Genomic DNA, 72,089 nt, shown 5'->3' with positions numbered 1-72,089 from the left:
ATCACAGTCAATTGGAGGCTCTGGACCATTGCATTTGGAACATTGGGAGCAGGTTTTGGCCCCATATCTAAGTGATGGTATGTTTTGAGTGTTGGATAGGAGGTTTATATTGGCTCATTCAGTGGTGAGTACTAATGTCTTGCAGCCTCAGCGATGTATTTCAATATCTACTTTGGACGAATATGAATTTGGAGTTGGCACATCCTGTCCGTTTCAGCCTGTGTTTCCTCCCCAGAGAAAAGATGTATGGATGACGTTCTTTGGTCATGGGAAATGCTGAGTTACAGGAATTGGGTAGAGGTGTGAGTTCGGTGCGATTCCCTTCGCATGATTAGTGAGCGTTTCTCACTAATGGCCGGTTTCCACATTTTAGGTATTCCGTTAGAACAACGTTGATCGCAGGGATTTAGGCGTCCTCATAATAATTTTTTTTAACGGAGGTGACAGCTTCCATATAAACACATGGTTTCAAGTGAACGTCTTGAACGATATAAGGAGTGGAGGGACATTCTTAAGGAGGATATCATAAAGGTCAATGGAGAATATGAAATAGCCTCAGAACATAAAGTTAAGTATAATCTAAAGAGATTCTACAAGTACATTAAGAACTTGAGAGCAAATAGGACCATTTTAAGATGAAAAATCTCACCTTTGTCTTGAACCTCAGCAGATGGAGAGACATATAATATTCAGTTCGCGTAAGTTTACACTGTGGAGAACGAAATGGCGGGTACCACTAAATACTGATGTTTTGAAAGTAGTTTACATTGAAAAGGGAACGTGCTGGACGACCTGGAAAATATCAAGTTGGATATTTCCCTGTGATCTGATCTTTCTGAGATCCGTGTCCTGGAAAGTTGTGGGAATTTAGGGAGTGAAACTGTTGGGCCCTTCGGAGAAATATTTTTATCATCTATTATTACGAGTGAGGCGCCGAATGACTGTGGGATGGCTAATGCTGTGCCTTTGTTTAGAAAGGAATTCATGGAGAAGACTGGGATCGATAGACCTGTGTGTCTGGTTATGGTCGTGGGTAAGTTGTTGGATGCAATTCTAAACTATAGGATTTATATGAATGTTTAGATACAAGGAATGAATCGGAATAATCAGCATGGCTTTACAAAAAATTGATTAAGTTTTTTGAGGGTGTAACCAAGAAGATCAATGAGGACAAAGTGGTAGAGTTTGTTCACTTGGGCTTTTATAAAAGCTTTTACACGGTTCCACATGGTTGACTCATTCATAAAGTTAGATCACATACAGTTAAATGTAAGGATTCCAATTAGATATAAAATTAATTCAACAGCAGAATGCTGAGAATGGTGGTGTAGAGTAGTTTTCAGACTGGAGGGCTGTTACTAATGTTATCCCATTGGCTGAGCGCACATTCATTTTTATTCATTTAAATAAATGATGTAGGTGGAAAGATAGAAAGTATGGTAAGTAAGTTTGCAAACTTGGTAATAAAATCGACAATAATAAAGTTCTGGAAGGTTGTGAAGCGATTTTCTCGCCCGGTTAGTTTCTCTCTGGCCTCGAGTTTAAAAAGCATGTGGGGGAGGAGTTGTGAAGGGCCATTCATCCATCGTGATGCGTACGTTATCAGACATCCATCTATTCTCGTCCCAGTTTGCAGCAATGAGATTGTCTATGTGATCATAAATGACATGACAATTGTACTGAAGGTTGACCTGGTCACACTGTTCAAACCCCTTTGAGGAACGTATTCTCATGTTCAAATACAGAGGCAGTCACGCAGGCACATTCCCCGATAGTGACAGAATCCTCAGGATTATACTCACTCATGTGCCTTATGTTGACAATTGTTCCGCAGAAAGGCGGCTTTAAGTGGAATGCAAGGCTCTTCACAGAAAATGTGCACCGTTGTGGTGAGCTGCGATATGAAATGGATACTGAGCTGAAATATTCCCAAACGCTTCTCACGTGAAACTTTCAATAACACAAATCCCACCAAAACAAGCCCTCTGGCTCCTGGGACCTGACAGGTTAGCGCCCAGCAGACATTCCTCCCTAAAAACAACGGACACACAGCAAAATCTAAACACTTTCATGTCTCGTCTTGTTCTGTTTCTGTCCCTGTCACACCTCCAGCTTCCTCTGAACGTCTAGTCCCGATGTCAATGAGCTGTTTGATATAAACACAGGCACATCGAGAAAGTAACCTTTATTTCCAAAGCAGAGCCAGGGAATGTAAGCTACAAGGGCTTGCTCTCGGCTGGGTAATGAGACATCACGGTCTCGTTGTCCTGATTAACATACAGACTGAATACACAAATATGCAACTCAACAGTTATTACCAATTGAAATGTCCCAATGAATACCATAACTGACAGAAAGATCAGGGGAGAGTAGCTTCGACCCCTTCCTCGCCGAGGGACATTTTGCAAAGAACGTCCTGATACTTGACAAACTGACCTCCTTGCAGCTGGCTATGGAAGTGTCTAGCACAATAATATCCTTTGGCCTACTAAGTCTGCACCAGTCCAATACAATCCCCTGAACTGTTCTTATCTCATTTGGCATCAATTGGTTCAGAGGGGCAAATGTATTCAGTCATGGAAGTGTACAACTAAATCGTTCTAACCTGCTCTGGAGTTTTCTGCCTTTTCCATCCTGACAGGCAGTTGGTTGCAGATTCATAACGTTCGTTATCTGACTTTTACGCATTTCACCTAATCCTGCGATTTGAATTTCAAACAAGAAAGCAGAGAACAAGGGCTCTTCAAGTTCACTCTCGGCTCTCAATCACGGTCAGCAAAATGCTTAACTGAATGAGGTATCCACATTGCAATTAACGCCCATCACTTAAACCACATGGCCACATCTGCAGAAGCGTGCTACTAAACTGGTTTCAGGAATTCCTTCCTGTGGAGCTGTGGGACAGGCAATCATTGTTCAGTTTGTTTGATTTCGATCACTGCAGTTTCAATAGGGTTAAATGTCAGGACATGTTTGGTCTGTGTCATCAGTCTCGATGGTTGAAATCGTCATTCAGTTGAAAAGAAAGGGAGAGATTGCAGGAGAAACTAAACAGATCTGGCAGCATCTGGGGAGAGACAAATACAGACAACGATTCAGAGCTTCTTCGGGAGTTTCTCGGAACTCTATTTTCTCCGACAGGTACTCGCAAACCTGACGAATTCCTTGAGCAGTTTCTGTGTTTTTTTTGAGATTCCAAGTGTCCACAATACTTCACTTGCCATTCATCAATACAGTAACATATTTGTGGTTCCACACTGGATTTGGTTTCCGTTTGGGTGCATATCCCTGACTCCAGTAAAAAGCCGAAAGTGCACAGCAAAGGAGTCGGATGGATAAGAACAGTGTCTGTTCCATACGTGGGTACAATTTCTCGGTTAACAGAGACTTGCTAGTCCCTTGTAGTTGGACCCTTGCAGGATCTCCTAAAGCAGACTGTCAGTGAATTCAAGCTTTCACCTGCCCTTCGCAGAATGTAAATTGTCCTCAATTGGTTTGAAGTTTCGAAAATGAATCCTATGGCATTCATTGTGGACAACAGGAACAGTCTGACCTCATGCTTTGCAAACACATACATGACACCGGGAAACAGCTTTCCTAAAACGGGGAACTTCTCTCTTTGAGCCTTCTGAGGAACATTTTCCTGACCTTGGTAAAAACCCAGAACTGTGTGGACAAAAAAAAACCGATGGTGTGAGAACAGCTGTCACTGTGTTCCTGGGTCGTGGGAGAACAGTAACCTCTCAGTGGTGAGCCGAACGCACTGACGAACATCGCCACAGAGACTGATGAGCAACGGCTTCAATGACCTCCGAATGCAAGTTGCAGCCTGCTCCTCCCATATTGACAATCATCCTTCATTGGCATTTTTTCCGAAATAAATCCAGGGAAATTCGCGGTGAAGACATGGGAATAGTCTGATCCCACCCTCTATAGACGCACCCATGACAACAGAACCAGTTATCCTCCAACCGGGGTCGTCTCACTTCCAGCCTTTCAGTGCCCTATCTGTTCCGGCGTTTTCTAATTGTCCTGGAGCTGAGATGAGATTTGACATCCTGACGTGCAGGAATGAGAATCCTTCAATATCACTGATCAGTTCATGTCCGGAGAACATCAGAGTCAAAGTACCGGCCTTCAAAAGAACGGAAAGATTTCTAAACAGTCTCTACCCAGTCGGCCAGTTCACCCTTCATTTTCCTCTGAATCTGCGGCCCAAGGAAATCTAAAGATTCACAACCCTCGAGTCCGGATTTTCTGTTTTGCTTGTTGACAGTTTTCCCACTTGACAATTGGCACGATTTCCCCACACACTTTTCACAATCCTCTGCTTTGCACCATGTTCAGAGATAAATAAACCTCCTTTTGTGGACAGATTCACGACCCTGGGAATGTTTTGTTTGGAGCAAAGAAGATTAATGGGAAATTTTTGGGGACATTTATAATGATTGGGAGAAAGAACTGTGGATGGGCAGATTAATGGTCAGGAGGAACTGCTGCTTCTGACCAGGTTAATTTACAAGAGGACGAGGGGTGAAGACGTTTAATGGAAAAGACAACTTGTTTCAAATACACTCAGTGAAACGTACATATATCCCATGCGTTTTTTTATCATCTGTGGATAGAGAAACAGAGTTAGCGTTTTGAGTCAGATCCGTTTCTGGTGCCGAACGCAAGTTTCCTGCATGTCAAGAAATGAGCAGCCTGAGAACATATCGAATTGTTGAGACGGTGTTTCTGGAGTTGCAGGGATAACTCATCCAACAAGAAATCTTTTAAAATCAACTGTGAGGGAAACATGCTCGGTATTGATGAGAGATAGAATGGATATGAAGGATCCCTTTTCATGAGCAGAGAGACTAATAACACGGCAATTGTCGAGTACGAAAGATACACTTTTATCACGCCTTTCAGCTCCACTTTAATCACAGGCACTGAAGCACCTGTGAAGCAGGTGTGTCATTGTCAATAATAATGTGCGAATCAGGACAGTTTGTTCAAACAGAGGTCAAAAAAGAAAACTCAGAACTGGCACTGGAGACGGCAGTGAGATTATGTTTTACTTTAAAAGTTTGTCCTGCTCTTGTGTATATCCAGAATACTGCAGGACCTTTGATTCCAATCTCAGGGGAAGGCGTTACCCACGTAAGAAACAAATGAGGAGGATGTTCTCACATTCAGTGGGTAGCAAGCATGTCGAAGTATTTACAGCCGAGGCCTGTCAAGACTGGGTAAGTTCAGGGGTTTCAATTAGCTCTCTGTTAATAGCATGGAGCAAGTGGCACTGTGAAATGTGTCCAAATTTGCTGACAATACACACTCGTGGGTGCACATGTTATGATAACATCATGGCAATATGCAGAGGCATATAGATAAGTTGGGTGAGTGGGGACAAACGTTTCAGATGCAGTTTCATGTCCAGATTATGAGGTCATGCACTTTGGTCTGAAGACTCAGAAGACAGAGTACTATTAAAATCGAGAGAAAATAGAAGAAACGTGTGACACAGAGTAATCTTCTACATGGCACAAACATAGTTTAATATCATATTCTTTCCCTGAGAAAAAGGATGACTTTCTTTCCGATTGCTAACAATGAAAGAGATTGTTTCACAGGAAAAAAAACAACTGAAACTAATAGCCGAATCTAAAATTTAGAAAAGACTTGGATTGTTCCAATGGACGAAGTTTATGTGTATGGGTCTCTAACATTTGTTTACAATGGGGCTGGGAGTGGGAGTTAGGGGAGCTGGGGAGTGGAAGTCATGTTACCCATGATTACTGTCATCCTTCATCTGCCTACGTCATTTTGTACGTTTTATTTCACATTTTGGTTCATGTGAGTGCCCTTGTAAACTATACCCGCTGGTGACTTATTTCCCTGGTTGTTCTTCATCACGACCCGAAAGAATTGAAAATTCTTTTCTCCTTGATTTCGGTAATCTCGGATCAAATGTCACCAGAACCACGATATTTTCCACGCCTGTCTGTTTTCTTGCAATATCAATTGATCTGTCACTGTGTTACTGTTTCACAAATCAAGAACAAATCAAACAGGATCAATAGCATCTAGGATGTAAAAGCAGATAACTGCAGCCGCTCCCCAGAGTACTGCAAACTGTGCGATCACAGAAGCATACATTGAACAGCCAGGAAACTCAAAACAACAGAAACATTATTTTGAGTTACGAACCTGGTTGTATTTCTTCATCTGCAATCGGATTTTACGTTGCTGGTATCAACAGTTTCCTCACACAAGGAACTAACTAATGCTGCAGACGGAGGAGAAAATGGAGGAATGTAGATCCCGGAGATCAGAGTCGAGAGTGTTGTTGCTGGAAAACACAGCAGGTCAGGCATCATCCGAGGAGCAGGATAATCGGCGATTTGGCTGAATGCCTGATGAAGTACTCATGTTAGAAACGTCCATTCTCCTGCTTCTTGGATGCTGTTTAACCTACTTATCTTTTCCAGCAACACACTCTCCATTGCTGCAGACTGTCACACTTTCCCAGCTCCCAGCCACGGAATCAGCGACACTCAGTGTCAAGAGTCAACCTACTGAGGACACCTGGCAGTGGTGTTGCATGTCAGGTTGATCTTCATGAATGCGTATCGTGAGTTGTCTGTCCTTTATAATGTTTCCTGCAGTCACTCCGTGCAACATTGTTTGTCCAAATTTGTCCTGCAGATGATGGGTGTTGGGTCCATGTTTTGATGAGTTGTTGTCAAACGTGGCTTTCGGTTGTTGTTGTCTCATAAATCCGAGTGGTCAGAGGGGTCTGGCTGCACGTGTCAAGACATTTTTTTACCGATAATGTAGAGTGTTTGGTGTGTTGGGTCATGGTATGTCCTCCTCGCGTTGTTCTTGGCAAGGAATCTGCGGGAATATCTATTGTTGCAAAGTATTTCTGGAGGATTACTGTGCCGATTAGCAAGGCACAGTATGACGAGGAAAACAAATTCGAATGGGACAACCTTAAAATAATAGAACAAGCTAACCAGAGTGCAGCCAGAGAATTTCTAGAATGACGAGACTCATCCAATGACTCCATCCAAAAACATGTACATCTGGACCCAACATACTGGGACATGCAAAGAACGACAAGAACCAGCAACTGAAAGCAGTGGGAAGGTAATCAAACCAATTCGAAACGCTGCAGCATAGCAGCGCTTCACACGTGTTTCATCTGCCTTGAGGATAATAACGAGAAAGTGAAGGAAACGGCTGCAAACCAATTTCCCAAAACCACAATGCCCATGCAGACATTGTGTTCCAGATTCAACACTCGCTGGCTGTTTTAATTTATCCGCACATTACCTCAAAACTTTTTGCCTCTTATCTTAAATCTATGACTCCCTGTTGATTGAAACCCTCCCACAATGGAAAGCGTTTCTTTCCGTCTACCGTATTCATGCCCCTCATTATTTTGTACTTCTTAACCATGTCTCCTCAAATTCCCCCTCTCTCTGAGAAAAAAAAACAAGGTGTCTCATCTCTCCTCATAACTGAAGCTCTTCAGCATAGGAACTATCCCCATCAATGTGCTGTCATATACTACGATATCATGAATTGCGGAAATGCAAATAAAAATCTGCAGCTGAAGGAACAAATTACATAAATGTCACAGAAAGCCAAGGAAATTGCTCTTTTCCACAATCAAAAGGTCACTTTTCCTCGCAACTGCTCTGAATTCCTGTCCTGAGACTGATACTGAAACACTGTCTGGTCAATGTCATTTAAAAGTGCTACATCTCACAACCACGGTGTCTGAATGATCCAAATGGTTTGAAGCTTAAAATGATTCGGTTAGACTGGGGCAAGTCCACGCAGCAAAGTGATAGCAACACAGACTGAACGGTGTCCATGCAGAAGTAAGTGTTAGAGGGGGCAGTGCATTTTTGAAATGGGATGAGGGAACACATTCGCAACAGGACTCGGAGAGATGTCAGACAGCGGCAGTAGAAGGAACAGAATCATCACTTCAGAGAACATTTTCACATAAAAATAGATAATGTTTAAAATGCCAAATCAATGACAATTTGATTATATAAATATAGTGTTACAAACCAACTTTTTGACCTCAGTCATAGAACGATATATAATGTAGGTAACAAAACGTATAATGTTCAATTCATCGTCTTTAAGAGGTATTTTAAAGTGAAAATCTGCGATCAAGACAGGGAGTTTAGTGAAGAGGCTACACAGTTTGCGCCCTTGGCATCAACAGGTTGTGGGCCGCCTTTTTGTACAAGTGGAAAAGTTAAAAGCGAGAATGCTTATATGCATGGTTTAGAGGTAATGCAGATATCATGAAGGGTGTTTAAAAATAATCTTTCTTTGTATATAGGCATCGTTGGCTATTGACCACCTCTAATTCCCCCGGAGAAGGCTGGAGGACTTTAAAGACCGAGGCAGAGAGGAGGTTACCAAGAGATTTGAATAGAATTACATCAGTTTTAAAATTTATCTCGGGTTTCTGGGTGCGTCGGATGTGGTGAGAATACTAGTTTGCCTTTGGAACTTGGTCGTGGAGGTGGCAATGCCCGTGACTGTGGAACTTTCGCAGTCAGCCATGAGACGGGTGCTCACGGTCGACAAAATCACGGCTTCAGTAATGTCTACAGCTGGATTCTGCAGCGAGACAGCTGACGTGGTAACGGAGCATGGCAGCAGAATCGGCCGAGCATGTGCCCGGATGGTGCTATTGACAGCAAAGGATGATTGAAGTGCTGAGGTATAGTGTAACCATTGAGTTTCGGCAGCAGCAGTCAGCAGTGAGATTAGCTGGTAGAAAACAGGTGCGTCTTTGCCCAATGTGGGAAAGTATGATCATGGCGGGGAAGTTGGAGCAATTTTGCGGAAAACCCAACTTGTAGAATTTGTACGCCGATGATTTAAAATAGACTGTAATATCTGCTTTTTTCATCAAATCTATTTCATTCTTCAACATTTTCTTTGGAGAAATCATTTGTTTCTTCTCCAACTTCTGCAGCAAATATTTGGTAATGGACACATTGTTCCAAAGATGCCACTGTGATAGGGACATTGCTCGCTTCTCTCTCATAGTCTGGACCGAAGAATATGTGACAATTCCATCTTAAAGAATCCCAGCAGTATGCAAACAGGCCCTTTCGTCCCAAACGTAAACCAGCCAGAGCAATCCTCATATCCCAATATTCTCTATTTACATCAGTCAAATGCATCTGACCCTAAATAAACCTGAACACTAAGGACAATTTAGCTTAGCCAATTCACCTACCCTGCACACCTTTGGACTGTCCGAGGACCCTGGAGCACCCTGAAAAAAATCCATGCAGCACAGTGCAAATGTGAAAACCCCACACAGACATTTGCCAGAGGCGGAAATTGAATCTGGGTCCTCAGCGCTATGACAAAGCAGTTATGATCAATGACCCAGCGAGCCTAACACCTCCCTAGTGCCCTCTCTCACACTCATGGAGAGTGAGGCTCGATCCTGCCCTTTTTTCCTGTTTAGTCAGCGACTCTTCTCCGCCACTGTACCACTAGCCCCGCCGTTTGCTTACTGTTGATAGTGCTAAATCAAAATATCGGTGGTCAGCTTGCAGGAGCAGGAAAACAATGTCGATTATGAGCATGCGCACCACAAGGTAGCTCCCGACAGAAATGTTGGTCTCTCCTGTCACAGGTGGCGTGTGAAGATTGAAGGGAGGGCAGCGTATGGTGCTATATAGGTTTCATGACTGGTCTGAGCAGGACTCTAGCCCCAAACAAATGGTTCTACGGGCCGTGATTGAAGCTGCAGAGAGCCCCAGTCTTCTTTGCAAGAACATGCCCCGTTCAACGGACGCTATCCTTGGGTCAGTTTGCCTTGTTTTTGTTTAAATTATCGCTTCACTATTTGTTAATCTGTCTTTGGTGTGCATGGGGCTGAAATCAAAGTTTATTGAGTTAAATCATTGCTGTCAAGTGTGGTGCTGCAAAAGTACCTCTGTTCAGGCAGAATCCGAGGAGCAGGAGAATTGACAGTTCGGGTGAAACGCCTTCTCCAGGAATGAGTCTGGTGAGCGAAGACAGTGGTAAGATATTTGGAAGGTGCTGGTTCGGGGGCATAGGAGCTGAAAGTGCATTAGGGAGATGAAGGTGGGGATGATGGGACAGGTCAGAGAGGATAGTGGAGTGGATAGGTGAGAAGGAAGTTCGACATTGTAGGACAGGTGGTGAGAAAGTAGTCAAGTAGACGAAGATTGGATTTGGGTTGGAGGGGTAATTAGGAAATTGTTGCAACTCACATTAATCCCGTGAGGTTAGATGGCCCAGAACCTTCATGTCCTTGGCCGAGTGGTAGCGGGTTGTTTGAGTGTTCGGCCACACAGTGGTGCAGTTGATTTGTACGGGATTCGCACAGATGTTCTCTGAAGCATTCTGTACGCAGGTGGCCTGTCTTCTCAATGGAGAGCTGACCGTATTGGGAGCAACGAATACAGTAAATCACGTGTAGAAATGCAGGTAAATCTCTGACGAATGTAGAAGGCTTTTTTGGGCCTTAGACATAGTTGATCGGGAGGCATGGGCGCAGTATTACCAATTATTACGGTGGCAGGGGACGGTGCTGTTATGGGTGAGAAGGTTGGTGGTGGGCAGTGATTGTGTTTTTGAGTGGGGAAGCTTGTGCCAATCTCGATTTTGCCATGTGATGCCGCACTCTTGACTTCGATATCCAGCATCAGCAGTTCTCACTTTCTCCTCCTTAAATCGTTGGTGTATTCGGTTACAAATTAACAGGTAACGTGATTTTTTCACGGTGAATTCCACCAATTTCCCAGAGATCACTTTCCTGCCATTGCGGGTTTCCCTCAGTTCCTCCCTCTTATCTATTCCCGAACATGTCAGTGATATCGTTTTGTCCTTGTTTGTGCTGACATAACCAGATATATAATTAATTCTTCTGCCATCTCCTCATTCCACATTATAACTTCGCCGGTCCGACTGTAACGAATGTGTTTGCATATCATTTTGTCTCTTCAAATACTTTTGGACGCTTTGAAAATTGGTTTGCATGTTAAGCTCCAACTTACCTTCAATGTTTATATTTCCACCTTCAGTAATCCTTTAGTCTTCTTTTGTTGCAGTCTGAACAGCTTCCAGTTAACTTGTATGCTGCTCTTTTTAGCCGGTTGGTACGCCTCTTACTAGGATTCACTTCTATCCCTCATAATCTTTGTGAGACATGGCAGGGCCACCTTTCCCGTTTTATGTTGTGCCTGACAGGAAGGAACAACAGTCACAGTTCCTCCTCGGGCTTTTCCAATTTTTTTTCTTTGTTTTATGCGATCTTCCCAAATTATTGTGTCTCATGCCATCATAATTTTGTCAATTTAGATTTTAACCCAGTCTCACAATCGTCTTTGTCACTGTAGACCATTCAGAGTGCATCACTCTCACACAAGGTGTTTCATTTAGTTCGATTCCCAGCAATTCCCTTCTCATAACAAAACAGAAATATTAAAATGAAACTTGTCGTTGTCCCAGAAGATCATAGGATCGCAAACTCACGACCAAGAGAGACAGAGAGAGAGAGAGAGATGACTGATGTTGCTTTAAACTGAGTGTCAACATGCCTTAGGCCAGGGGGAATTTCAGAAACTGGAACTTTCATGGCAGCCTCAACCGCTTCAGGGATTGAGCACGTGCTGTTGCTGTCACTCTGCAGCACAAACCAGCCATACATTTACCAATTTTCCCATTCTGGACTGTGCGAGAAAACCGCAGCACCAGTACAAAACCCGCACAGACATGGGGAGAACGTGCAAACTCCACACAGACAGTGTCGAAACTGGGATGCTGAAGCTATTAGGCAGCCGTGCTAACCAACGAGCCACCATGCCACACGTTTGCTCAATGACTTGGCGCCCCCAGCCCTCTATGGCAACTATCTCCACAGAATGATCACGCTCTGGCTGAAGATGTTCCTCCTCGTCTCATTTCCAATTTGTTATTGCTTCAATTTGACTCTGTGCCCTCGGGTTCTGGCGTGTCATATTAGTTGAAACATCTTCTCCACATTGACTCAAACATCACTGAAACAGACTGCTGTTCCAATCAGTCCATGCCAACATTTACGGAACCTAATGTAGTCCCAACTGCGTGTACTTGGCCCATATCTCCTGAACATTTCCTATTCATGCACTTATCCAAATGTCTTTAACGTTGCAATTTTATCCACATTCACTACTTCCACTGGAACTTTGCACAGGTAACATACCATGTAAAGTAAAACAAAGTGCACCTCATGTCTTATTATACGTTTTCTCCTCTCACCTTAAAAATATGTCCACTACTCCTGAAATCCACCAAAGAAGGAAAGAACAGTAGCAGTGGAGGTAATCTCTATCCCTCAGGATTTTGAAAGCTTTTATAGGATAAATGTCACCCTCCTAAGCTCCTTTCAAGGAAGTCCCAGCCTATCCGGCCTTCCCTTACACCTCAATCCCTTCATTCGCAGCAAATTCCTGGTGAATCTCTTCTGAACTCTCTCCAGCTTACTATTCTCCTTTGTCCAACAGAGCAACCAGAACTTGACGCAGTACTCCAGAAGAGGCCTCACCTACGTCCTGTACAACCTCAGCATGATGTCCCAACTCCAACACAAAAAAAACTGAGCACCGAATGAAAGCATTCTCACAGCATTTTTAACGGACCTCTCGATGTGTGACACGACTTTCAAATTCTATTTCGGGACCTATTCACGTGTCTATTACTCAGCACTATTCAAGGCAGTGCTTGTAATTGTACAAGTGCTACATCAGCACCTTACATTTATCCAAGTTACATTCTCTCTGCCATTCCTTTGATTGTATACCTGAATGATCAGTGTCTCTTTTAAACTTAGATAACCTGAGATAACTTTCTTCTATGTCTACTGTACCACCATAGAGAGGTATAGACGTTTGGCACAAACTGGTTCATACTTATCATAATGCCAGTCCACATTAACCGCATGTCTCTGCACTTGGTCCATATTATTCTAATCAGTTGCTGCCCATGTGTTTGCCCAAAAGCCTTTTTAATGTTCTCAATGTACACACGAAACTTCGGCTCTCATCTCATTATTTGCATACCGCTAATTTTGGTGTCAACCACAACTGACGATCCCTGCCTTTCATATTGTTATCTAAAATATTTATTTAAGTCACAAACAAAGGGGCCAGCACGGATCGCTGTGGAACACTGCTGGTCACAAGCCTACAGGCTGGCAATCAACCCTCCAAATTCTCATCCTTTCCATTGTCGCTAACTGAATTTTCTATCCAATTGGCATGCGAACTGTGAACTCCATGTGATCTAACTTTAGTCTTCCATGTGGAATCTTGTCAAACGCTTTCATATATCCTAAGATAAGCAATGTCTATTGTTCTTGCCTCATCAATCTTCTTGTGTACTTGATCAAAAGCTCAAAAAATTTTTTTGTGAGACATAGTTTCCACCTCACGAATCCATGCTGATGATCCCCTTTAATTTCGTGGCCTCTGCAAATGCTCTCTTCTAAAACCACCTCTAAAAACCTGCGAAACACCAATTTCAAATTCACAAGTCTGTAGGTTCAAGTATTTTCCCTATATCTGTTCTTCAACAACGTACGTCAAAATCCAATCATTTGGAATCTCACCTATTTTTAGATATGACGATTATTTGAGCAAGGAGTCCTGCAATTTCCGCGGTTACCTCACACAATGATTTTGGATTTAGTTTCGGCACAGGGTAAACCTCTATGCTAATTGAAACCAGCAACACAGAAAAAATATTTACCCCGTGCTGTAATCTGTGTGAATCCGAGAGGCAAGGCATATCTCAAAGGTCACGATTTAAAGGGAAAATTAACAACTTTATTCTCTACATCAAAGAGAGAATATGAAAACTAAAAACTATTCAAAAATACTTTCCCTGAAACCCATCTTTTACCTTTCAGTCCGCAATAGTATTCGAATTTTAAAATTTCCCAATGATGACTTTAAAAAAATTCACGGTTCAAAACCACTCAGCATTGCCGTGTCTCCATTTGTGGATTTTTCTGTATAGATTATCTCCAGGTTGATATCGATGTTCTGCCATGCAAACACATTCCCCGGGTTGGTACATTCGTGAGATCTCTTCAGCTTGAAATTTCTGACACAGTCCTCTCACTAGCTATTCAAAATGTCCTGTTATATACAACAAAACTTCACATTATTTCATTGGCTTTAATATTATCAAAATGCTAAGTTTCAACCTGATTTTGGTTTTGGAACTTGGTTAATAATTTAACCTGATAGCAATCCAGCACTGCTGGCTATTTCGAACAAATGTCACATTGTTCCCTTTTTCAGAACAGGTTGTGCTGTGTCTTTGCAAGTTTTCAACTCTTTTCTTCACAACATCTTCTTAACAATACACTAGTGCAAGGTTTGGAGATTTATCCGCCTTTTACATTTTCTGAGACCTTCAGCAATTATTTTCCTGTAATATGAAAATTTTTTCAGTATGTTTTTCCATGATTTCTGCAGTCTCCTTAAGTGCAACATATCTCAAACTGAACTATTCCATCTTGCTTGCATTTGATCTCTATCCTTCTATTCATTTCTTCTTCACCTAAATGTCCAAATGTCTTTCTTATAATGTAACAGTATCTCGACGTACCAATTGCTCCAGCAGTTGATTCCAGAAAGAAACCATCCTCTGCGTGAAAAGTTTATCTTGTCATTTCGTGTAAATCTTATGAATTCTGGATTGCCCATATCCAAGGGAAAGAGACCATTGCTGTTCACTTTTTCGAGAGCACTCATGATTTTATGAATCTCTATAAAGTCATCCTTCCAACTCCGATGCTGCAGTCCGACAAGTCAAAGCCTACACAGTCTCTCCTCGTTATATTTGAATCGAGTCCTGGGAACATATAAACGCATTGTTGCATGAAGTAATGCAGAGTCGAATGCAAGCCAGCTGCTAGAAATATCATCTAATGTCAATTTCTTTGATGCTTTGTCAAATAGTTTAAGAAAATGAATCGTCCTCCTGATACATGGAGAGTGAACATTCGGTTTTGCTTTCTCCACAGTAAAAACTGACGTTAAAAATTCGTTTAATGGCTCTTCCATCTGCTGAGCTCAGACGCAATGTCTACCTCTTTAATCTTTATGGTACTATTTCTCGAGTTGTTCTCTTGCCAGATATATACTTGTAGACCCTCTTTGGATTATCTTCAGCCCTGGCCGATTCGATAATTTCATATCCCTACTTTGCCTTCCTGGTCTTCATCTTATTAAAGTCCCCACAAGAAATTGATTTGAACCTTATTACAAACAGATTTTAATCAACAAGGCATTCGAAGGATAGCTGATATTGCAGGAAACTGTATCTGTCGATTATCAGATCAGCCGTCATCTCACTGAATAGTGAGAGCAGACTGTATAGGTTGAATTGCTAACTTCTGCTCTTGCATCTTATTGCCTTTTTTCTTGACTTCAAAATACTTCTGTATTTCCTTTATCAGTAAATTTCCCGGGCATTAGAAGAAGAAGATTTACAATGCAAAGGCTTAAAACCACAAATTATCTCAGCATCTGATGATGTCCAATTGATTGTTGCTCGAATTGATTCGCTTTTGAACATGGAAGGGAAAAGCATCATTCACAGTGTGGAGAAAATTGTCTTGTACGTGTGGACAGGGATTCAACACATAATCTGACTTGTCAGAAAATAAACGCAGTCAGACCAGGAAGAAGCCATTCGTCTGTTTCGAGTGTGAGATAGAAGTCACTTGATCCACCACACTGATTGAACAACAGGAAGGCCACACATAGGAAAAGATTTTTTAAATGCCTGTACGTGGGAGGAGCTTTAAAATCTCTGAGTATCTGTTGACTCATCAACGTGTTGACACAAATAAGAAACCGTCATTTGCTCTCAAAATGGGTCTGGATTCAAGTCGTTAATTAGACTCACTGTGCATCCGCCATCTCACTGTGGGGAGAGGCTGTTCATCTGCACTGGTGTGGGAAGAGATTTGATGTGAAATCCAAACTACTGAAACAACAGCAAGTTGATAAGTGAAGGAAGTGCCTGTTTTTTTTTAACAGTACTTCATCGTGTGGCAAAGTCTCAACTAGAAGTTTTGGTTTTAATTCCAGCCTCCTGTGGAGTTGTACCAAAGAGGTTCGTTGTTTCTTAATTGATGATTGAATGATGCCCATAGTGTCTTCCTTCCGATGAAGTTAATATACCGGAAGAAATGAAATGTATTCCATGTTCATCCTGTTCTATAGCAGCTAATTCATTCAAAATAAATTCTTCAAACGTCAGAAAAATGCCTAATTTTCTCCACATTGTCCGGACAGGAATTGCTTGTGTGACTGACGAGCCACAAATGGTGCTAAATAATAAAGCAGTCAGGTGTGGCATGTTGGCGCAATTGTCACCATTGTTTTATCACAGGGCCAGGGGCCTTGCTTCCATTGCAGCCTTGGATGATATTCTGTGTGGAGTTTGCATGATCTCCCCATGTTTGTATTTTTCCATTCCACGGCCCAAAGACGTGCAGGTTCGGTAGGTTTACAATTGCTAACTTATCTAAGGAAGTCTGGGTTAGATACTTAGCGATGGGAAATGCAGGGTGACGGAAGGAGGGTGGGGAATTATTTTGGGTGGGATGGTGTTTGCAAGGCAGGTGTAAACTTGTTGGGTAAATAGGCCTGTTTCAGGGATTCCATATTTTTGTGAGTAAAACAACCAACTCTTATTTTATGATTGAACAATAGTGATTGAAATAGCTGAGAACGATTGGGACTGAGACAATAACCTGCGAGATCCCTGCAGTGTTGTCCTGGGCGTGGGATGATTGACATTCCGAAATTGCGAGCATTTGGGCTGGATGGTTACACCAAGTGGAGAGTGTTACATTGTTGAAAGCACATATGTTCACTTTAAAATAGTGTATTTTCTGAATGTTGAAGGAAATTAAGAGTGCATGCTTTGCTCCCTGAATGAAAAGGCTGGGGACGGGCTGTTCCAAAATAGATACAGGTAACTCTTCTCGGTGAAAACCTGATTGTGTCTTGCTGTTTCGAGAACAACTCACATTTAACCAATTACATTAAATTATGCTGAGCATCCCCGAAGCTAATAAATTTTCAATTTTTGTTTTGCTTTGGAATCTGGAATCTCATCAATTTATACAATTTAATGTGTCATTGGAGTGCATATAAAACCAATATTTTGATAACTAGAATGAGAGTTATTGCTGGAGATTTACCTTCTCATCCAACACATCCGTTTCTAAGAAATTAGAAAGCACTCTCTATCAAAAGGTACCTTTTTCTGCAAAACATACTCTGTAAAAATGAAAGAAATTGAAACAATTGCGATGAGCAGATAGAAGTTGGAAACAGCGGAGCACATTCTAACTGTATCGACTTGAGATGAAGTTGATGTAATGTTTAACAACTGTGTTATTGAAACAGCGTGTTAATAGATTGCGTTCAGTTCAAGGAACGAAGGTTAAGTTTGTTGATTGTTTTGTTTAGTATTCGCCATAGATTGAAATAAAAAGTTGTTTTTCTTTCAGTATTGGAAATTAGAATTTCAGTGTCACTCACTCAATTTGAATAGATTAAGAGGTGAGGAGAGGTTTTCCGACTGTTTGCTATTAATTAACGAGGGATTCCACGTCCTCATTGTAACAATGGTTTCCTTTGATTCCAATTGACTCCAGTTTTGCAAAAGCACTTCAATGTCTTAGTCATTTGGCCGCACCCTTAATTTCAAGGGCAGTCAGTCTCACCTTGTCTTGTGAGTGCAGTAGTTTTTCCATTTTGCACTAATTATGTAATGAGGACAAAAGCTAATTGCCTCTGATTGAACACGCAGTTTCAGCGAGTTGCTTATTGTTGACTGAGTACAACCTGAAAGCACAGTTATTACTCACTGCCATCACTTGATATTTGCTCATGAAACGTCAATATCCATTAATACTCAGCAACGGATCAGATCTAAGTTCTGCAGTCCTTCCACTTCTAGTTGAGAAAAGCTGGGGACAATTAAACAATTCACTGGAGGAAGAGCTTCCTCCATGATGGAAGAGTCCAACCCTTCAGTGTATAAGATAAGGCTGATGCATTCGCAACAATCTTCAGTCAGAAATGCTGAGTGGATGATCTAACTCAGCCTCCTCCAGTGGTCCTCAGCAATTCAGGTACCAGTCATCACTCAATTATATTCACTCCACGTGATGTCCTAACACTGTTGACTACTGCTAGCCAAGCACTCCCAGTACAGCCACATGGAGATGAGGGATGATATCAAAAGATATTCAGTGTTACTGTGTGATACTCTACCAGTGGAGACAGCGCTACCAATGGAAGCAGCTCAGTCTGCTCGGATGGGACAAACAGCACAATCCCGCGTGGGGAATTAGTGCAGTGTGTCCTGCGGATCAGATACAGTGAACTTTCCCATTCAGATCATACCAGAGTGAGAGCGCTCGAAAAGGCTAATTGATCACTGGTACCTGCGTCAGCTCGGGAGTTACAAAATATTGGTTAAATTGGGAACACTGGTGATTGGATCAAGTTTCAAGTGTTTACGTGAGGCAGGAAGCAGATAGAGATACACTGTGAAGAGATTGGGATCTGACTACAGCACAGATGAGAGTTTTAAAGTATTGAATTCTGGTTTATGGGCCGATCAAGCTTTCACTTGGCCACGCTGCTACAGAATATAATATGTCAGTGTCTCTCAGCATTGTGATGTCGCAGGCAACTATCGCCGTTACACTGCAGGATATTTCTTTTTCAAATGTGAGGGCAGTCTTTATGTAAAATAGCTTCAATATTGAACCTTTCTCATAAATAATTCCACTCCATATCAGTGTGTTGTATTGTCTCCTTTCCACTTTACCTGTCATTGTGCCTGCACTGAAATTCATTTGCTCCTTCTGCATTTCCTTTTCCTTCTCCTTTTACAATCTGGGTGATATGATGCAGTTGTACTGATCCACTTCTGACAGAATTTTCCACTTCACTTCAGCCCGCCCGAACTTCGCTATCTGATATCATTCCCGTTGTTTAGGTATTAAGCGCTCGTCTCAGAAAACCACTTCCGCCTCCACCAGCGCCACTCACCTGCATTCTGCTGACACGCCCCCCACAGACCCCACTGTCACTATCCCCACACCCCAGAACCCCGAGGGCAACATTAGCCCAGCTCATGCGTCCACCCGCATTCCCCCCACCATCACACCCACTCCAGGTACTGGCTCCGACCCCACTCCCAGCTCCACATCGACACCAGATCGCAGCTCCCGGCCCTGCCTAGTTTTCACCATCCCTCCAGACCTCCCACTCACTGAGGACGAACGATCAGTCCTCAGCAAAGGACTCACCTTCATCCCCCTCCATCCACGCATCAATGAATTTAATACACGATGTGACGTCAAACAATTCTTCCATCGCCTCCGCCTCCGCGCTTACTTTCACAATCAGGACTCCCGCCCACCTTCCGAGGACCCCTTCGCCCACCTCCAACACACTGCATCCACCTGGACACCCCGTGCTGGCCTATTACCTGCCCTCGACCTCTTCATTTCCAACTGCCGCCGGGACATTAACCGCCTCAACCTGTCGTCCCCCTCCCCCACTCCACCCTCTCACCCTCACAACGCGAAGCCCTCCAATCCCTCTGCTCCAATCCCAACCTCACCAATAAGCCAGCGGATAAAGGGGGCACAGTGGTAGTCTGGCGCACTGACCTCTACACCGCTGAAGCCAAATGCCAAGTCGAGGACACCTCTGCCTACTGCTCCCTCGACCATGACCCCACCCCCCATCACCAAACTATCATCTCCCAGACCATACAGAACCTCATCACCTCAGGAGATCTCCCACCCACAGCTTCCAACCTCATAGTCCGGGAACCCCGCACTGCCCGGTTCTACCTCCTTCCCAAGATCCACAAGCCTGACCACCCTGGCCGACCCATTGTCTCAGCATGCTCCTGCCCCACTGAACTCATCTCTACCTACCTTGATACTGTCCAATTCCCCCTCGTCCAGGAACTCCCCACATACGTTCGAGACACCACCCACGCCCTCCACCTCCTCCAAGACTTCCGTTTCCCCGGCCCCCAACGCCTTATCTTCACCATGGATATCCAATCCCTCTACACGTCCATTCGCCATGACCAGGGCCTCCAAGCCCTCCGTTTTTTCCTCTCCAGACGTCCCCAACAGTACCCTTCCACTGACACTCTCATTCGATTGGCCGAACTGGTCCTCACCCTTAACAATTTCTCCTTTGAATCCTCCCACTTCCTCCAGACCAAAGGCGTAGCCATGGGCACACGTATGGGCCCCAGCTATGCCTGTCTCTTTGTTGGCTATGTAGAACAGTTGATCTTCCATAATTACACCGGCACCACTCCCCACCTCTTCCTCCGCTCCATTGATGACTGCATTGGTGCCACCTCGTGCTCCCGCGAGGAGGTTGAGCAATTCATCAACTTCACCAACACATTTCACCCTGACCTTAAATTTACCTGGACTATCTCTGACAACTTGCTGCCCTTCCTGGACCTCTCCATCTCCATTAATGACAACCAACTTGACACCGACATTTTTTACAAACCCACCGACTCCCATAGCTACCTGGATTACACATCTTCCCACCCTATTTCTTGCAAAAATGCCATCCCGTATTCCCAATTTCTCCGCCTCTGCCGTATCTGCTCCCAGGAGGACCAGTTCCACTATAGGACACACCAGATGGCCTCCTTCTTTCGAGACCGCAATTTCCCTTCCCACGTGGTTAAAGATGCCCTCCAACGCATCTCCTCCACATCCCGCACCTCCGCCCTCAGACCCCACCCCTCCAACCGTAACAAGGAAAGAACGCCCCTGGTGCTCACCTTCCACCCTACAAACCTTCGCATCAACCAAATCATCCGCCGACATTTCCGCCACCTCCAAAAAGACCCCACCACCAGGGATATATTTCCGTCCCCACCCCTTTCTGGCTTCCGCAAAGACCGTTCCCTCCGTGACTACCTGGTCAGGTCCACACCCCCCTACGACCCACCCTCCCATTCCGGCACTTTCCCCTGCCACCGCAGGAACTGTAAAACCTGTGCCTACACCTCGACCCTCACCTCTATCCAAGGCCCTAAAGCAGCCTTCCACATCCATCAAAGTTTCACCTGCACATCCACCAATATCATTTATTGTATCCGTTGCTCCCGATGCGGTCTCCTCTACATTGGGGAGACTGGGCGCCTCCTAGCAGAGCGCTTTAGGGAACATCTCCGAGACACCCGCACCAATCAACCAAACCGCCCCGTGGCCCAACAATTCAACTCCCCCTCCCACTCTGCCGAGGACATGGAGGTCCTGGGCCTCCTTCACCGCCGCTCCCTCGCCACCAGACGCCTGGAAGAAGAACGCCTGATCTTCCGCCTCGGAACACTTCAACCCCAGGGCATCAATGTGGACTTCAACAGCTTCCTCATTTTCCCTTCCCCCACCTCACCCTAGTTCTAAACTTTCAGCTCAGTAACTGTCATCTTGACTTGCCCGGACATGTCCGACCTGCCTATCTTCTTTTCCACCTATCCACTCCACCCTCTCCTCCTTGACCTACCACCTTCATCTCCTCCCCCACTCACCCACTGTACTCTATGCTACTCTCTCCCCACCCCCACCCTGCTCTAGCTTATCTCTCCATGCTTCAGGCTCACTGCCTTTATTCCTGATGAAGGGCTTTTGCCCGAAACGTCGATTTCACCGCTTGTTGGATGCTGCCTGAACTGCTGTGCTCTTCCAGCACTACTAATCCAGTATTTGGTTTTCAGCATCTGCAGTCATTGTTTTTACCTTTCAGATCCAGCCTACCCTCACCCAAAATAAACGCATAACTCAGTCCAGTGGAATCTTCACTCCGAGGTCATTGATTATTCCTAGGAGAAAGTTAGGACTGAAGCTGCTGGAGATCAGAGTCGGGAGTGTGGTGCTGGAAAAGCACAGCAGGTCAGTCAGCATCCGAGGAGCAGGAGACTCCACGTTTCAGGAATAAACGCTTCACCAGTAATAAGGCTTATGAGTCGGGCCTGAGAGATAAATGTTAGGGGTGTGGGGTTTTGTGAATGAAGCTGGGAAAGCGATAGTTGGATGAAGGTGAGGGAGAAAATTATGGTTCAGAAGAAGCAGTGATGGAATGAGTCCAGGGGACGGTGCCACGTTTGAGGCTTGGGACATGGGGGAAGGGACATGAGGAAACTGTTCAAATGCACACTTATCGCGTGAGGTGAGAGAGTCCCAAGGCGGAATATACGGCGTTCCTCCTCCAGGTAATTGGTGGTTATGGTTTGGCGGTGGAGGAGGCCCAGGACCTGTATGTCTTTCACGGAGTGGGAGGGGAAGTTGAAGTGTTCAGTCACGGGATGGTGAAGTTGGTAGGTGCAGGTTTCCAGAGATATTCTCTGAAATGATCTGCAAGAAGGCGTCCTGTCTCCCTGATGTAGAGGAGATTACACTGTGTGCAACGGATGCAGTAGATGACATTGGAAGAGGTATAGGTGAATTTCTAACGGATGTGGAAGGATCCCTTGGGGCCTAGGATGGAGATGAGTGAAGTGATGTGGGCGCTAGGTCACATGCGGATGCCCATGGCTACCCCTTTGGTTTGGAGGAAGTGGGATTATTGGACAGAAACGTTGTTGAGGTTGAGGACCAGTTCAACCAGGGGAATGAAGGTGTCGGTGGAAGGGTACTAGTTGGGATGGGGTGACATGACGAAACAGAAGGCGTGGAGACTTTCATCATGGCAGATGGATGTGTACAGGGACTAGATGTCCAACGTGAAAATGACGCACTGTGGGCCAGGAAAACAAATGTCTTCGAGGAGATGAAGTGCATAGGTGGTGCAACAAACGTAGTTGGGGATTTCCTGGACTGGAGAGACAGGAAGGTGTTGAGGTGGGAAGAGATGCAGGGATCCAGTACAATGACTGTGGATCTAGTTCAATGATCGCTGGGATCATGTCCAGTGAGGGAGAGATCCAGTTCGACCGGTGCAGTGATCAAGTAGATCTAGTGCAGGAATCCACCAGGATGACTGGAGGGATCTACTCCAATGATCTCTGGGATCAAGTCCAGCAAGGGAAGAGACCTAGTTGGACCGGTTCAGTGATCAAGTGGATCTAGCGCAGGGTTCCAGTACAATTACTGAGAGATCTATTTCAATGATCAGTGGGATCATGTCCAGTGAGGGAAGGGATCCAATTTGAATGGTGCAGTGATCAAGTAGATCTAGTGGATGGATCCAGTAAAAATGACTGGGGATGTAGTTCAATGATCGCTGGGATCAAGTCCAGCGAGGGAGGGATCCAGTTGGACTGGTGCAGTGATCAAGTGGATCTAGTGCAGGGATCCAGTACAATGACTGGGGGTCTAGTTCAACGATAGCTGTGATCATGTCCAGTGAGGCAGGAATCCAGTTTGATTGGAGCAGTAATCAAGGGGATCTTGCGCAGGGATCCAGTACGATGACTGGAGGGATCTAGTCCAATGATTGCTGGGAACATGTCCAACGAGGGAAGGGATCCAGTTTGACAGTGCAGTGATCAATTGACGGTCAACTTGACCGGCTCTCACTCTCTCCATCACCGTCAACCTGAGCCTCTCACAATCACTCCATCATCTTCACCCTTACCCCGTCACACTCACTCCATCACCATCACCCTGAGCTCCTCACTCTCACTCCATCACAGTCACCCTGAGCCCCTCACACTCACTCGATCACAGTCACCCTAACCACCTCACACTCACTTCATCACCGTACCCTGATCCCCTCACATTCACTCCGTCTCCATCACACTGATCCACTCACACACACTCCATCACCGTCACCCTGACCCTCTCACACTCACTCCATCACTGTCACCCTGACTACCTCACACTCACTCCATTACCGTCACCCTGACAAACTCACACTCACTTCATCACCGTCACCCTGAACCCCTCACACTCACTCCAGCACCATCACCCTGACCCGCTCACACTCAATCCATCATGGTCACCCTGACCCCCTCACACTCACTCAATCAATGTCACCCTGACCCCCACACACTCACTCCATCACCGTCACCACTGACCACCTCGCACTCACTCCATCACCGTCACACTGACCACCTCACAATCGCTCCATCACCGTCACCCTGCACCCCACACACTCATCCAATCATGGTCACACTGACCCCCTCACACTCACTCAATCACCGTCACCCTGACCCCGTCACACTCTCTCCATCACCGTCACACTGACCCCCTCACTACAGAAACAAGCCTCAGCCACCCGTACTGCGGCTCAGTGGCATCCAGCACTGAAAGTTGAAGTCATTCTTCGTTTCACCTTTCTGTTTCCAATAGCTCGTTGTTGTCCAGCGTAATTGACATCTTGAAAACATAAAAAAAACGTGAAATTCATGACAAAAAATAGACAAGGATGTCGTCAATGTTTTGACGGTAGGGCGAGGTGGAATAGGCTGGGACGACTTTCCCTGCAGCGTAATGGCTGCGACATGATCTAATGGAAGGGTTGTAAACTGAGTATTTACGTGTTTTACCCAAGTTGGGGTGAGTGGAAAACTCGAGAGCATAGGTTTAAGGTGAGTGGGCTGAAATTGACAAAGGACCTGAGGCACATTTCCCACACAGAAGGTTGTGCGTGTATGGAATGAGCTACCAGAGGAAGTGGAGGAGGCTCAGAAAATTGCAAAGGCAATCGGATGAGTTTCTGGATAGGGTGGGTTTAGAGGGATTGGGGCCAAATGCTGGGGAACGGGACTTGTTTAGTTTTGGCTATGTGGTGAGCATGGACGAGATACCCCAAAGTATCTGTTTCCACGGGGTGTACCCCAATAACGTTGTGTTGCTTACATCGACTTTAAAGGATTACTTTTTAGCGGAGCTTGCCGTCGCAGTCTGTGGCATTTTCATTTAGTGTGTTCGACTGCTCACTGGAAAGGTAGTATTGTGAAACACTGCAGAAACGAACGACTGCCTTACTTTTGCTCCGACTGGCCATACTCTGTGAAATTTTCCCAGATCCTCAGTTGAGGATTTTTGCTGCTGGAAGTTACCTCAGAAACCCTGTTAACTCGTAATATAATGAGCGAATCGCAAAACAGAAAGCACTTAACACGGAACACAAACAAAACTGGCATACCTAATGCATTTTGAGACGCAGAGATGCATGAATGCAATATGTGAGACAATGCTGAAAAGAGAGAACGAAAGAACCTAATAAGAATGGGCCATAAAAAGTGAATTTCACCAATCACTATCTCGATTAGATGAACTTTCCCTTCCGATGTCTCCAGGACGGAAATGAAGGAAATGGGAGAAATTCAATAACATATCACATCGAAATTCATTTGAACGATTTTCCCTTTGGCCAGAAAACCAAATAACGACAAGTCGTGTCACCATAGGACGTTGTTTCACAACAGCGATGAAATAGCAGTCTCCATTCAGTTCCAGTAAAAACTCAACTTGCCTGGAACATAAAGCAACAGCAGAGCTGTTTGTGATTTTCCGCGCGGGATGCGAACACAATCATGACAGCACAGACACTTTGAAAAATTGGGCACTTTCGCACACCACAGTTAATTCCGTGGGAAGCAAACGCATTTTTCTTTTGTTTTCTACATCAATACAGCGGGGATCGACACAACATTTTAACAAGCTGCAGAGTTAGAGGTGATTAGGTGGAATGACACTGGTGTGGTTCGAACCCACGCCCCTGTTGAGGCTGGAATCTGGATCCAGCGACTTAACAGCAGGGAAAATCCAAACTATGCGTTCGCTTTTATCTCAGCCTTAGTGCACTCCCACTTCCTAGAAAGTGCTGGAAAGAGAGAAAGAAAGATCATAATGAGAATGGGCCATAAAAAGTGAATTTCATCAATCCCAGTCTCGATTCGATTATCTTTCCCTTTTAGTCTTTCGGACAGAAATGATGGAACACATGACATCACAAACATTTCCCATTCGCCAAAACACCAAATAACGATGAGTCGAGTCACCGCAGGACTTTGTTTCACAACAGCGATAGGATAAGAGTCTGCATTCGGCTCCAGTGAAAACTCAACTTTTCTGGAACGAAACATCTGCGATCGAGCTGCTTGAGCCCGCGATGTTTCGTATGGGATGTGAGTATTGTTATGTCAGCACAGGCACTGACCCATTTGCCTGAGTCTATATTCGCACCCACCACTGTCAAGTCTTTGAGAAGCTAACCCCAACGTTTTAACTTTGACCCACATTTCAACATGCTGCAGTATTACAGTTGATCCACTGAAATGGCAGTACTGGCATTCGAATTCACATAACTGAGATTCAAATACCTTGATGCACCTGTTTAGCCCACTGTGCCATGTTTTCACATATGCGCCTGTCAAGTAACAGAAGCGCGTTCCCAGGGAAATGGTTCCGTAATCCCTCTCCTGCTTGCACAGCTGCTGGGAAATGCTGGCTACAATATCAATTTCGCAGCAGATAAGGATAGCCCATTAATCTAGACACAAATCAATGGTTATCTGAATCTATCTTCTGAGACGCTTTTCAGCTGCAAGTGTATATGTGTGTGTAAGAACGTACGTTCGTTTTTGATTTCATAATATAACCATGAGCTGCATGAGTTCGAGGTGCACTAGGTAAAGTTGGAGTTCCCAGCCTGATGTCCCAATGTTCCCAGCTCCATGTCAATCAAAGCTGCTCCAGCTAAGTTTTGAGCTCCCGGCCTGATGTTCCAATACTCCCTGCTCCATGTCAATAGAAGTTGCTCCAGGTAAAATTGGAGCTCCCAGCCTGATGTCCCAATGTTCCCTGCTTCGTGTTAATCGAAGCTTCTCCAGGTGTGGTTGGAGCTTACCGTCTGGTGTCCCAATGAGCCCTGCTGCGCCATGTCAATAGAAACTGCTCCAAGTGAGGGTGGAGCTCCAAGCCTGATGCCCCAATGCTCCCTGCTGCTCCATGTCAATAGAAGCTGCTCAAGGTGCTTTTTAAGCTGAAGCCCCGGCATCTCATGCGCCTCTATGCGATCATAGAAGTACCGTGCACTCAATGATTGCATCCCCAGGGGCCACAGAGTAGTTGCACTATTAAAGTTGTATCCAAATACAGGTGTATTTTCTGCAACATGCAAACCTTACCTTATTTTTAATCACCACCCAAGTATACTTTGTGAAAGACTTTCTTTCCAAAGCCTTTTTTAACAATGCGCCTATTGCACTCAATGCGATATAAGATAATAGTGCTAAATTTTCAATAAATATTGCATCATATGAATCATGCTGAGTCACTGCTATTTAGCAAAGATGACGTATTTGAGGAAATCAGCAGTTTTATTTCCTGCGAGGGAATGAGGTTGGTATTCATTAAATTGAACTTTTTAAATGTGCAAAATGATCACAATAGATCTCAATTTGAAAAAAAATGTTTGATAATGTTGTTATCCAACATGAAATGAGGCGTTGTCTTCTATTGGCAACACGGTTGTTAGAACTAACTACCTATTAATGACAAGTGAATAGACGAAATTTAAATAATTTCACATGTTTGTTCGACATTAGTCAGCGGTTATTGATCCACAGTTCTGGTCATTCCCTGCAGTTAACATGATGTCTGCTCCAATTGTTCATAAAGAGATGGAGCTTGCTTTAAACTTCTTGTCTTTGTCTGCGTCTCATGTTCAGCATTCATCACTGGCAAGTGCAATGAGAAAGGGAGAGACCAACGTGTAACTGTGTCCATTCCCATGCACAGTACCTACATTACCAAGTTCTCTGCTGTGCATTTACAGCCAGTCCTCGGTGTCCCTGAAACCTTTCTCTGCACCTTTGGAAATATCTCCATTATTTTCTGCTGTCTGTGCTTTTGTCACTAAGATGAATCACTTCTCCCCACTCTGCTACAGGTTTCATCTGACAACATACTTAGTAACAATCCAGTGGATAAACATGCTCTTGCCATCTCTCGTTATTTGCTTTCCTTGAACTCATTCATTCGATAAAAGCTCACAATAACTTGTCTTCGAAAGGAAAACCGTGATCATTTTCATTATCCGAAGTCAGTCTGCATTTCGTTACCGTTTAAGCAACAGATTCGACTAATTAATAGAGACTTTACTGCAGCGTCGATGGCAATAAACTGACCAGTCGACGTCCAATTTAGCCGAGACCCAAACCAAAGCAACGTCATGAACGACTGCACTCCATAAGCGACGAGAGTGCGATTCAATCCCATGCCTGCAGAGAACAATGAGTCAGTAGTCAATCACTTTACCCTCTCAGTCACCTCGTCACACATGCTCTGCACATCTGACCATATGTTTAACTGAGTTGAGTAAATTGTGCGTAGCAGCGGATTCTTCTCCCTGCTGTTGGTGAAATGATAAATAGCACAGTCCAGTTCACAAAGAATGGTCTCACCTCTGCTCGATGGGGCAAGCGCATTCCCAATGTGGCATTCTGCTCACGTGATCTGAACAGAAATAAAGAAATGACTAAGTAACAATTTTATTTTGATTTTAATTCGTAGAAATCTTGTTGAATTGAACTCTATCAAGAATTGGAGCTGATGGAATGAAAAGCCTCGTGACGGGGGCGATGTAACACTGTCTCTGAAGAACTTTTTTTCCGAATCGAGGACAGTCCACAGTGCTCAGTGGCAGAACTAGCACTCCCTCTCTTCTGGACAGATTTTTTTGAACAATTGCACTGATGAACAGAGCGAACAATTTCAAACTCTTAAATAAGACTAACTGAAAATTGAATTGAACAATGCAAAAAACGACAGGAGCAACTCTTTACCAATAAAGTTTGTTTTACTCAACCTTGACCTGTGTTCTTTTCCTGGGCCGGGTGACATCAAGTCACTGGACGATCACAGCAACAAAGTGAGCAAATGGCAGAAGGAAAATGTGTGTAGTACCAGAGGGCATGCTGGGAGAAGCAGCAGATTCACAGGGAAGTGAATTTCCCACAACGGGAACACTTGCCAAACACGGAACTGAGATGGAAGAACTCAGAGTGCTGTCAAATGTTATAATTGATTCCGCAGGCACTGTGGAGATCAGTCATTGCGTCTGTTAAAAATTAAAATTGAAAGATTTCTACGAATTAAGATCAAAATAAAATTGTCTAGCGGTAGGTGGACGGAAATATTGCAATTATATTATTAAATAATTAACTCATCTTAGCAATGAGCAGCTGATCAATTTCTTTATAGAACGTTGAAACCACTGGTAAAGTCGATCATATAATTCTAGGTACCAGCCGTGGAATCAGAGATACTAGTTTTCCCATCCGTTTTGATACAATCATGGTATGTGGCGGTAAGCATTAATGCGTGGATACAGTGCAGCAGGTAATCAATGGATGGTATCTCTGTGCCAATGTAGTAGGCTGTGTTGAGTGGAGGTTTTAAACTTGACCCACGCATGGAGCACCTTCAATTTGTCATTGTGTTGAAGTTTAAGGACGGAAGGCGATGTTGAGCAAAGTCAAGTTGATTGGAAAGTACCAGTTTTTTGAATTGAGAACCAACATTTTCTGGAAAATGACTAATTACCAACAAACATGCTGCAAATTTTAAAAACGTGACATGTGTGGACAGAGAACAGAAAATAATTTTTCAACAAATGGATGGCGTTTTCCATGTACACTGCGTTAAATTCAGAGACAGCAAAACACGATGAGCCCGTTTCATGTTAATCAATTTGCTGTAAACTTGCAAAAGTCATTATAATAATCAAAAAGGAATTATATTGATCACATGGGACCATTCGAACATTGCATTCAGTTTTGGTCAGAGCTTCTTTCAGCTTAAAATTGCGTTCTGTAGGAAAGAACAGAGGGTTAAAAAGACAAAAAAGACAGAGACAACTTAGAGAATTTAATGGATGGAGATCAGAAAGCATGACATATACGTAACATAATGTGAATGTGGTCAAATATTTAAAGCAGGTATTATATCTCCAAGCGACAATTCAATTCCTTCTCAATAGGAAGTAACTTTTGTTTGCAATCTTCTAGAGGATCAATTCCATTTACAATGTTTTACGTTGAATAATATGCTATACCTTTCAAATTCATGAACATTTTATATTCCATCTTATCCAGCTGGACGTGTTCATGAAAAGTGTTTTTTGATAAGTCAACAAAATTCGAAATTTTTACACGCACTTTGACTTTCTCCCAATGGTAAATTCCTTACTTGTGTTCTAGTTCATGTGTCTTATAAAACAGTCTGCACTCAGCTTCTATCATTCTTTCTGGAAATTCGTTTAGAATTTAAATAGCTCTCGAGTGGCAGAAATTCTGATCCAAGTTTTTCTGGATCATTGACAAATGGTTTTGAATCTGAGACTCTATTTATTGATTTACTCGAAAGAGGGAATACCGCTGATTTAGTCATTTCAAACCTTGTGTTATGTGAAAGATATCTTTCTTTTACTTCCCAAACTTGCATGTTTCCGGTAGAGCATTTTCAAAATCATGTGAATAAAATCCCTCATTCTGTCTATCATCCTCATAAAACCGGCTTGTATCATTTGTAATGTTTTTATGCCTCAGTAAACCTTAACTCTGGGTTTCCTCATGCCTTTTTACACAGGGAATTGTGGCTGTGCCCTTTTTAATGTCTTTACTTTTTTTGTTGGAGAGTGAGGTCAAGGATTACAAACAATGTTTGCACTGAGTTTGACCTTTAGATTCCACTATGAACTCTTTGCTTTTCAATACAATTTCCCCATTAATAAATTCAAACAACGTTCATTATTATCTAACCAGATCACGAACAACCTCCCCATGAAAACATCCTTTGTACTTCCAAGGAATTTGGGAAAAGGGTTGTAAGGCCAGCATCCCTAAATCCCCTTGACCTGAGTGAGTCTCAGCTTTTTCTAAAGGTAACTGAGATTCAATCACATCATAGTGGGGCTGCAGTCGTTTTCTGTGCAGACTGGATGTGGACATGAAATACCCGTCACCAAAGACCACAGTGGATCTAAAATAAAAACTTTCCAAAAATTAATTATCATATCTATTGTTTATCATCTTTCTGTGTTCTTGTCTGGTTTGTTTGTGTGTCCCTGTATTAAATCCTACCCAACGTATAATTTGTGAATGGAGGCATTCCCTTCACCACTCATGTTTGGAAACCCCATTCGACATTGTATGATTTTACTCATATGCTCCCGGAGGACAGTCCTCTCATTACTGGGATGAATCCAGTGAACATTCTCAACGCATCTTCAAAGCCAATGATTCCCTTCTCCAAGTTGAGGATCGGTTCTGCACTGAACTTAATGTGTGTGCTCATTACAAGCAAAACAATTGCAGCAAGATTTTCAGACCAAGATTTTGCAATCTGCTTGCATTAACGTTTGTCCCAACAGTTACATTCCTTATTGTCGTTGCTTTGTGGATGATTAAATACCCTGAATCTTTCTGTTTTTATTTCATATTGGCGGCTGTTGCAGCAGTTTATAATAATAGTGATTTCTAGAATCCACCAGAGAGTACGGTAGCTGATAATGTGAAATGAGACAGCAGTAATGATTGACCTCAGACTGAAGGTGTCGCCGGATTGCAGTGATAACAGTGTGGCTGAGTTTCGTATTTATTTTGGAGGAGGACAGGTAGGGTCTAAGATGAGCATTTAAAACCGAAGCAAGGGGCATGGTATCAGCTAGCGAAGTTAGGATGAGCTGAATTGAAGTGGAAGAGTGCATCAGAGGATGGGGCAGGACAGCTTCATCATGTCTCTCAGACTGTAAAAGCCACGCAGAAGAAGCAAAACACCTTCAGTGCAGGCACAATGACATGTCAAGTGGGAAGGAAACAAAGCAAGACACTAAGATGGAATGCAACAATTTATGTGAAAGGTTTTGCAATATATTCTTTGTTAAATGTTGACTGCCCTCTCGTTGGAAAATGGAATTTCCTGCAGTGTAACGGCGGTATTTGCCATGCTACAACACAAGGCCAAGAGACAAGGACACATTACCTTTTGTAACAGTGTGGCCTTGTGAAAGCACGCTCGGCCCATCTACCAGAATTCAAGACTTCAAAGATCTCATCTGTGCTGTCCAATGTATTTGCTGCTCCTCCAGTCAGATCTCAATAGATTTACCATGTTTCTTCCTCAGCTCCCTGCTTACCATAAACACTTAAAATGTGAACACATCACCCGTATTTCCACTTTCAATCATTGTTCGTAACTCCCGTGCTGACAAAACATTCAATTAACCAATTTGCCTTCTCTGGCTCTCACTCTGATATAACCCGAATACTGAAGTGCACTGTGTCTGATCCCCACGACACCCTGCAGGATTTTCAGACAGTGCCGTCCTTCCTGTGAGACGTACCTGCTGGGTAATATTCTGTTGTGTAGATGTGTCCTGGCTTTGCCAATATCACCATAATCTAACTCCCTGCATTCTGTTGTTCGAATTGCGATTCCACTCAAAATCAAAAATGTGTCACTAAGCACCTTAGCTGTGCTGGCTCTCCACAGAGATAAATGTGCTTCTCTGTTGGTATAATTCTCTTGCCTTCTCCCTGAAACTCTGCACTTTTATTTTCAACATAAACATAGAATTAGCTTTGAAATAACTCGATTGAAACTGCGTCTTTGTCAATGTCAGGCAGTGGTTTACAGACCCTAACCACTCCTCATGTACATTTTCCTTCTTTTACGAATGGTTTTTAAACTCTTCCGAATCGTCCTCGATCCTTTTAGGCGTGGGGAACATTCTCCCTTCCTTATTTCGTCTGTCTAATCCACTCATGCCTTGGAAAGGTTTAACAAGGCCAGTTTTCGACCTTCTGCTCTCCAAGGAGAACTGTCCCAACTTTCCAAATGACCTTTATTTTTGCCATTCCTCATACACCACACCATTACCATCAACCTGTTCAGCGCTGTTTCCAATCATTTCACGTTCCTATTTCCTAAAGGTCAACATTCAGAACCGTGCGAACATCCAGTTGGTGGATATATTCAGAGTGGGATTGTGTGTGTGAACACCCTGAAACATTTGTTACGCTTTCACCACATATGGTACTGTGTCATGCCCACAACAATGAGACGTCTGACGCCAAAACACAAAGTTATTTCAAGGGGTGCAACTTCGTAAATTTCCACTTTTTAAAAATCTAACAGTTGATAGGGCGACCGGGCAAAAGTGAAATCAAACAACCAAGGCTCGAAGACGACTTGAAGTACGAATTCTCACATGCCAGTATTAACACAAGATATGAAGCAAAGGTCAGACCCCCAAACAATCTGCATTTCCCACACTAAACCATCCGAGAGTCTCTCAGATCCATTCCTCATACACCACACTGCTCTCTGATTTCGAGGCAGCAAAGAATTTCAAGAATATCACCTACTCATTCGCTCTTCTTGTTCGCGGGACAGTGCTGTTTTTCCCTTCCGTTTGGACTAAACTGTGTCAATCGGCAGATTATTCATCTATTTCCATCCACCGGCAGGCAGTGTGAGGGGAGGCAAGCGCGAATACGCTGTAAAACTCTCTCTCATCGGCACAACCAGGTCCCTCAAATGCTGGAAGTCAGCAACTTTGATTGGGAACTTCCTCCCAATATCATTTTTCTGAGAGAGCGACAAAGTTGTTGTGATAGTGGGAAATATAGAAATGTACTCAGGATACTCTTCCCTCAGGTAAATTCATGTGAGGGTATTTTGGTACAACCAGTTTGGTGTTCAGAATCCATCTTCACGCAGCAATCCTGCAGAGAAGTTTTTCTAATTTGGACATCTGTTTCTTTGCTGCAATCGGGCAATCGTTAGCATCTGAGCCCCAACTGACCGAGATGACGACAATCAGAGTAAAAGCCCCATTCACTGAGAACTATTCACACAGCCCTGAGCTGCGGGCAGCAGATAATCTAACGAGGAAGGAGGGTTAAAGATAAGACAGTATTTCACCCTCAGCCACTCTGTCCCAGGGACAGGAGGAGGGACAGCATCAATGTGAATCATCACTCATGCACCGGCAGAAGCCGTTCAGCCCATCGAGTCCACTGTGACTCTGTGTCGCTTGTATATCTCTGTGGTTATTAGAATTGGTGATTTGTGTCCTAATAATGTGGAACTGTGTTTGTGTCATAATGCTGTCTCCAAAAAGATGATCCAATTGCCATTCATGGCTTTTCATTTCACAGGAGGACATTGCTGTGTGAAACAGCTTGGGGAATAAATGCAGGCAGTCATGCGCATAGAACACTCTGCAACTGATATATCTTACCTATAACAGTTTATTCCCAGCTCTGGCAAGTGATTTTGCGAATCAAATCAGAGAAGACAGATATAGAACAGGAAAAGTGCTTCCAGACATTCACAAGTGTGTTTCCTCACCTATGTAAATTTGGCGGGTGTGTCAGTACGCAATATTCATTTCAGATACATTGAGAGAAAGGAATTGGAAATTGAAACAACATGCAATACGTTTAATGGGGCTATATTATGGAGGAACACTGGCCGGGCAGTACACACACTGAAACCTGGAATTGTCAACGAGCGGAGGATGTTTTCAATCCATTAATTTCAGGGTAAAGAGCCCAGTCCGCTCCCGCTGGGTCGCTCTGTTAGCGCTGACTACAGCAGTTTCCCGCGGTCTTCAGCTTTTAATCTGGCATGTGGCATGTGCCTCAGAGGATGATTTCAAGAAGGACTTCACTATTATTGTGTGATACACTGTGGCGCAGATGTGTCCGCTGTGTCAATATAACCTGTAAGTAACTTCCCATATCCTGTTGGTTTAACTGTGATTTCACTCAGAATCACGAAATTGTACAAAGTGAGGCCATACAGCCCACCTTCGCTGTGCTGGGTCCAAACAATAAGGAAATGTCTGTGTCATTCGATTGATTGATTTTATTTGATTGATGGATTGTCACATTTACCTGAGTGCAGTGAAAACCTTTGCAATTGGTAAAGGCAGATCATATTAATCAAGGACATGCAGATCACAGCGTGAGAAAAACAAGGTATTCAGGTTACTCCGCACAGGACGTGCGCTCGGCAAGATCCATATTAACAGGATCAGCATCATTTGAAGTTAGAAAATCCATTTCTCAGTCTAGTAACCGTCTACAAGAAGCAGCTGGTGTGTGTCTTGAAGATTCGTATCTTGATCTGACCTCGGTCGCATCGAAATCATACTTTCTGAGTCAAAAATGGGACTGGATGCAAAACTCCAGGGCTCAAGTGTCATTTCACGAGGCGATATCACACCCAAGACCAACGAGACAGAACCGCACCTTAAGCGTGATCTATAAATCAGGTGAGTCTCCTTGTTTAAAAAAGGCTTTTTCTTTTCTTTCGGAGTGAAGGCAGCACTGAGGTTAAACAATAGCTCCTTGCCATTCTGCTTCCCGTTTCCCAGAAGGCTGTGCCAGCCCTTTCCCCGCATCGCAGCTGGACGAACTCATCTTCTATTGGCAATCAGTGTTGTGGGACAGCAAGATGAATGCGCTCTTCAGCTCCCTATCAAACACTGTCTTCTGCAGCGGGGGGGGGGGGGGGGGGGGTGCTCAGGGGAGTGGGTGTTATGGAAATTCTGGAAAGCTGTACAAAAGGGAGATCTTGCATGCACAGGAACTCAAATTCTTTTTGTAACCTTGTCCAAATATTTCCATCTGAGAGAGATAGAAAAGTGCAGAAATGCTGGGAAAGAGAGAATCCCTCCCAGTAATCGGGAACAGTGTCTGTGTACTTCTCGAATTCACAGCGAGGGCTCTGCTGTCTGAATCAACATGGGATGTTACTGCAGCGAGTCCTGATGCTCTGGCACATTACAACTGATGTGCATAAACTTTACCACGTTACCGCTAGCTCAGGGAAGAGTTTTCACAGCTCACATCATCCCAGAGTGACAGGGAACAGAAGAAAGCGATTCAGACCAGCATCTTACCACCTGCTGGGAGAAAAGGGATTTGGGAGAGCAGATAGACTCTCCTAGTGCGTGTTTCCATCATTTACAATTTTGGTCTGTGTGACAACAAAAGTAGGAACCAGGAACTGTTTATCTTGCTTCTTAAAACAGGCGTGAAAATTTTGCAGAGCATAGATGCATCTACTTGCTGTTAGTGAAATGATGAATAGCAGAGTACAGTGCACAGGGTATGGTCTGATCTCTGTTTTATGGCACCAGCACTCTCCAACTGTGACCCGTTGCTCACATGATTTGAACACAAACAAATAAATGCCTCAGTGACAAAACTTGTTGAATCGGAATCTATGAGGAATTGAAGGCTATGGAATGACATCCCCTTGATTGCGGGGATGTTACATTATCTTAGAGGGAATTGTTTTCCAAACTCGAGAAGAGTGCGCATGGAGTGCTGCTTCCATGGATCAATGCCAGGATAGATAGATTGAATCAGCATCGGATGTTATTGTCGGGAGCCCTGTTGCTAAGACACACTGCATCTTTTGTACAATGGTGCAAATGCGCAGAACGTTTGCGTCGAGGGGACAACTTCAAAATCGTAAATGAGACAAAATGCACAAATGAGCGGAACAACACAGCAACCACAGAAACTGGTGTTATATAACGGAGTAAACTCCTCTGCTAATGTAACTCCTCTGCATCCAATATGGCCTCCTCTATATTAGGGAGACAGGCCACCTACTTGCGGAATGTTTCAGAGAACACCTCTGGGACACCCGGACCAACCAACCCAACCACACTGTAGCCCAACACTTTAACTCCCCCTCCCACTCCACCAAAGACATGCAGGTCCTTGAACTCCTCCATCGCCAGACCATAGCAACACGACGGGTGGAGGAAGAGCGCCTCATCTTCCGCCTAGTAACCGTCCAACCACAAGGGATGAACTCAGATTTCTCCAGTTTCCTCATTTCCCCTCCCCCCACCTTGTCTTAGTCAAATCCCTCGAACTCAGCACCGCCTTCCTAACCTGCAATCTTCTTCCTGACCTCTCCGCCCCCACCTGACTCTGGCCTAACGCCCTCACGTTGACCTCCTTCCACCTATCGCATTTCCAACGCCCCTCCCCCAAGTCCCTCCTCCCTACCTTTTATCTTAGCCTGCTGGACACACTTTCCTCATTTTACAGAGAATAATTAACTTACAACCACTAACACTTCTTTCACGAAACCTGGTTTTAACCTTCTGCTCTACAATACTGGTCTGAAATGCCTTCCCCAACCCCGACGCCATTAATATTTACAAAAATGTTCAAAATTAAAAACCAGCCAGTTGTCGAATCTTCTCGTTGTATCTTCCTTTCTAGATTTTCTCTGTAGGTCGGTGTCGATGCATTTTTCTATGCAATCTCTTTCTCCAGATAGTCACTCCTTGGAGACGTTACTCGCATCAGACATTTGTTGGAAGTTTAGCTCCTCTCCTTGCTGTTTTTTGCCACTCTGGGTAAATGTTGTACATGCCTGATATTTGTTCCACAAACAGTCGGATCGTTTCACCGATTTTAACATTGTTGAAATACCATGTTCAAAATTGATTGGGGCATAATTTAAACTGATTAGGCGAGTTTGAATTTTTTTTATCCATGTAACAAAGTTGTTAGTTGTTTCGACCAAATGGTATGTTGTTACCTTGTTCTGGACTCCTTCTGCTAGCCAGAAATTTCAGCACCCTTTAAAGTACATTACACCCACAACTTCATAGCACTGGTTTTTGCCAAGACTGTCTATTATGCTCAACATCGCTCTCTGTCAATCTCATGAGCCTGAGATTTGAACAATCTTTGGTCTAAGTTATTCAAACGACCCTGATCTCATAACCTCAGATATAACACGCCCCCTTATGTATGTCTTATAGTATTAATTGATTCCTCACTGTGTTACTTAAGCATACTTTGAGAAGAAATTAAAAATGAACACAACTTTCACCTATGTGACTGCGATTTGACCCAATGTTGCTGCCGCCAACCGATTCAGCTGTCAGTGAAATAGCCCACATCTTTCCTGTACCAGCAATGAGATTGTATAGCATAGTGGTAAGTTTTCATGCGTTGAATTATACCCAACATCATTTCTGAGGACGAAATTTACTGGAATATGAAGTTATGATGAGATACATGGGGGTTGGGGGTTGGAATATGGTCAGGAAGGATATGGTGAGAGTTCCCTTGATACAAAATCGTTCGAGACAACGGAAATTAGATTTACTGGGAGATTAAGACAAGAGATAAGAAATGAAGGAGTTTAAAGGGTTGGTGGGATAAATGAAGAATAAGTGGAACAAATCAGGAATGACTGAGTTGTGTCGTAATGGAGGTTTTTCAGCTGATGTGAGATTGAGGTGAGGGTAAATAGGAAGGAAATTCCCTCGTTGAGGTGAATGTATAACTAAAGGTTAGAGCTTCAAAACCAGCGAGGAACGACAAAGAATTTTACAGCAGGTGCTTTTTATTCTGACAGTTATTGAAATCGGAGATGATTTTTCAGAAAGGAAAAAAAGATTAGAAGCTGATTCCAGAATATTTGAAAAGCCACATGCAGAAACACAAGGAGAGAATTTAACAGGGACAGGGATTCTGGGATGCTTGAATGGGGATGCAAAAGTGGCACCGTCAAGAATTGTTTATCGTTCATTGGAAAGAAATTGTAAAACAACTGCAACTGAAGAAGATAAGTATAAGAAGAGCTTGTGGTATTGAAAGGTGTCGCGGCTGGTTGTACGTGGACTACAACAAATTGTAAATTTACTGATCTGTGTGTTATAGATTTACAGTAAACGGAAGCCAGTTAGCTCACTCCGCTGGGTAACTGGTTTATGGTATAGAGTGAGACTAACAACGTGTGATTAATTGTCGCACTGTCTCAGGTTGCCATAAGGATCATAATCTCTGCTAGCCACCTGATCTGTAATACAAAGGTGATTCTAATGAGTAGGAATGGCCCTGTGGATGTCAAGCATCATCATCATTGCCATCTGATACATGGAACATTTGGTCACGATGACCAGGAATGAACTGAGTCCATTTAATACTCACTAACCTCCACGCGAAAAACCCAACAAAAACTCTCGTCCTTATTCCTGTTTGAGCGCTCTGTTCTGCACAGCAGCAAAACTATTTGTTATGCCTTTACCAGATTCACTGATAACATTCAATCTACCCAAACAGATAAATTTAATTTCCTTCGAACAGTTTAATGAATTGTGCGAGTTTGCAAGAAATGGGATAATATGAAACGAGTTTAACAGCCTTTCCAAGAATGGTATACAGAGACTTGGTTACAGGGGGGTCAGGACTGGCAGTTAAACCTCCATGGTTTTTCAACTTATCGAAAAGACAGAGAGGTGGGCAGAGGGGGTGGGGTTGCCTTGTCAGTTAAGAACAAAATTAAATCGATGGTATTGAATGACATAGCGTCGGATGATGTGGAGTCTGTTTGGGTGGAATTGAGGAACCACAAAGGCAAAAAAACCATAATTGGAGTTGTGTATAGACCTCCTAACAGTGGTCAGGACCAGGGACCCAACATGTACCGGGAAATAGAGAAGGCATTTCAGAAAGGCAAGGTTACATTGATCATGGGAGTTTTCAATATGCAGGTGGACTGGGTAAATAATGTTGCTAGTGGATCTAAAGAAAGGGAATTCATGGAATGCTTACAGGATGGCTTTTTGGAACAGCTTGTCATGGAGCCCACAAGAGAGCAGGCTATTCTTGACCTTGTGCTTTGCAATGAACCAGACTTTATAAAAGATCTTAAAGTAAGGGAACCCTTAGGAAGTAGCGACCATAATATGGTAGAGTTCAGTCTGGAGTTTGAAAGGGAGAAGGCAAAATCGGATGTAATGGTGTTACAGTTGAATAAAGGTAATTATGAGGGCATGAGAGAGGAACTGACTAAAATAGACTGGAAGCAGAGGCTAACCGGGAAGACAGTAGAGCAAAAATGGCAGGAGTTTGTAGGTATAATTGAGGACACTGTACAGAGGTTCATTCCCAAGAAAAGAAAGATTAACCGGGAGGGATTAGACAACCTTGGCTGACAAAGGAAGTCAGGAAATGTATTAAAGAAAAAGAGAGATCCTATAATGTGGCTAAGAACAGTGGAAAATTAGAAGATTGGGATGGATACAAAAGCAAACAGAGGATAACAAAGAGTGTATTAAGAAATGAGAGGATCAAATATTAAGGTAGGCTAGCCAGTAATATTAGAAATAATAGTAAAAGTTTCTTTCAGTACATAAGAAACAAACGACAGGCAAAAGTAGACATTGGGCCACTTGAAACTGATGCAGGAAGCCTAGTGATGGGAGATAAGGAAATAGCAGGAGACCTTAACAAGTATTGTGCGTCAGTTTTCACAGTGGAAGACATGAGTAATATCCCAAAAATTAAAGGGTGTCACGGGGCTGAGTTGAGTATGGTTGCCATTACGAAAGAGATAGTGCTAGAAAAGTTAAAAAGTCTTAATATTGATAAATCTCCTGGCCCCGATGGGATACACCCTAGAGTTCTGAGAGAGGTGGCTGAGGAAATAGCAGAGGCATTGGTTGAGATCTTTCAAGAGTCACTGGAGTCAGGAAAGGTCTCGGATGATTGGAAGATGGCTGTTGTAACCCCCTTGTTCAAGAAAGGATCAAGGCAAAAGATGGAAAATTATAGGCCAATCAGCTTAACCTCGGTTGTTGGTAAAATTCTAGACTCCATCATTAAGGATGAGGATTCTAAATTCTTGGAAGAGCAGAGTCTGATTAGAACAAGTCAACATGGATTTAGTAAAGGGAGGTCATGCCTGACAAACCTGTTGGAATTTTTTGAAGAGGTAACAAGTAGGTTAGACCAGGGAAACCCAGTGGATGCAGTCCATCTAGACTTTCAAAAGGCCTTTGATAAGGTGCCACACGAGAGGCTGCTGAGCAAGGTGAGGGCCCATGGTGTTCGAGGTGAGCTACTGGGATGGATTGAGGATTGGCTGTCTAACAGAAGGCAGAGAGTTTTGATAAAAGGTTCTTTTTCAGAATGGCAGCTGGTGACGAGCGGTGTCCCGCAGGGTTCGGTGCTGGGGCCACAACTGTTCGCATTATATATTAATGATTTGGATGAGGGAACCGGGGGCATTCTAGCGAAGTTTGCCGATGATACGAAGTTAGGTGGACAGGCAGGTAGTACTGAGGAAGTGGGGAGGCTAAAGAAGGATCGAGACAGGTTGGGAGAGTGGTCCAAGAAATGGCTGATGGAATTTAACGTGAGCAAGTGCGAGGTCTTGCACTTTGGCAAAAAGAATAAAGGCATGGACTACTTTCTAAATGGTGAGAAAATTAATAAATCCAAAGCACAAAAGGATCTGGGAGTGCTAGTCGAGGATTCTCTAAAGGTAAACATGCAGGTTGAGTCTGTGATTAAGAAAGCGAATGCAATGTTGTCTCTTATCTCAAGAGGGTTGGAATATAAAAGCAGAGATGAACTACTAAGACTTTATAAAGCGCTGGTTAGGCCCCATTGGGAGTACTGTGTCCAGTTTTGGTCCCCAAACCTCAGGAAGGACATACTGGCACTGGAACGTGTCCAGCGGAGATTCACACGGATGATCCCTGGAATGACAGGTCGAGCATATGAGGAACGGCTGAGGATACTGGGATTGTATTCGTTGGAGTTTAGAAGATTAAGGGGAGACTTAATAGAGACGTACAAAATATTACATGGCTTGGAAAAGGTGGATGCTAGGAAATTGTTTCCGATGGACGAGGAGACTAGGACCCGTGGACACAGCCTTAGAATTAGAGGGGGTCATTTCATAACAGAAATGCGGAGACGTTTCTTCAGCCAGAGAGTGGTGGCCCTGTGGAATTCATTGCCACGGAGTGCAGTGGAAGCCGGGACGCTAAATGTCTTCAAGGCCGAGATTGATCGATTCTTGTTGTCTAGAGGGATTAAGGGCTACGGGGAGAACGCTGGTGAGTGGAGCTAAAAGGCGCATCAGCCATGATTGAATGGCGGAGTGGACTCGATGGGCCGAATGGCCTTACTTCCACTCCTATGTCTTATGGTCTTACAGTGGAGCGGCAAAGATTTGAAAAATATCATCATGCTAAAACATTACCTGTTTCTCGATCCACAGATGGATAATCGCCTGGGGAATATGGACAGCTTTCCGGCTGATAATTGACACATTTCCCAAATGCAAAATAATCCCACAAATCAGAAACCGGAGGTTTACAATAAATGCTGCTTTATTCGACGTTATGTTGCAAATTTACTTCAGTCAGGTTCTCCAATGATCCCTGATCAACATCAGGAAAAGCAGCTTCAGATAATAATTGAACTTACAACTGCAGCATTTCACACGCCGTTAAGTGATGATGAATAGTTCCACGGGAGCAGCAGAGCGCCAACCTGCAACGTGCTCTAATTGTACCTCTGGGACCATCGACCAAACTGTTCTACTTTTGTTGTAATCCTGAAATTAAAGTTAAGGCAGAGGATGAGCAATTGACCTGTGACTATTGGAGCACCAGGCTCAGGAAAGGGACATAGAAAAATGTTGTGCACATTAGACTTTATTGCAAGCTGCGTTTACGTGGGTCACTGTCCTGTTTACAGACAATGTTGCATTATCGCTGTCACAGGGCTTTTCATTCAGTTGGCTTCAATTCGGCACAGAATGTGATTCAAAGACACTTCACTAACTTTCTTCTGAAAGTTCATACAGACAACATGAAACATACTGCACTCATCATCAATCTTCACCATTCTCACATCTGAGGACATGTTGCACAGTTATCATGAATACTTAAGATATAAGAAAGTTAAACAGGAGTAAATTGAATTTCAGTTTAAATTGTAAAACGATAAGAATTCATAATAAGATACAGAATCACTTAAATTCATGTTTATTAACGTGGCCATAGCTCTAATCCAGCAAAAGTAAAATCTGTCCCTGAATCCCCAATATCCACACGGCCGTTTGCTCTATGTGCCCAGTTGGAAACCTGTGAGAAGGAGCATGCAGTCTAACAGAGCGCCTGCGAGAATCCTCCACTCTCTGATCAAAGCTATAACAGGTGCTGTGTATTCCAGCGGTGAGAGCAGTGGGATAAAGGGGAGGTCCTTGATATTCAGTGGTGTACATTCACAGTGTCCCCATAATGTTATTGTTCAATTTCCTCTGTCAGAAACAGCACAGACAGGGGGACAATAGAAAATAGACAATATACAATAGGTGCAGGAGTAGGCCATTCAGCCCTTCGAGCCTGCACCACCATTCAATATGATCATGGCTGATTATTCCTAATTAGTATCCTGTTCCTGCCTTATCGCCATAACCCTTAATTGCAATATCGTTGAGAGCTCTATCCAACTCTTTCTTAAATGAATCCAGAGATTGGGCCTCCACTGCCCTCTGGGGCAGAGCATTCCACACAGCCACCACTCTTTGGGTGAAGAAGTTTCTCCTCATCTCTGTCCTAAATGGTCTACCCCGTATTTTGAAGCTGTGTCCTCTGGCTCGGCACTCATCCATCAGCAGAAACATGTTTCCTGCTGTGAGAGTGTCCAATCCTTTCATAATCTTGTATGTCTCAATCAGATCCACTCTCAATCTTCTAAACTCAAGGGTATACAAGCCCAGTCGCTTCAGTCTTTCAGTGTAAGGTAATCCCGCCATTCCAGGAATTGACCTCGTGAACCTACGCTGCATTCCCTAAAATAGCCAGAATGTCTTTCCTCAAATTTGAAGACTAGAACTGCACACACTACTCCAGGTGTGGTCTCACCAGGGCCCTGTACAGCTGCAAAAGCACCTTTTTGCTTCTATACTCAATTCATCTTGTTATGAAGGCCAGCATGCTATTAGCCTTCTTCACTACCTGCTGTACCTGCATGCTTGCCTTCATTGACTGGTGTACAAGAACACCCAGATCTCTCTGTACTGCCCCTTTACCTAAATTGATTCCATTGAGGTAGTAATCTGCCTTACTGTTCTTGCCACCAAAGTGGATAACCATACATTTATCCACATTAAACTACATCTGCCATGCATCTGCCCATTCACCTAACTTGTCCAGGTCACCCTGTAATCTCCTTAAATCCTCATCACATTTCACCCTGCCACCCAGCTTTGTATCATCAGCAAAGTTGCTAATGTTATTGCTGATACCATCTTCTATATCATTTACATATATTGTAAAAAGCTGCGGTCTCAGCACGGATCCCTGCGGTACTCCACTGGTCACTGCCTGCCATTCCGAAATGGAGCTGTTTATCACCAGCCTTTGTTTTCTATCAGCCAACCAATTTTCAATCCAATCTAGTTCTTTGCCACCAATACCTTGCGCCCTAATTTTACTCACTAACCTTTATCAAAAGCTTTCTGAAAGTCCAGGTACACTACATCTACTGGATCTCCCTCGTCCATCTTCAGAGTTACATCCTCAAAAAATTCAAGAAGATTTGTCAAGCATGATTTTCCCTTCATAAATCCATGCTGACTCCGTCCTAACCTGTTACTACTATCCAGATGTGCCGTGATTTCATCGCTTATAAAAGACTCCAGCATCTTTCCCACCACTGAGGTCAGACCAACTGGGGATGAGCAAGAGGAGGCAATTTTACCCGCCCGTCATTTGATATCATTATGGCTGACCAAACACATCAATATCTTTTCCCAACCTATCCACATCAACCTGTCACCCAATGGGAAAAAGACTGTGAATAAACCGAAAAACTCTGTGCAACTGTGGGTGGAAAATGCGTTTAGAGACAGTGGGCTTTTGCAGTGGGTTTTGTGAATGAGCAGCCGATTCTGGTCTGATCGTGTTTCAAAATGATACGATTCCTTTAAAACTCACCCCCAAGAAGGTGAGGGATGTCCCCTGGTCAGTAGCAGAGACGAGAACTCCAGATGAGTGGAATTGACATTGAATCAGTAGAACAATCATTGATTCAGCTGAAGTGTGAAATAAATTGATAAGCAAATGGATGATTTTGGGATAATGTGGGGAGACGCAGTGAGAATAGTTCACAGGTCAGTGCAATATCGAGGGACGAAGGGCCTATTCTGTGCTGTATTGTTCTATGTTCTATATTCTATGTTCTAAACTCCGAATCTGGTGAGACTCAAACAAACAATCCTTGAATCGCAATCCTAACAACGCAGTCAAAAATGTGCGAGATAAGTGGCTGTCCAGCCCCATCTACGGCACTTCTTTATTTCCCTTCCCAGGAACAAAGACACGGAGGAGTCTGTCCAAAACTTTTTCATTCAACTTTGCAAAGTCGGGTGCTGTTCCCAAAGGTACACACACACACAAGCATAGTAATCTCCACGCATTATATACATGTATATGTGGGCTGGGTCTACTACTGCTGTCTTGACCAACGAGTGCTAGGATTCCCACTGTTTTCCTTATTTGGGTTCTGGTGCCTGCGATTATTTTGTTATTCACTTGGCCAATCAGTGTTCGAGCTCCCCGTTCTTTCCTTATGTGGATGATGTTGTACAACTGTGGTTCAGGGCCGTCTCTCAACTATCGAGGAAAGCTGTTACAACTGTTTCATTCATATAAACGTGGGGGAGGTCCGGCAACAGTTTCGAGTGTCTGCTTGTGTTTACTATGAGGTAGAAAAGACTAAAAGGCAGCTAACCGTTTAAAAATTACACGACCCCCTAAAAATCCCCCGTGTCTTTTCTTACAGCCTGTAATTTTTCAACCGTAAGTTTCTTCTCCAGAGCATTTAATGACTCCCGAGCTTGTTCATCAAACTGCCCTTCTCTAATACTGCCCCCGCCCCAGAGGGATTCACGTTGTTCCATCTCGAGATTTATTCGTTCAACCTGCCCATAGGGAACATCCTTCTTAGTAAGGGCGGTTTTGATCAGTCGTTGAGATAATCCCCGGACACAGGGAATAACGCAACACCCAAGGGCAGTGAGTACTCCTGCCACCACTATACATGAGACAAGAAAGGGAACGACCACCCCCGTCCATTTTCCGAACCAAGCTTCCAACCAGTCCTTGAGGCCAGAGTCGATGCCCGAGTTTTCGGCCAGTTCGTCCGCCATTGTGGTGAGTCCATCCAGGGCGCGGGTGATGGACCCATCAGGGGCTGTTTTGTTGGGGATGAAAGTGCAGCACTGAGTGCCTATCATGACACAAACACCCCCCCTTCTCTGCCAACATCATGTCTAAGGCCAACCTATTTTCCCACGCCATCCTACTAGTGGCGTCCAGTTGTTCTGCTATTCCTTTCACTGCATCCCGGGTATAATTAATGAACCTCTGCTGATTGTAGTAAATATAATTAATCCAATCCACGTTCTTATTGATGGTCACCCACCAAAACAGTGACGATTCAAAACCCGCCGCTATCTGGTTCCTAGCCTTGTATTCGTCAGGAACACCCCTGGGGACCCCTATGGCATCTAAATATATGTTATCATCGAAAGAGGTCTCCAAAACTCTCTCAGTTCTTCCACTAGAACGGGGTTGCTCTTGTTTTTCGAATACCAGGGTGAATGGGATGGCCAATTGAACGATCGCACAAGTACCCGTCCATTTTTGGGGCAGGGTCGGTCGCAGAACCCTCCCACCACAATACCACCAGAGGTCTGCCCTAGGTACATGAATGTGGGAGTAATTCCCGCCCCCGAAAGTTTCATTGACCAGCCGAATTGATCCGCTGCACTTGTCAAATGTCCCCACATCGTCGTCCCACTGTAGTCCCGTCCGAGAGACGCAGGCCTGGTGCGTACCCGTTACCCCTGAGAATGATGGCGGGCGGGGCGCCCCCTCAGACCTGACGGGGGGAAACTTCAAACTCAAGGGTCGACAAATGGGGTCGTTCCAGGCCTCTCGGTCCTGGTACAGCCTTATCATGCAGTCCATGGTTCGTGGGTGTTTCTCCCATCCCAACGGGAATGGGACCACCTGAGGGTTAGGGCGGGCACTCGTGCATGCGTAGCAATCACTCTTTTTCATGCTCCTCACAGTATATTTGACCCATTCCATCCAGGCATTCACCTCCCCGTATCCCGTTTCTATTTCAAAGGTCTTTTCCAAATCCGTCGTCTCAATTATTCTAATCTTTTCCTGCTTATCAGTGGTGGATGAGCCCCCAGACTCAGCTTCAATGACCGTGATATATGTGCAGCACAGCTGCATCCCCCCCCATCCTGCCTGGCCCCCAACTCTCATACCCAGTATTGTTCTATTAAGTCTCGCCTCGTTCTTTTCCAAGTTCTTTATGGTCAGATAAAGCGGATTGCACTAATTCTGCCCACAATCCCGTCCAGGGGTGATGGGATCACGGACAACTGACACCATAGCCTGGACCCCGGGGGCTGGAGGCCTATTTAGGCCTTCCCTACCATGCAATTGTAATACTAACGTCTGACCCTGGAATCCCCTTTCTCTCTCGAGGTTCTGCTTAGTTTGATTCCGTTGACTTTTAGTCCTACAGGGCACCAGCTCACATAGGTCTAAGCTAAATGTCTGTGTTGATTGGTTGGCAAGCACGGAGATGGTGAACCACTGACGGTCCTCTGCTTGTTTTTTCCAGAGGCCAAATTGGGTAACACGCACACTATGACCCAGCCCAAGGATAATGGGATAGCAAGTTAACAATACGATTGACCGCATTTTTTTTTCGCGACACCCGTAGCCCGAGGGCACAGTTCCTTTAGATTCGCCAAAGTCCGATTAGTTCGTTCTCAGGGTCTCTGTTCCTTAGATGCCTTTGTCAGAGAGGTTCGTTCGTCCTCCGTCGGTTGTGGCACTAGTCCCTTGACTCGAGTGTAATGTGTCCAGCCCTTTTCGGCTGTACGGACAGCCGTTTCGGTCGTCCAAAGTACCAGGAAGAGACCATCCCAATTTGGTTCGAGGGTACGTTGCTTCCAGCTTTTAATCAGGACCCACTGACCCGGCTTGACGGTGTGCACCGCAAACTCGAGGGGCGGCGTCTGGGCCAAAAGTCCCTGTTGGTGGAAACGAGATAGAGCAGACCCCAGAGCCACCACATATTTTTGCAAAAACATATCCCGAGACTCAAATACAGGAGGGTCCCCCTTCGGCCCATGGAACGGGGAGGCCAAATAACATTTCGAAAGGGGAGACGCCCAAATCCTGCCTTGGCTGGGTGCGAATTTGCAACAGGGCAAGGGGTAGTCATTTGGTCCAAGGCAGGCCGATTACACTAGTGAGCTTGGTTAGCTGCTTTTTGATGGTCTGGTTCATTCTTTCGACCTTGCCCGAGGAGGAGGGATGCCAGGGGGTGTGCAAATCCCAGTCAATCCCCATTGCTTGCACTACATTCTGGAGGACGGTCGAGGTGAAGTGGCTCCCCTGGTCAGAGTCAATAGCGCGGGGTAGCCCAAATCGTGGGATGATTTGCTCGAGTAGAATCTTGCTAACCTGAGTTGCCGTTGCTGTGGTAGTGGGGAAAGCTTCCACCCATCCTGTCAGGTGATCTACGACTACTAATAGATACTTCAGGCGACCTATGGGGGGGAGCTCAGTGTAATCTACCTGGATATACTCAAACGGCCTATAGGCCGGACTCCTACCCCCTTGTCTTGCATGCTGCCGCAGCCCCCTTTTGTTGATCTTTCAACATGTTATACAATCTCCTGTGACCTGCTTGGCTACCGTGTACAGACCAGGGTGAGCATATCGGCGCAGGAAGGCATCACACAGTGCCTGGGCGCCCCAGTGACCCCCTTGGTGTAAACGGGCAATAATGTCCCGCGTCAACGGTCAATTTAGTAGCTGGCGGCCATCGGGTAAGGTCCACTTGCCTTCCCTATCCTTTGTACCCCCCAGAGACGCGAGAAGAGTTTCTTCTTTGTCAGTAAACGTGGGCACTTCGGTAATTTCGGATATCTGTGGAATCCTTAACAGGCAGTTTATTACTTCCTTCCCCATCCCAGCCAATTTTGCCTGTTCATCTGCCAATTGATTCCCCAGGGTCTCTATTTTATCGTCTTTCTGGTGTCCTTTCACATGTACTACAGCAATCTCTTGTGGCAGCAACAAATCCTCCAAAATCATGGCTACTAGTTCCTCGTGGACCAACTCCTTTCCTCTACTATTTATCATTCCCCTTTTTTTCCAGACCTTCCCAAAGGTGTGTACTACCCCAAAGGCATACTTAGAGTCAGTGTAGATTGTCCCGGCTATTCCCTTTAAATTCCTCAGAGCCCGGTGCAAGGCGGACAATTCGCACGTTTGTGCGGACCATGCATTCGGTAGCCATCCACTTTCCACTAATTCCCAACCAGTCTCACTAATGACTGCATAACCGTTGTGTCTCTTCCCATCTATCACTCGCGAGGACCTGTCAATGTACCACTGCCTTCCTGCATGTAAGGGGGTATCCCTCAGATCTTCCCTCACTTTACTCTGGTACTCTATTATGTCTGAACAGCAGTGTTCCAGTTCCTCCTCCCCTTCCCCTTTCCAAAGAAAGTCCGCCGGGTTCTGGCAGCCCCCGACTTCTATTCGGAGGTCTTCTCGGTCTAACAATATGGCTTCATATTTCAGAATTCTCGAGTCAGTCAGCCACCTCCCGGCCTTCTGATTCAGGATAGTTCTAACCTGGTGGGGAGTAGTGACTGTCAAGGGGGCCCCAAAAGTCAACTTCCTGCTTTCCTCTACCAGCTTTGCCGTGGCTGCCACCGCTTGGACACACTCCGGCCACCCTCGGGAGACTGGATCCAGAATTTTTGACAGGAAAGCCACGGGCTTCCTTTTTTCCCCCCAGTCCTGGGTCAATACTCCAAGAGCGGTTCCCTTTCTGGAGTTCACAAAGAGGCGAAATGTCTTACTAAAATCCGGCAAGCTTAAAACAGGTGCGGCCATCAACTTTCCTTTTAGGATTTCAATTAACTTTTTCTCCTCCTCCTCCCATTTTATTCTGTTGGGTGCCTCCTCAATGAGTTTTAGGTACAAGTCTTTAGTAAGGGGGGCATAGTCGTCTATCCATAACCGACAATAGCCTAAGAGTCCCAAGAACTTCCGCAACTCCCTCTTGGTCGTTGGGAGGCCTAGTTCGATTATTGCCCGCACTCTTTCCGGACTTATTCGTTTCTATCCCTGGCTTATCAAGTGTCCCAGGTACTTAACCTCTTTCTCGACATATTGGAGCTTCTTCTGACTCACTCTTAACCCCTTCTCAGCTAGGTAATTTAACAGGGCATTAGTCCCAAGTAGGACGTCCTCCTCCGCGGGTCCGGATAAAAGGAGATCGTCCACGTATTGTATAAGCTTAAGGGCCGGGGACAAGGTTAGTCCCTCCAATAATTCTTCTAGAATCTGCCCGAACAGAGTCGGGGACTCAGTGAATCCTTGGGGGAGTACGGTCCACCTGTACTGTTGTTTTCTGCCAGTATCAGGATCCTCCCATTCAAAAGCAAAAAGATCCCGACTGTCCTTGTCCAGGGGACACGCCCAGAAGGCATCCTTTAAGTCTATAACACTAAACCAGCCGTGGTCCGGGGGGATTCGCACCAGAATAGTGTATGGGTTCGGTACCACAGGGTGCCGTACTTGGACAATTTTATTTACTTCCCTTAGGTCTTGGACCATTCGGTAGCTCCCATCCGACTTCCGGACCGGCAGGATGGGGGAATTGTATCGTGACATACAGGGCTCTACCAATCCATCTTTTATTAGGTCTTCCATAACTGTCTTCAGGCCCTGCCTCCCTTCCCAAGAGATGGGGTATTGGCGCACTCTGACGTCGGGGCTCTGGGGCTTTAATTTTACCTCCACAGGTCGAATTGCGAGTCCCCCCCGGTTCCCTTTGGCGACCCAAACCCTAGGGTCTATCTCTGTCAATCTGGACTCACTAAGGTATGACATGGTAACGGCTAATTCTTCCTCTTCTCCCACTTCTATTCGCAATCCGAAACGGACTATCAAATCCCGTCCCAACAACCCATAGGGAAGATGGGGGAGGTAAAGGAGTTCCACCTGGAGTTCCTCCTCCTCCAGCCGCAAGGGTTGTGGTTCGAATATTTTCGCATTAAAAATCCCACCCTTAACTCCTGAAATGTTTAATGTTTTAGCTTGGAAGCCAACCCCCCTCGGATGGAGGGGAATTGAGGACCTGCCAGCGCCTGTGTCAACTAAGAAGGTAACATCTTGTCTAAATGGGCCCACCCATAAATTTACCAGGGGTTCTTGGTAGGCCCGTGTTCCGATCCTCCCCTGACTTCCCTAATCCATTTGTTCACACTCCATTTCATACATCCCTTCTCTTTCCCTTTTAAACTCGGGACAATCCCTTTTGAAGTGTCCCAGTTTCCCGCAATGGTAACATCCGGCCTTCTGAGGGCGCTCAATTCCATAAGATCCTCCTCTCTCACTTCTGCCCCGTCTCGCTTCTCTCCCTCTCCAACCTTTCTTCGACGTTCCTCTTTCCACCCCATAATCTCCCTTATTACATCCCTCTGAACGTACACCTTCTGTGCTTCCCGTAATAATTCTGCAACATCCTTTTCAGCCCAATCCTCCACTTTCTGTAATTTCTTCTGAATGTCAGGCCATGACTTAGTCACAAAGTGCACCTTAAGCATGCTCTTGCCTATTTCCCCATCGGGGTCTAAACCTGAATAGTTTCGCATGGACTCCCGCAAACGGTCTAAAAACTCACTCGGGGATTTTTTCTGTCCAACTTCAAATGCTTTTGCTAAATTCCGCTGTTTGGGCACGCAGGTTTGGATCCCCCTGATTATAAGGCTTCTGAGGTCTGTCATATTGGCCCTTCCCCCCGCGTCGTTATGATCCCACCGGGGGTCCTCTAAGGGGTACTTCTGCTCTCCACGCTGAGGGCAGTCCTGATGCTCCCTATCCCAAATGGCCATTGCACTATTCCGGATCATAACAATTTCATCGTAATTAAATAGTATTCTCATCATGGCCTGCAGTTCAGCCCATGTGTATATACTGGGCCCCAGAAATTGGTCCAGTTGTATTCCCACACTGACGGGGTCGTCCAGTAGACGGGGTAGTTCATAACGGAGTTGCCGGATATCCCCAGAATTTAAAGGTTGTACTACGAACCCGGTCCGTTCATTCCCAAATGGCACCTCTCGTAAGGGGTTCAGCTGTTCAATATTGTCACTCCTCCCAGCTCTCAATCCCTCTTCTCGACCTCTCCGCATCTCGAGTCGGACTGATTTCCTAGTGCCTGGGGTGAGTTCTGTGCCCCCTCCCAGCAGTCCCTTCCTCACTGGTCGTAGCCTGCTGGGACTCGGAATTATCCGTCGCAGGAGGGAGGTCCGCGCTGGACGCCTGGTCGTGCGCGGGTGGTATATACGGGGGCGGGAAGACGGTTGCAAACCGTCGGTGAGGATGTCCCAAGACGTCTGGGGCTTCCTCGGGTCTGTTTGGGGAATCAGAGGATAGAGACGCGTGGGACTCGCGCCGTCGCCCGCCAACCAGGCGGCGGCATATTTGCTCTCCTCTGGGTCAAACGGTTGTTTTCTGTTAACATATACATTTAGGATTTGACACACCCAGTCTTCATCAGACCCATACTCGGGCCAAACTACCGAGGGGGCGCGGATAGGTTCTTTGGTCCATATAAAACAACAATATTTTATCATGGTCTCTTTCTTTAAGTCCTTCGTTCTACTACTGTCCGTCCATAGACGTAACTTCCGACCTAATGGACTATCGGGGGTATTTCTTTCCCATTTGCAGTCTTCCCTGACTTTTCCTTAGTAAATCTCGAAGTCCGATTTCCCATGGTTTATCTTCGGTCCTGGTCTTAAACGCCCAAAGCGTTTTCACAGATGACCGTCAAAACCACAATTTCCCGTGGTCTATCTTCAGTCCTGGTCTTAAACGCCCAAAGCGTTTTCACAGATGACCGTCAAAACCACGCGGCCAACAAGGAAGAACAAAAGAATCTCTTACCTTGATCCGTGCACGGAGTTGTCTGGCCTTTTTAAATGTGTGTACCCCCGTGTATAGTCACTAACCGGTCGTCCCAGCACTCGTCCGTGTGTTCCTTTTCCAGGATTCAAAATTATTTTTAAATGAGCCGGGTCACATCCTCTCTTGGCCGACGGCCAACGGACCAAGCCGATCAGTGAGAAGTATAAATATATACTAGACGCGTCTTTGTTGTAATCAGGCTTGATCCGTGAGCCGAAGAGACTGCCCCCCCCCCCCCCCCGGCAATAATTATTTCATCCCAGAGGAGCCCCCAATTGTGCGAGATATGTGGCTGTCCAGCCCCATCTACGGCACTTCTTTATTTCCCTTCCCAGGAACAAAGACACGGAGGAGTCTGTCCAAAACTTTTTCATTCAACTTTGCAAAGTCGGGTGCTGTTCCCAAAGGTACACACACACACAAGCATAGTAATCTCCACGCATTATATACATGTATATGTGGGCTGGGTCTACTACTGCTGTCTTGACCAACGAGTGCTAGGATTCCCACTGTTTTCCTTATTTGGGTTCTGGTGCCTGCGATTATTTTGTTATTCACTTGGCCAATCAGTGTTCGAGCTCCCCGTTCTTTCCTTATATGGATGATGTTGTACAACTATGGTTAAGGGCCGTCTCTCAACTATCGAGGAAAGCTGTTACAACTGTTTCATTCATATAAACGTGGGGGAGGTCCGGCAACAGTTTCGAGTGTCTGCTTGTGTTTACTATGAGGTAGAAAAGACTAAAAGGCAGCTAACCGTTTAAAAATTACACGACCCCCTACAAAAACATCTTTCATTTCGCCACAGGGCTGCGCTAGCCTCCATTTTGCTGCACTCAAAGATACAGTTTGAATTCTTTCATCAAACATCTATTTATCCTTGCCCCACTTTCCAGTACCTCGTCATTAAGGGCTAGTTCCTCAAGTGTTCGGCTAAATACTCCGGAAATGTTCTGATGACTCTTAGCTTTACCACCCGTTCAAACAGGGAGTTACAGACAAACAACACTCTCAGGACGAAAGCATTCTTCCTAAATCTTCTCTGAATATCCTCTCTCTTGCTATATCCCTGGTTATTAACCATTCCCGTAAGAAGTTTATTCCTATCACATATATCTATCCCCTTTCTGTGCACGTTAGTCAGTTCCTAGCTCAGCTTTCTCCACTGTCAGATAAAGTGGAGAAGGGCTCCCCAGCCGAGCTCATCTATCTTTGCAGTGGCAACAGTGCAGTGCGTTAAAAGCACAGCATGTCAGGCAGCATCCGGGAGCAGGAGAATCGACGTTCTGTGCATGAGCCCTTCATCAGGAATGAGGCTTGTATTTCGGGGTTGAGATATAAGTGGGAGGGGGGGAGTGCAATTGGTGGTAAAGTATCTGGGAAAGCGACAGATGGATGAAGATGAGGGAGAAGGTGATAATTCAGAGGGGTGTTTAATCGACGGGTCAAGAGAGTAGTGCCCAGTTGTAGGCTTGCGACTGTTATAATGTGGGGGAAGTGAAATGAGGAAGCTGTTCAAGTACACATTTATCCCGTGTGGTTGCATGGTCCGAAGGCGGTTATGTGACGTTCTTCCTCCACGCATCAGGTGCATTGCTTCTCCTGCTCTTCAGATGCTGCCTGACCGAATGTGCTTTTCCAGCACTACACTCTCGACTCTGGGCTCCAGCACCTGAAGCCCTTTCCTCCACCTATCTTCGCAGTGGGAATGGTCGAGCCCTGGCAGCAGCTTGGTAAATCTCCTCTGAACACTCTCTCGTGCAAACACACGCTTCCTGGAGTCTGGTGATCAGAACAGAACAAGTTCTCCAAAGAAAAAGCAGAAATATTTGAACAAAATCAGCAGGTCTAGTGCATCTAGGCGTGAGATCTTCCAGCCAAACGATCTACCTTGTGAACTGATGGCACGTGTAGGTTGGGCAGCATCGTGAAAGAAGGTGGACAGGGTCTAAAATGATTGAACCCGATTTTGGGTCCTGAAGGATACACGGTCTCTCAGTAGAAAATGACGTGCCAATCTTCCAACTTGCGCTGTGCTATGTGGGAGTTCTGCAGCAGACCAGAAACTGAAATGAAGTCATGGGAACACAGTGGGATGTTGCAGTGACAGGAACCTGGAAGCTCAGAGTCCTTTTTTGCTTGCATACAGAACGTAGGTTTACTCAAATTTGTTATCGACTCTGTTTTTCTCTCTCCAGTCTTGATTGAGGTGATATTGTGAGCAGGAAATGTAGTTTGCTAAATTGAGTGAGGGGCAGATAAATCACTGGAACATTACACAGTGAGGAGAGACATCGTAAACGAGCGGCATTACACCTTCTGAGATTTCGTGGAATGGTGCCATATGGGGAAGTGCTGGGGGTCAAGGAGGAAAGGACGAGGAGGTATAGAGAGACATGGCCAGCATAGAGCTGGTATTCAGTGGTATGGGCTAGTGGGGAAAGGGCAGTAATGTGTATATCTTCCTGAGCTTCCTGCTGTAAGTAAACACCTCACTACGGAGCAAAACTATCTTATGATTTTGTTTCCAACACTGACACGAGGTACGGCTTACAGAAGTCACGTGTTTGCACTGTCACTGTCAGTGTGTCTCCCCGGGAGCAGTAGTGCTTCCCCACGCAGTTTCAGACAGCACGGTTCTTCCTGTGACATGTCCCGTCGAGAATGGAAGGACAGATATGAAGAATCCAAACTTGGAACAGAGTATCTGTATTGCTCAATAACAATCACTTAACTATCCTAACTCCTTTTCAAATGACTTGACTCATAGCCTTGTATGCCTCTCCGATCCTTGCATGCACTGTGTTCCAGATTTCAGCCACCCACTGTATGAAAACGCTTTTCCACGCATTCACTATAATCTTTCCAGGTCTGACCTTAAATCGATGGCCCCCCGGGATCGAAATCCCCATCAAAATGAAACATGTATTTCAGTCTACGCTATCCATATCCCTCAGTATTTTGTCCATCTTAATCATGCCCCCCTCAATGTCTTCTGCTCTAAGCAAAACAACTCCAGTTTTTACAATCTGGGGAGAGATTTTCGAGCAAAGCAATCCACCTTTGGAACGAATGGTATGTGTAGGTGGGGTAGGAACGTGAAAGAAAGTGGACAGGGTCTAAAATGATTGGACTCGATGTTGGGTACTGAAGATTGCATGGTCTCTCAGTCGGAAATGACGTGCCGCTCTTGCAACTCGCGCTGTGCTCTGCGGGAGCTCTGCAGCAGACCAAACTGAGATGAAGGCATGGGAACACAGTGGGATGTTGCAGTGACAGGAAACTGGAAGCTCAGTGTCTTTTTTTGCTTGCAGACAGAACGTAGGTTTACTCACGTTTGTCACCCGCTCTGTTTTTTTCTCTCCCCAATCTAGACGATATCACTTTGTGAGCTGGAAATGTATTTTGCTAAATTGTGTAATGGTCAGACAAGTCACTGGAACCTTACACAGTGAGGAGAGACATCGTAAACGAGCAGCATTACACCTTCAGGGATTTCGTGGTATGGTTCCATATGGGGAAGTGCTGGGGATCATGGAGGTTTGGACCAGTGTGTATAGAGAGAAATTTCCTGCATAGTGTCGGTAATGGATGGTATTCATTGGGATGCGCTCGTGTGGAAAGTGCAATAGAATGTATACCTTCCTGACGTTTCTGCTATAAGTTCGAAGAAAAACAGTATCTAATGATTTTCATTGCAACACGATACTTGGTACAGCTTGCCGAAGTGATGTCTTTGCTCTTCCTCGTTCACTGTGTCTCCTCGGGATCTGTAATACTTCCTCACACTGATTCAGACAGCATAGTGCTACCTGTGACATGCCACTTCGAGAATGGAAGGACAGGTATTAATAACCCGCACTGAGGAACAGAATATCTGTACTGTTCAATAACAATCGTTTTACTATCCTAACTCCTTTTTAAACCAATTGACCCATAGCCTTATATGTGTTGGCATCACAAATTCACATCGGAATACTTCAGAAAGTTTTGTGCATTTCTGCCTCTCAGTTGCTTGCATACACTGAGTTCCAGATTTCAACGACCCGCTGGTTGAACACGTTTTTCCACGCATGCTCTCTAATCTTTCCGCCTCTGAATTTAAATCGATAGCCCTCCGTGATCGTAATGTCTATCAAATGAACATTTATTTCAGTGTGTGCTATCCATATCCCTCAGTATTTTGTACAACTGAATCATAATCCCTCTCAATCTCCTGTGCTCTAAGTAAAACAACTACAGTTTGACCAATCTCCCTTGTTCAGCCCACACAAAACCCTGGCAAATCTCCCCTGCATCTTTTCCAGTGCTATCACATCCCTGGTATAACCTGAATTGCATAACTACACACAGTAGTCTCGTTGGAGCGGAATGAACGTGTGAAATAAGTGATGTGGAAATCCACAGAAACTGATGTTTTTTTGAATAACTGTTGTTTTCCTCAATGCTGCCCTGTGTCCTTTTCCTGAGCCTGATGTTTAAATAATCGCTGGTCCATGTCAGTTAAAAGCTGCTGGGTGAGGATTGATCTCACAACCACGGTATTGAAATGGATCAACTAGTTTGAAGTTCCTGATGATGAAACTTAGTCATGGTCACCCAGCAACAGTGATCGCAGCAGCACAGACTGAACGGGGGCAATGTGAAAGTGATTGTAAGGGAAATGGGAGGGAGAACTTAAAGGAGGTAAATGATTGTGGGAGGGAGAGAATTCTCCGAGAATGAGTGAGTCTGAATCCTGATATATGACTCTCAGAAATGTGAGAACGAGGGGATTGATGGAAAAAGTCATAATCTCGGAGAATGTTTTCACGTAAAGTCAACTAATTCCTTTGTGTGTTTCTTCAGCATGTGTCAGAAGGTGTAAAATGGGGGAATGTGAACTGTAGTGACTCGGATGCGAAAGATGTTACTGTGCCAACAATGTAGAATATTTTAGCATTAAAACCATCACTGAGTCATGCAGAGACATCGTTTAAAACCAGCAATAATTACAGTGACAGAGGATATGTTAGGAAAAGTAGCAGATTCACAACAGGTATATGAGGCGAACGATAGTAGACATGTAGGGATTCAGAATTGGCTGAATATTTAAATTCGACATCCCCAAACTCTGTGGTGGTTCCATAGAGAACTACATGTTCTATAATGAGTTTGGTAGATTTCCAGAAAAAAATGAAGGTTCAGGGGACAGTGCGCGATATTGTTGCACTGTGTGTTTCAATAACAATGGTTTCAATAACAATGGCTTCACCAACTTCCCCACACAAGGAAGTACACATTGCTGCAGTGGGTCACATATTCCCAGTTCCTAGAACTGGTATCAGTCAAACCTAGTGGCGCAGCCATAAATAGCAAATCGGAAGTGGCGGTGCAAATGAGCACGTGAAGCTATTCTGTGGCAAAGTAACGTGATTGGGAAAGGCGCAGTCCTTCTATGACGGGATAGAAGCGCGTGAAACACTGAGGCTGGGAGTGCTCCTGGTCAAAGGCGGGGTGGAAGGGCATATTGATCTCCATTAACTATTATTAAGATTCTGCAGCAGCATTAACTGGCACTGAAGATTGGCTCAGAGGAAGCGTACTGGAGCCTTAAGTGAGAGGTCGATGCATTGGAAGCAGCCTTTGAAATTTTCCTTAACAAGCAGTGGTTGGTTACTTTGACAGTACGAGTTGTGTTTGCTGACATTGTCCCCACATCAGTCTCTTGCTCCAGTAAACACTCCAATCCAGCGTACATTGCTTCCATTTCAACACAGAAACGCGTCCTATTGTGTCTCAATTTTGGATAATCTGATTTGACAATGTCATTATTTGAATGGAGAAATGCAGCAGTGACGATATATTGGGCTAGTAATCTTTGGAGTCTGGAACATGGCAGCTGCTGTTATTTACATACATGAATAAAATATGGAAAATAAACCCAATCTCAGGAACAGGGACGATAAATATAATTTACTGAAAACTCATTCATTCATGTCCATTTGAAAGGGAAACCTGCTGACCGTAACGAGCCCAGCCAACATGAGACTCCAGATCTACAACAGTGCTTTTCACCAATAAGTGCTCTCTGACTCAGTTCAAGGGGAATTAAGAATGAACAACAAATGCTCTTCAGACCAATGATAGCCACATTCCGTGGGAGAATAATGAAGAATAAAAATACATTGAGACGGGGAAAATGGGAATTGTGTCCGTGTGGACTCGAATTCAACTGATTATCCAAACTAAATAGAAACAAGGAAACCCATGTCGCCAAGAAATCAGGTCCATAGGATGACTGCACGATGGGATTCAATTATCTGCTGAGGTGTCAACTCACTTGCAGTGTCATAATGCGTACAGGTCATTCACCACTCCAATATGTGAGAAGTGATCACTCAGGAGACCAACTGGCAGAATCACCAGCAAGTTAACAAATGACAGCAGGGGATCGATTCTGCTATTATTGCATCTGTTAATCACAAACAGCAATAGAACCATATTTGGATTCCTATTTCCAGTGGTGTTCCACTGTTTTCTGATGTAGATCAATGATTTAGACTTAGTTGTAGGAGCCATGATTTAGACGTTTGCTGATAATGCAACAATTTGTCGTGTATGTGACCGTGACGAAGAAAGCCAGGGACTACAGGGTGCATCAATCAGGTGGAAAGGTAAAATGGCGAATGGAATTGAATCCAGATCAATGAGTGTTAATGAATTTGTGGAGAAGAAACACGAACAGTGAATATTCTGTGTGGTGTAGACGGACAAAGAGATCTTAGAGTGGACATTCACGATCACTAATGATCAATGGACATTGGAATCAGTTGGACGGAAGTGTGTGCTGTAGATGCTGGAGATCAGAGTCAAGATTAGAGTGGGGCTGAGGAAGCACAGCAGGTCAGGCAGCTCCCGAGCTGCAGGAAATATTCACGCTTTGGGCAAAAGCCCTTCATCAGAAATAAGGCTGGGAACCTCGAGGGTTGAGAGATAAATAGGAAAGGGTGGCGCTGGGTGGAATTCAGTTAAGAGTGCAATAGGTGGATGGACGTGGGGACCAAATTATAGATCAGAGAAGAGGGTGGAGCAGATAGGTGGGAAAGAAGATAGACAGCTAGGACAGGTCAGTAAGAAGGTGCCAATCTGGAAGATTGGAAATAGAGTAAGGCGGGAGGGGGGCGGGAATGAGGAAACTTGTGAAATCCACATTGATGCCATGGAGTTATAGGGTCCCGAGGCAGAAAATGAGGCGTTCTTCCACCAGGCGGCGCGTGGTGAGGGAGAGGCAGGGGAGGAGGCCCAGGACCTGCATGCCCCCGGTACTGTGGTGGGAGTGGAAGTCACAGGGCATTGCATTTGGTTGTTGCGGGTGTCCTGGAGATTTTCTCTGAAGCACTCTTCGAGAAGGTGTCCAGTAGCCCTAATGTAATGGTGACGACCTCAGGAGCAATGGATACAACAACCGACGTGTGGTTGTGCAGTTGAAACTTTCTTGGATGTGGCAGGCTCCTTTGGGGCATTGGACAGAGGCCGGGGAGGGTTGGCTGTGGGCGCAGGTTTTGAAATTCCTGCAGTGGCAGAGGAAGGTGCCGGGATGGGAGGGTGGGTCGTTGGAGGGCGGGGACTTGACTAGATATTTGTGAATGGAACCGTCTTATTTCAAAGTGGATAGGGGTGGGGAGGGAAATATATCTCAGGAGGTCAGTGTAGCTGACATTTTTTTACTTGCCCATTGATTTCCACAGCTATCTGGATTATACCTCCACCCACCCCACCTCCTGCAGAAATGCTACACTGGATTCCCAATTCCTCTGCCTCCACCCCATCTGCTCCCAAAGGACCAGTTACAATGCAGAACTCACCAGATCCCCTTCTCCATTAAAGACCAGAACTTCCCCTCCCATGGGGTTGAAATGCCCTCCAATACATCTGATCCATGTCCCGCATCTCCGCCCACGAACCCCACACATCCAACCACAAAAAGGACAGAGCCACCTGGTACTCACCTTCCATCCCACCAACCATCGCATTAATCACATCATTCGCCGACAGATTCGCCACATCTAAACGGACACCACCACCAGGGATATATGTCCCTCCCGACGCCTACCCACTTTCCCTACAGACCATTACCTCCGCAACTACCTAGTCAAGTCGATGACCTCCAATGATCCACCCTTCCCCCTAGGCACCTTGCCCTGCCACCGCAGGAATTACAAAACCTGCACCCATATCTTCCCGCTCACTTCGTCCAAGGCGCCAATGGAGCCTTCCACATCCATCAAAGTTTCACCTGCGCTTCCACACATGTCATTTATTGCGTCCGTTGCTCCCGATGTGGTCTCCTTTAAATTGGGGAGACCGGATGTCTTCTCATAGAGCACTTCAGAGACCATCTCTAGGATACCCGCAAGAATCAACCCCACTCCTTCTTGGCCAAATATTTCCACTCCCCCTCCCACTCTCCCGAGGACATGGAGGTCCTGGGCCTCCTCCATCGCCATTGCCTCAACACGCCATACCTGAATGAAGAAACCCTTATCCTTTTCCTTGGGACCCTTCAACCCCATGGCATCAATGTTCACTTCTTCAGTTTTCTCATTCCCATTCCTCCCACCTTACCTCACTTCCAACCTTCCAGCTCAACACTGTCCTCCTGACCTGTCCCACCTGCGTATCTTCACCCTACCCATCCGCTCCATCTTCTTCTGTGACATATAACAGTCACCCCCTCCTCCATCCACTTACTGCACTCTCACATATCTTCTCCACAACCCACCCCCTCCCATTTAACTCTCCACCTCATAGGCTCCCAGTCTCATTCGCGATGAAGGGCTTTTGCCTAAAACTTCGATTTTTGATGCTCCTCAGATGCTACTGGACCAGCTGTGCTTCTCCAGCACCACTCTAATCTTGAGGGGAATCAGTTGATTTAAGGGTTTTTGGATATTTCCTGTTGTCGACCACAGGCTCTATATGATAGTAGATCTTTACATTTTAGGGAACAGCAAAAGGACTGAGCACAAGTCTGGTCACTGCATGAATCAACATTTATTAAAATTGTAACATAAACGATGGAGGGCTGAAGCATACAAATTTACCCATCAAGACCGCTTCACGACTCAAATGAGTTTATCACTGATACCTCTCTAAGTCAGGGTGCTATGTGCCTTAGTGGGTAACTTGCAAATGGTGCATTTCAATGCATCCCCCTTATAGATGTTGAGCTTTGAAGGTTCTGTCAAAAATGCTGGGATGACTTACTCCAATGCATCTTGTAGTTGGTGCACTCTGCTGCAATTGTGCCTTCGCAGTGATGGGAATAAATATTCAGGTATTGAAGAGGGTACAATCAAGTGACTGCATTGTCGTGGAGGATGTCCTGTTCTTAAAGTGTAATTGAAGCTGCAGCCATTTAGGCAAATGGAGAGAGTTCTGTTCCCCAGCTCAGTGGTGGCTTGCAAACTATGCAGGCTTCACAGAGGCAAGAGTTGAGTTTGTAAACAAAAATATCTACCAACGGAGATGTTTCTGTTGTCAAAGTGATTATATAGCCAGTCTCAGTCCGTTTTTCCTAAATACTAGCACCGTGGATGATTACACGAGGGTTAGGTTACAGTAAAGCTCGTGATTGTCAATGGGATATGATTAGATTCTCATTTGTCAGAGTTCTCATTACGGTATTTAGTCATTGTGTGGACCAATCCAACTCTAACCTTATCTGATTTCAAGTTCTAATTCCCGTTTTTGCCTGAAATGTCAACTGTTACCACTCATAAATTTCTCTACCTGCCTTTATAATATTCAAGGATGCTGTAGGGGACAGCAGAGATTTACGAACATGTTGCCAACATTGGATAAAATGGAGCTTCTTGGAAAGATTGGTTAGGCTGGGATTAATCTCCTTGAAACAAAGGAGGCGGTGGGTGGGGGGGGGAGGGGAGTGAGGAGAGAGAGCTCTATAATCATGTAATATCATATATAAACGTGAAGTATTCATGGGATTTTGACAGGGTAGATACGGACATGTGTTTTCCCTCTGGTGTGAGGAGAGCACCAGAGGACATAATCTCAGAATTAGATATTGCCTACTTAATTCGGAAATGAAGAGTAATTTCTTTGCTCAGGGGCCAGTGAATCTGTGGAACTCTTTTCCAAAACCGCTATTGAGGCTGAGTTGTTGGGTATTTTCAAACTGTGCCAGACATATATTTAATCCGAAAGACGATGAAGCTTTGTCGAGGTAAGGCAGGAGAATGGAGTTGAAGATTATCAGAGCAGCCATGAGTTCGTTGAATGTTGGAGCAGCCTCGATGGTCTGAATGGACGACTTCCACTCCTGCATGATTTGGTCTAACACCTTCTTTTATTGATAAGAAAAGAATTCCGACAGGACAGGATGAAGTGATCGAGAAGGTTTATCAAACGGATCAAACAGATCAGGAACTAGCCTCATAAGCTCATGAAGAAGAAATGTGCAACTGGCTAATTAATACGGCTATATATAGTGCTATGGTTTTAATTGGTCTTTTTGGGGTATTGCGATAGTGAAGAGTATTATTGCTAAAATATTAACTTCTACTGACATTATTGGTTCTTCCCAGAAAATGCTTCTTCTCCACTTAGATGAAGATGAGGAAACATCATTCCCTGCCCTTGGTTCCCCTTGGAAGGAAGAGGAAGTAATGCAGTCTTTTACTGCCATCGAATTGGAATGATTTGTTCCATGCCTTTATGATGTGGCCATAGAATGGCCAAAGGGGGGAGATGAGGGTCTAAAATTTGCATTTAGTTTATTGCTTGAAGTAATAACTATATGTGTATTTTTGCTTAACACAATTTTTTTTTCAATTTAAAAGATTACGATGAAATGGCTGAGAATAATTATTGAACCCTGTGAAATTGTACTGGTGATTTGCAGAATTAGGCTGAAATTCTAAGATAAGAGAACAACAGAGTTTTCATAAAATAAATACTGACACATTAATTGACCATTTGAAATAACCTTGGACTCTTGCCATGGCATAATAATTTACATAAGTAAGATCTCTTTTCCAAGGAATTACTATTGGATTAACATGTTGTCAATCTTGCCTCCATATTACAGTTGATTGGACGTTTGTGTAATTAAGAACTCTTTCCCAGGAATTATCATTGGGTTTACGTGTTGCAAGACATGTCACCATATTATATGTGATTAGTTTTTCTTGTAATTAAGACTGCAGTATTTCTTTTAAAAAGTGTAAATAATGCCTAATTTTCAAATATAACCGTGCAATTTCACAACGGAACACAGAAGCTCTAACCTCTGAGTAGCTGGATAGAATTGCTTCAAAGTACCTTAATTCAATAAACTAATGATGCTTGCTTTTTGAACAGACCGCATTCGTTGATTCTTTTGACCGATCTCGAACCAAAAGGCCCCTCTTGAGTGGTCTAAGATCTTCAAGACAACAAATGACAATGGACACTCCACAAATGGATATATGCAGAAGCTGTGATTGTTAAAAAAAATTGGTGAACCTTATACTCTTGGCAACTTTGTGATAACGCTGGAGGGTGGTTTTCAGTATGATTTACACACAGCAAAAAGTTTTGGAAGAATAAAAGGTTGGTTTCATTGCACAGGTTTTTTGCGGTTCCAATTCCAATTGACCGTTTGAAATACTGGTAAGTGAGGAGTGTTACGTTAAAACGGTAATTCACAATCCCACTGGATACGTTATTGCTCCCGTTCTCTCCTTATTTGTTTATCTTTCATTCGATGTAAATTCGTGGAAAGTCAAGATGGAATGAAAGGAAGAAGGAGAAGTTGTATTGCTTTTCATTATTTCAATTTAAAATACAACAGAATCGGAATGCTTTATTTCGACTTTGATGTGGTTTCAATCATTCGTGAACCTCCCATCCAGTGCAAGGTTTTCCATCCCATGTCAACCAAAGAATATAAGACGCAAAGGAAGACCACATCTGTGTTTAATGGAAGGCGAAACCCGAGTGGGATCCGAACCCACACGTACTTCAATGAATTACCAAACCAGCATTTTAAGCTCTTGGCCACTTAATGGGCTGGCGAAAGAAACTGACATGCAATACATCAAAAGTACGCATGGTGAAGGTCGGGGATGAGAAATCCAATGAGCAGAATCGAAACCACACCATTATGTTCCTGCTTTCAGCGGAATAATACCAGTAGAATCCAAGAAATCAACATCGTTCTTGGAAGGAACAGCAGTCCTTAATTCATTCCGTGTGAGAACTGTCTCAGAATGAACCATCGAACAAGAAATGCCCCTCACATCCACACGCACATTTCGCCTCGACTCATAATTTATTCAGTCAGATTCTCTCGCACGTGAAGAAGCATATATGAAGAGAGATGAGAAGGTAATGTTATAACTCGATGGCCTTTCTCCTATGGCTGAACCTGAGCTGGGTAAAATTCCCGGAAATGCTATTTTTTTCGTTTCATTTTATTAATTTTGCTGCAACCTCACTCTGTGCAGTGCAATGACCGGAAGTGAATTGGATATACTTCATTGGAACGTTTAAAGATGTATTAAAATTTTTCTTCGAATTTATTTCGGCTTAAATGAAACACTGAAGAGAAAAGCAGAAGGTTAAACTGCAAAAACAAAATTCCAGTTTTGGTGGTCAGTTACATTGGCCGATTTCAGTGGGTATCAAATGAACTCAACATCGTGGTGATTGTCCTCAAGTCTTTAAAGCATGTGATTAAAGCAGGAAATCGATCTCCAAACGACGGGTCACTTCCTATTCATTATGGATTATCTTTCCTTGACAATAAATCACATCTGCTCAGTTCCAATTATAATGCTTCATGTGGAATATTAATGCAAATTCTTCAAAATCGTAAAGTTTTCTTGGCCGAATCTTATTCAGCTGCACCCGTTCACGATATTTCTTTACATTTAAAGTCATCCATATTAGACATTGAATTCCTTGCATTTTCCATCCTCTACACCCCACTTTGACACTTATATCCCGCCACAGGCTGTCTCTCTCCTGGTGAAACGCACTGCTTGTGTATCTCCAAATGTGCCTTTCCAAATGTTTTGGAAATGGATTCTCTGACTGACTGAAATTCTTCTCCAATCAGGGTGGTGGGCTTTTTGGAAGGCGTTGCAAGCAGTGGTGGTAGAATGCACTGTCACTCGAGGATAGGGATTTGAGCGGCAACCTAATAGAAGTTTATAAATTACTGAGAGTTTAGATAGAGTTAACGATAGCTGCCTTTTCCCAGGAGGGAGATTTCAAGATGAGAAGTTTAAGTGGAAAACCGATCTTAAAAAAGAGATGGGAGGCATTTTTTTTACGTTGAGAGAGGGTGCTTTATGTGTGCCAGTAACTTTCTGAGGAAGTGATAGATGATGATACATTTGTGACTTTTAAAGGACAATTGAATCGGTACAAGAATGGGAAATGTTAAATGGGATTTTTTATATAAAGTCTATTCATTCATTCCTAGTCCTTCAGCTATTTCACAGATGAGTTAAGAGTTCACCACGATATTACGCATCTGGAGTCTCATGTGGGATAGAGCAGATGACTCTGGCATTTTCCTCTCCCCAACAGGCATAAGTGGATCAAATAGGGATTTCCACAATAACTGAGTCAGGTCATCATGAGATTCTTCAATTCCAGGTATTTATTGAATACAAACTCTGCGATGCCAGGATCTGAGCCCTTTGTACGCAAAATATTAACTGGGCTCTTGGATTAACAATGTAGTAATAGACCTACAAGGGCATTATCTTCCTCAGCGGGTACCGGAGCTAGCAGATGCGACTAGATTAGTTTGGCAGTATGTTCAGCATGGACTAGTTGGACTGACGGGCCTTTTTTCATGCTGTATGACTCTATGATTGATACTACGAAACAGGCAGCTGGTTGGGATTAACAGCAGCATTGACAGCATAATCGAAAATCTGATGGGATATGTAATCTTGTTGGTGACTCCGGAAGTTGCTTTGCTCAGTGATCCCTTCACTCACACGGAACTGGTGAACGGCCGCTCCCCAGTGTGATTGAGTAAATGAGTTTCCACTTCAGTGGTTAATTGAATCCCTTCTGCAGTTCCCACATTGCCCTGCTCTCTCTGTGGTATCAGTGTCCTTTTTTTCTATCCTGGGTAAACAATTGCCCACACAAATACAAACACAGTTTTCCATGTTGCGAATGGGCTTTCTTTTTCCATATACCGCCACAGGTTGAGGCGATCGCTGGTTAAGACAACGTTTATTTTTCGTCCTTAGTTAACTGCTGTCTGGCTGCACCGGGTTTCAATCCCAGCCTCGGGTGTCTGTCTGCGTGCAGTCTGCACATTATCTGTGTGTTTGTGTTATTTTCTTCCCTCCGAACAAAGATGTGCCGGTTACAGGGATCAGCAATAAGAAATCCAGGCTTATGGGATAGATGTCTGGTGGGATGCGCTTCAGAGAGATGGTGTGGACTGGAAGGGCCGAATAGCCTGATTCCCCACACGGTGGGGATTCTCGAATTAAGGGGCAGCTATTGTTTTTCTGGTCCTGGAGTCACAAGTAGGCAGGACTGTGTAAAGAAGGTCGAATCCCCTGAATAAGGGACATGAATGAATAGGATTTCAGGAAATTAAAGTCATGATCTCTGTTCCTTTGGTCAGGCTTGCATTCCAAGTTTAATAGATCGAACTTAAACATCACCGGTTCCATGTCATAGTCGCCAAGGATGACTAGTTTAAAATATTGCCTCTTCACAGAGCACTTCAGAGAACATCTCTGGGACACCCACACCAATCAATCCCACCACCCCGTGGCCCAACATCTCAACCCCCCTTCCCACTCTCCTGAGGACATGCAGGTCCCGGGCCTCCTCCACCGCCGCTCCTTCACCACCCGACGCCTGGTGGAAGAAGACCTCATCTTCCATTTCGGAACACTTCAACCCGAGGGCATCAATGCGTACTTCACCAGTTTCCTCATTTCCCCTCCCCCCACTGTACCTCGTTTCCAACTTTCTAGCTCAGCACTGTCCTCATAACCTGTCCTGCCTGCCAATCTCCCTTCCCACCTATCCGCTCCACCCTCCCCTCTGACCTATCACCTCCATCCCCACCCCATTCACCTTTTGTACTTTTGCTACCTTACCCCAACCTCTTCTCTGACGTATCACCACCATCCCCACACCCATTAACCTATTGTACTCTTTGCTACTTTCTGCCTAGCCCCACCCACACCCCATTTATCTTTCCACCCTGGAGGTTTCCTGCCTCTATTCTGATGAAGGGCTTTTGCCCAAAACGTCGATGTTCCTGCTCCTCGGATGCTGCCTGGCCTGCTGTGCTTTTCCAGCACCACTCTGATCTATACTGTGGTTTCCAGCATCTGCAGTTCTCGCTTTTGCCTCGTTCAAAATGTCACCCCAACACCACCTTCTCTAGGCTGAAGGCTTTACTGTGAGAAAGAAACTGATTCTGAACTAATGCAAACAAAAGCAGCTGCCACCGCCAGTGTCGGAAACGCAGATCCAAATAGCTAAATCAGCTTTTAAACCCTCACTGCACAGTTTAGAGCTCAACACGTTCCAGTTGTGCCACTCAGCTGTCTCGGCAAGATGCACTATAGATCGCTATGACAGTATAAACGGGGACAAATATTCCCTTGATCAGGAGCACTCGCAACCTGGGAATTTCTTGCGCTTCTTTTCCATCATAGAAGGACCGCACGCTCACCTATAACATGACTGGAGCCAGAGAGTAACTCCATGCACTCATTAACCGTCCCCATTTCCGGTTGGACCTGGGCGGCTGCGTCACCGTTTCTCTGATTCCGGGGCTGGGAATTGGGATTATATGTGATTATCTATAGTACTGATTACTGCCTTGAGTGGGGTAGCTGGTAAAGTCACCGATGTCAAACTACAATGCGATTGAAGCATACATTTTAACTATATCCTGTACTGTCCCCCGAGGCTTTGATGCTTTGTGGAAATCCATCAATGTCAGTTTTCAACATTCTCATTCAAGGTATCTCCACAGCCTCTGAGGACATCGAAGTTAAACGTTCATCTCATTCTTAGTTCCCACATGTCTGTAAATGTCCGCTGAGTAATGATATTGTATATTCGTTGTTCTTCAGAACATTTCCTCTGCTAGCATACTTCTTGCTGCTTGCCAGCATGCTGCTGTGTGGTTGCTGTGATCGTAGTTGACTGTATTTTGCATTGTGACCGCAACAACCTCGGTACGAAACCAAACCATGACACTAAGTATTCTCTACGTTGTCCTTTTATTGACACCTGCAAAGAAATTAACTGTTTTGCCTACAAATTCCGTTCTCTCACAACTCTGCATTTCATATATCAGAATTCAAACACAGCCGTTGTCGGAGATTCCTCTCCTTCCCATGATCATTAAACCTCCTTTTCGTCCCTACTTCCATTTCTCTGAGGCAATGCACAAACTATCACTCTTCTTCACATTGATCCTGTTCTGTCTGTGCTGCTGTCACTGTTTAGGTGAATGTGCCCCCAGTCCCATTTTCGGGACCTTCAAACAAGTCGGTATATTTGGAAACCGCGGTTGTGAAATCAATCCCCATGTAGCAGTTTTTACTGACATAGACCAGAGACAATTAGAGCATCAGGGTCTTGGACAGGACCCTGGGGGGTTTTGGGGAAAATAGATTTTATTGGAAAAGATCAGCTTTTGTGGATTTCTGCGATAGTGTCGTGGTAATTTCGTAGGACCAATAATTCATACACCCAGGTAATAGTCTGGGTATACAGACTTGAATCCCACCATGCCAAGATTGTAAAATTTCGATTCAATAAATATCTGCAATGTAGAATCTAATGACTACTATACATCCATTGATAATTTTGGGGGGGTAAAGAATCCATCTGGTTCACTGATGTCATTTCGGGATAGCATCTGCTATCCTTACTTTGTCTGACCTGCATGTGACTTCAGACTCATAACAATATGGTTGAGTCTCAACGGCCCTCTGGGCAATTAGGAACGGGCAGAAATTGCAGCCTAGTCAAAATCGCCTTCATACTAATACAGAATATTTAAAACAAATGCTCATTAGGCTCTAGCTAGAGCAGGATGTGCAATTTTGCAATTCACATTAGAGCAGGGATGTGATCACACAGATAAACTTGCAGGAGATATTTACCAAGACATTGTTAGGAATGAAGAATTTCAGTTAGGAAGAAAGACAGGACAGAGTGAAGTGTTTGTCGCAGTGCAAAGGAGATGTAGATAAGACATGATTGAGTAAGGTTATGGACTGGGTAGACAGAAAGAGTTTCCCATTGATGGAAGGATCGATCAACGGGTGCCAGAGAGTTATGGAAAAAGGCAGGAAGTTTTGAGAAGATGTGCAGAAAAGCTTTATCAGCCAGCGGGTTGTTCGGAACTTGGAGTACACTGTCTGTAATGTTCAGATTCAGAAACCCTTTTAACCCAAAGAAATATTCAGATGTGAATTTGTGATGCCAAGACAAACAAGGCTGTGGGATAAACGTTGTGAAATGCAATTCAGTTCGTTAAACTGTTGTTTCTGACAAATGTGGCCACAACTGGCTGAAGTGCCTCCTTTGACACACTTGTCCTGGGTAGTATAATGGTTTGCGTCCCCGTCTGTCACAAGGTTCAATTCTCTGCTGGGACAGTGTAATTATTTAAAAACTGTCGCCCCGTTCCCAAGTGCGGGTATTGATACTTCTCCTTCCATTCTCGATGGGGCATGTCAAAGGAAGGACAGTGCTACCTGAACCATGGTGGGGAATGTTTGCCGCTCTCAGGGAGGCAGAGTGTCAGTGAAAGTGCAAACATGTGACTTCTGCAATCTGCCTCCTTTGTCTGTATTGGAAAGAAAAACATTTGACAGCCTTGTTCCGGTTTGAAATGTTTACTGGAAGCAGGAAGCTGAGGAAGAATCAGTTTAGACAGTTGATTTGGTTCAGCCCAGGCTTGGATGTCCAAAGGGCCTGTTCCTGGGCTATAAATGTTCTGTGTTCTTTGTTCTTCTTTGTTCACTACACTACCATCTCAATGCTACGTTGCCCAATCTCAGAGAAAGACATTGCCCAATCCAATCACCTCAGAGAGAGTAAGAATATGACATGTGGCTGTGTCGGAATGAAACTGATGTACGCTGTACTGGAGTGTTTGCTGGGAGTAAGAGGATGATGTGATATATATTTTAAAAAGCTGTTCTTACTGTCAAAATAACAAAACAGTGCATTGTTAAGGAAAATTGCACTGAATGCTTGCAATACATCGACCTCTCGCTTAAGGATGCAACACGCTTCCGCTGAGCCGATCTGCAGTGCGGGTTAATGCTGCTGTTGTATCTTAATAATCTAATAACTGGAGACAAATATGCCATTCTTCCCCGCCTTTGACCAGGAGACCTTCCAGCCTCGGAATTTCATGTGCCTCTGTACCATCATAAAAGGACAATGTGCTCAACGATCGCATCACTGGTGCGACAGAGTAGCTTCACGTGCTCATTTCCATCCCAATTTCCAGTTTGATCTTTGCAACTGCACCACTGATTCTGGGTGAAGGAACTGGGATTATGTGATCCACTGCAGAATTGGGTACTTCCTTGTGTGGGCAAGCTCGTGAGGCAACAAATGTGGAACCTCATGGCTGTTGAAAAACACATTTCAACAATATCCTGTAGTATCCCCTGAGAATTTGATGTTTTGTAAAAATCTATCACCCTCAGCCTTCAACATGCAGCACTTGATGGAACTTTCTCAGCCTCTTGAAACATCCGATTTGAATATACAGCCAATTCTGAGTTCCCACATGTCTATTATTGCTCGCCAAATACTCCTGTTGTGACTCTGCATTCTTCATAACATGTCCTATGTCACTGTAGTTACTGCTCTTTTCAAACACGTATCTCTGCATGGCTCAGGGATCGTATAATGTTCAGTGTTGTGCGTTGTGGCCGCAGTAACCTTGTTTGAATCCGAGTTACGGCATGTAACGTTCTCCCCTTTTTAACTCCTTGTGGTACATGCCAACGAAACTCAGAAATAAATTAATTGATTTTACATGAAAACGTTCTATGATGTTATGATTTTTTCATCAAACCCCTCTCTCACACA

This window comes from Chiloscyllium punctatum, chromosome 17, assembly GCF_047496795.1.
Source record: "Chiloscyllium punctatum isolate Juve2018m chromosome 17, sChiPun1.3, whole genome shotgun sequence".
NCBI classification, from domain to species: domain Eukaryota; kingdom Metazoa; phylum Chordata; class Chondrichthyes; order Orectolobiformes; family Hemiscylliidae; genus Chiloscyllium; species Chiloscyllium punctatum.
Note: the sequence above shows the minus strand (reverse complement) of the source record.